At 32.6% G+C, this 72,089-nt stretch overlaps 3 protein-coding genes across 3 annotated transcripts; all 3 read left to right on the forward strand.

Moving 5' to 3' along the window:
* Window positions 1-411: 411 nt before the first annotated feature.
* Window positions 412-8,122, forward strand: LOC130896491 (prosaposin-like). The gene is made up of 4 exons (XM_057804642.1): window positions 412-622; window positions 4,256-4,283; window positions 5,798-5,882; window positions 7,929-8,122. The coding sequence occupies exons 1-4, from the start codon at window positions 583-585 to the stop codon at window positions 8,091-8,093; spliced, it is 318 nt and encodes a 105-aa protein (XP_057660625.1). The 5' UTR covers window positions 412-582; the 3' UTR covers window positions 8,094-8,122.
* A 7,352-nt stretch (window positions 8,123-15,474) lies between these two features.
* Window positions 15,475-26,074, forward strand: LOC130896494 (uncharacterized). The gene is made up of 4 exons (XM_057804646.1): window positions 15,475-15,595; window positions 17,458-17,485; window positions 19,137-19,224; window positions 25,873-26,074. Exons 1-4 carry the CDS (start codon window positions 15,556-15,558, stop codon window positions 26,029-26,031), a joined length of 315 nt encoding a protein of 104 aa, XP_057660629.1. The 5' UTR covers window positions 15,475-15,555; the 3' UTR covers window positions 26,032-26,074.
* Window positions 26,075-35,047: 8,973 nt separating this feature from the next.
* LOC130896492 (saposin-B-Val-like) lies at window positions 35,048-40,349 on the forward strand. Its single transcript, XM_057804643.1, has 4 exons — window positions 35,048-35,204; window positions 35,930-35,957; window positions 37,962-38,049; window positions 40,161-40,349. The coding sequence occupies exons 1-4, from the start codon at window positions 35,165-35,167 to the stop codon at window positions 40,317-40,319; spliced, it is 315 nt and encodes a 104-aa protein (XP_057660626.1). The 5' UTR covers window positions 35,048-35,164; the 3' UTR covers window positions 40,320-40,349.
* The last annotated feature ends 31,740 nt before the right edge of the window (window positions 40,350-72,089 follow it).

Genomic DNA, 72,089 nt, shown 5'->3' on the forward strand with positions numbered 1-72,089 from the left:
CACTATGTCCTAAGATACTGCAGATTCCCCCTTAATGTACCTTAATGTATCCATCAAATCTTCATGAAGTTGCGTTGGGGTCAACCATATTGATATTGAGAGTGATTGACCAATATTAGGGCTACTACTGCACTCTTCAACAGTTTCAGTCATGTCAGTTTTAAACTTGAGTATATAAAATGTGTGTTATTGATAATAATTTGTTTTGATTTATGAAGGGGAAGGAGCAGAAGCTTTTGTATAAATATATTCAGTAATGTTTTAAGTGAGATCCAGCTTCCACGCTAGCAAACCCGAATACGAGAATAAGCTATCAATTAAGATGTAGAAATTCAAAAATTTTAATCTATGTAAATAGCAAAATGCACTTATGTCGATGTGCGTTTGATTACTCGCTTCAAATCACTCACACTTAATATACTATAAATAATATTATCTGACGTATTCCTCAAGTGGTCGACATGATAACTTTTTTTCTTATGATTGAGGATATATAAACTGCGCTCTAAATACCATTTTCGTACAATCAAGTATAACTCGTTAATTGTTAATTATCCCATTTTGAATTCCTTTCCTACCAATATGAAATTCGCTTTGGCTCTAGTACTTTTCGCCTGTGTTGGTAAGTAAAATTTTGTTGAAATAACCCCGATTAAGCTTTTCATTTTCATGATTATTAAAATTATTAGTTCAGTATAAAGAATCATAATCGTTGTGAGAAGATTGAAAATGTGAAATAACTGGAAACCAAATCAGGAATGAATGAATTTTATCTTCTCTTCCAATTCCTCGTTTTCTATCTATGCATAACGATGTTTTCTTCAAATGTCAGGAATGAAAGAAACACAATCTGAATTATTGTATCGAGAATAACCTAGTATTGTTGAAATTTGAACCATTTCTCATTGTTTCTCGATCACTAGTGATCCTTTGGATGGAAGACAACTAGCATTCACTTTTATTAGCAATATGTAAGCAAAATAAAATCTTTATCACTATATTTATGAGTATTAACCAAACTATTATCATACTTTGTAGTACCTTTGTCTATTTTAGAGAAAAGTCGTGAATTTTTAGTACTAGATAGAATAATTTCAATTGTGGTATACCCGTGCCCATTATCAACCATTTGATGATACCATAGTAACTATTCACCTTCACTAAATATTTGTGAAAATATTTTTAGCTTTTGTAAATAGTTTGTTCTTAAAATTGGTACAATGGTATTCAAAATGTTTATTTCTCGTTGAAACGTATCTTTTTTGGTATCTATATAAATATATCATTGCCCGAAACTTTGTTTGTGATGCCCGTTTAAGACGGATATTTTCAGCAATGCCCCAAATATATGCGTTTGAAGAAGTGAGATGTGCAGAATGTTATAGGAAAGTCAGTAAATCATGGAATTAATCTTCTTGGAAATTGAGAAACTGCAGGGGTAGTATAGCAAGTTGATCACTCCTGCTAAAAAAATTACGTCGGCTAAAGTTTGCCACTAATAAAACATCCTTTACTGATTAGAACTTGATCACCATTCTCTTTGATAAAGTATTTATTAATGATTCCGTGCTTCTAAAGGGAGCACCAGGATTCTCATTAAACCTTATCAAATCTGTCAAAGGCCATGAATAAATCTTTAGCGTCGATTTACATGGCCCGACAAATGAAAATTTGTTTCGTTTGAAAACTTCATATTTTAGTAGCTATCATAGAACGTTTCCGAGTCTCTTTTTAGTGACAAAATACACTAACCGCATTTTTCTTGTCAATAACCTTAACTGTATTGCACATTTCTATCATTATATTGGCCAATTTCATCTGGATGAAAGCAGTTCCTGGACAAAAATACTTTATCCTACTCAACATCATTTTCAACGACCTGGTTAACAATTGTCTGAATTGTCTATAAGTAAACATGGGTGTGCGTAGAGAGACACAACCTACTTATTGTCGATAGTGTTTATTTCAAGCAATTTCATATTATCTTCTTTTCTGTCGAAGCTACAGCCACTTATTGGCCTTGACCTGTTCAAAAATACTATTCCAATGTATTTGTGGTACCCATCGTGTAGAAAATGTTTTAAACTACAGTTTGGTAGAGGGACATTGTAAGAGACAACACTGTTTTGACCTATTTCTTTCAATGGGCCTTGAGCTGTTAAAAAATACTACTCCAATGTATTTTATATCGAGTTATTTGTTATTACGAGCATTCTCAGGTCCCATAGTATACCGTCCAACCATTTTGACGTTGATTGTCCTCGTGTCTGCCTTCTAATTCGTTTCTAAATAATGTTGAGGGGGCTTTATCATTACTCATACGTGCCTATGAGCAAAGCTAAAACATTTTTTTGATCGGTTAAACATGTTTATCTAAAATTTGCTTATTGGTTGAATTTAGATTGTACACAAACAATTTAGAATTATATAGATATGCATCGATGACCAATGTTGTAGAAACTGTAATCTTATGAAAGCTTCCATCTTCTAAAATTGAAATGAAACTTGATATCCTATGTATAATTGTCGAGATTGACCCAATATGAATTATTTTGGTAAGAAATGATGCATGCATTTGAGATGATATTTTAATAAAAATAATGAGGTATGTGTTTATGTAGTAAGTTCCAATTTAAAGAGAAAAAACAATATGAGTGATAATTTTCCAATAATTTTGAACTCACATGGAAGCTTATGATTTTATCTAAATACAATAATCGTAATTCCACTCTATGCTGATGCAATGAGCTTCTGAAATAACTATTGTAATAATTATATCACCAGTTATGAAATCTCTCCAGCATTTCTGTTTTTATATCGTAGTCTTGTCACTTCCAGCACAGGATTCTCTTAAAATGCACGAAAATACGGTAGTCAGTGGGACCCTGATGACAATAATCAGCATATAAAACAATTGTTCACATTTTGGATTTGATTACCCACTTTCGGGTATCATTCACTCAGTATTACACGCTTTTACTTTTGATAGCATCGCTATGTTTTTTTACAATTTCGAAATATGTTGATTATATGATATTTATAAAGCAAAATTTAACAGCTTATGTCCCAAAATATGGTACACATGATTTTTCCAGTGGAAACGACTTCCGATAGTTTGAACGTTATGTCATAATTTCAAGCAGAACAGTGAAAAAACTTGAGGAAACTTTTAATAGAATATCAAAATTCCGGAACGTTTACTCTCGTATATATTTGAATCAACCAAATCTTCAGTAATAACAGAATGGTGGCGGCCACGTTCTTTATTGTATATACGAGGGCTACTATTAAAGTTTTGAGATAGCCAAACGAAAACAATTATTTATTATCGGATATAGCTTCATTGTTTTCGAAATATTCCCTATTGAAATCAAAAAACCTTTGCATGGGCTTTTACTAATTGTCGATTGAGGTACCTCCAAAACAAACTTCTTTTTCGCGTGTAGAAAAACAATTATCTCGCATTTTTTTGATCTGTGGGGAAAAAGAAATCATTGACTGCAAACAAAGACTATATGGCGAATGATCCATCAATTCGATGTTTTGACTCTTTGCATCAATCTCACGGCATGTCACATGACGGTCAGTCGATGTTTTCTGGCATAAAAGCCGATTTTGGACGACTTTCACGAAATTCATTATATACTAAAATGCTACGACTAAATTAGGAAAAACACGCTAGTTCAAGATGGTGCTTCATCACCAAAAGTTGAAGCGATTTGATCGGCACACTGTTGTTGGTTTAATTAACGTCGAAAGTCATAGAAAATCATCGCGCGAAAATGTTTGCGAATCAATCATATTTCTTACTAATATGAATGCTCCAAGTATCTGGAAACAACTGAAATAGGACCCGTATAACATGTACTGAGTACGTTCACCTTAAAAAATGTTAAACTTCATAGCGACGATGTCAGATTTGACTTATTCTCATTAGATATCTCAAAACTGAGTAGTAACAATCGTAGTAATGACTCATCCAATTCCTAACCATTCCATTAGTCGTAATGTGTTATCTGCACATTGTAAATTTTTCTCGGTGAACATAAATCAGTTTTAAATAAAGATAAGACGCTTAACAAGGCCGATCTTTGCAGTCGATTGATCTCTCGCGGCAGTCATTTAAACAGCCGCACTCTCTGAGAAATCTGCGGAATTTCGAAATGGAACTCACTCACAAAACATGCCTCGTAATATTTCTAGAATTAAATAATGTTCTAATCATGCTGTCACATTAACACTATATATTTTACAGGGCTATCCGTCCAAGCTGCACACCTCAGGTGAGTTATATTTTTAATAGTATGAACCATCAGAGAAACACTTTAATTTTTCGAGCCTATGAATTTTATTTTGGAGTTGAAGTTGATAGATTACAATTTATTCAAATGTTTTTAAAAAATATGTCGAGTGATAATATGAATATGTTCAAACTATCGTTATCCAGGTATAATTAGCATCAGAAATACCGGATTTGTTCAATGAAATTACTTGATGTTGCAGTGTGAGTGCTGAGAGATGATGCAGACAACAATAGCAGACAACACACAAAAAATATCAGAAAAACTTCTTTATTTTGTATTCTAAGATCGACATGTGTGTGTTAAACTGAAAATTTAATACAATAGCACATAATATATTCAGTCAATGACAAACTGAATACTCTCTGCACCACCAGTGCAGATGCATACAATCAATTTAAAAAATTTCAATATGATTTAGAGACTATAACGCTAAGTAGGATGTGGAAACGTTGGGATTAACCACCGTCTAAAACTTCTTTCATCGGGTAAAGTTATGCTAACTGCATTCTGGGATTATTGAGGCGTAATTTTAGTTAATCATCTACAAATGGGTGTTCATTATGCTGATTTAATTACAAAATTATCGAGGCGATAAGAGAACAAGGAGCAGCAACTACAATGACACAGGCAGTATTGGAATTAATTAAACATCCTACGTTTCCATAGCTTCAAATTCCAGTGTCGACTGGCTGTTTTCAAAATTTTTCTTAGAAACTTGCTGCTGTAGGTTGTGCTAGAGGTGATTTCCAGGTTTCAAACACCCAAAGCTGGAGTGTTTACACGAGAAACAGCTTCTAGTGAGCATACGTGCTACACGGAAACGTCATTGAATTTGAGGTGAATTGGAATTAGAAGGTTCGTTCAACGTGGACTTTCATTAATCTGCTGGCTTTATAATATTTGAGCTAAAGATACATAGCTGTGTGAGGAGATTATTTCGAAAGACAGTTACATAGTTCCTGTCCCAAATCTTAAGAATAATAAAATAATTAAGATATCATTGATAAAATTGACAGATTAGCAGTCAAAAAATTGTGAAGCTGTGACTGCATAGAAAATTTTCTTCAACTTCTTATAACTACGAATTAAAAATTTTGAGCAATACTTTGTTACCAAAGAAACGATGCAAGATAATGATTCTTTGTGAATTTATATCTCAATCCTAGTTAACATCTAATTAAAACGATCTAACATTAATTGATAGTTCCAGAGTGTGTCAACTCAGATTCCGAAGTTTTACTTCTAAGTTCAAGATGCCTATTATTTGTTGATGATGAGTTATTTGGAAAAATTATATAACAATGATCTATCACCTTGATAATGGTCGATAAGGTTTATTAGGGTTTGTTTATCAACAATCATTGGTGCTATAGGATAAAAGTATAAATTTTTAATCAAATGATGTTATTTATACTATACATCATTCATACCATCTTCAAGTTGATAACTTTTCCTTCAACTTTAGAATTAACTTTTCCATTATTATATTACAGGCAAAACAAAGGAGAATTACTCTGTGAACTGTGTACAACCGTAGCTAATTACATCAAAGAATTGATACAAGAAAATTTACCCGAAGTAAGTTACTCAAATTATTTGATGAAATAATTGGAATAATTTTAATATTAATATAATAAACTCACGCGACACAATGTCATTAAAGAAACCTCGAGTACGAGTACTGCAGAAGAAAAGAATCCTATATCCGGACCGCAATCAACCTTAATCTTAAATGAAAAAATCCTAATCTAACATCTTATTGATCCAAAGAATGTATTAACAGGTTATACCTATTTCAATCTCAAAATATTTATGGGTTAAAGCGTGATTCATGAAAACGTGGTGAGGAATCGAGTCACGTTTCAAGATCTCCAAAATCACAGTGTAGTGTCTGTTTTGTTAGAAATTCAATTCAGATGCATGATTTAGTTTTTTATCAATCCATGAAAAATATAGATTCCAATGTGCACGTGTTCACCAAACCATTATACAGTGCTCAAGATATGCGTTCTACGTAAAATTTTCTCTAGCTGCAATCTCTCATACAAACAAATAGTTAAGAAACATAGTTGTACCGCATATTTAGAAAAATACTAAACTCGAACGATAACGTCGTACACTTTGTAGTTTTCTTCAAAGGGTAGGATCAACCAAATGGTATAGATTCTGAGGCATTTTACTAACTATAGTCCACTGCATTATCTGTGAAGGATTGGACATATGAAGAATTAAATATTTTTTGTGGTCAAGTGATGATTCAAAATATCCCATTGGAAATATACACTTGGTAAAGTCACTATCGTTGCTAACAATAATTATGACTTTGGTCGATAAACATATACTTTAAATCTATTTGTCGTTTTTCACTCTTCGTACGCGATTCTTAGGATTCTTTGATGCCAGTCACGTAACATCGTCTATCGTGGTCCATTTTATATATTCGAGCAGATGTGGATGGTGGGTCAGGATAAGTTGTATTCTTTGAATTGAATAGTATGAAGTGGATTCATGATACAAAAATAATAATCAGTGTAATGATCACTGGGTTCCCTCCAAATTCTCGGCACTGCAAACTTCATTGCTCTTTTCTCACCTCACAACTTATAATAAAACGTAGAGTGGAGTCCATTTTTGTCTTGATTTTGAACTGGAAAACTTGATATGCCTCGCAAATCTTCAAATGTGTACTTAAATAATATTTTTACACTTTACAGTTTAATATATTGGCCGCTAATATAACAAAACGAGTCAGCATCTCGTTTACAACTTCTTGTATCCATTTTGCACAGATTGAAACAATGAAAAATGATATGAAAGACGTGATTTCTCAGTAATATACAAACACCAACTGTCGTACATAAAGAGCGATGCAAGAAATATTGCTCATACACCCTCTTACTTCTCTTTTTACACCAATAGCGCGTGAAAACCGACATTGATTAGGCGCAAAAATCAAACATAGTCAAATCACTGTAAGTTCTTAAAAAGCAAAAAATTTTATATTCTCATCACATTTCTTCTTATGTATATGCTTATATAAACAGAATTAATATATTCTGATAGTATAAGCATATACATATAATGAGAATATATTAAGTAAAATACAAGCACAAAGAAAATATTTTTTGTTGACTCGTGTTATTTCATCGACTTCAAACTAAAGTACCTTCATATTAGTAGGATTCATATACTCATTCTTCGAATCAAGATATAATTATGAAAGATGTCCCCGTTAAAAAAGAGAATATCACCTTCTCGGATGTAAGTTGAACGTAGTCAATCAAAAATTCTCATCATTCATACAAGCAATTTATTGAAAATCTTTTATAGTACTACTTTATGGCCTGAATACAAAGTATTTGAAGAATTTCTGTTATGATTTATTCTGGAAAAATTTCGCTATCGACGAATTTACGATGAAACTGAGTATATTTCTGCTGCAAGTGCCAGCAATAATTATATTATAACAATTGTTATTATTTCCTGTTTGTGGAAACTATTTTCTCATAAAACTCTATTTATAATGGTTTTTCTTGATATTTATTATTTTATTTATCTGTTCTACTCTCAATATACAAGTTTGTTGAATCTGAAGATATTTTTACATCGTTTTCAACTTTTTAGGAGAAAGTGAAAGAGGATGTCCAACAATTATGCAATGGTTTGCCAACAGACTTAAAAGAAATCTGTACCAATGATATTCTTCCTCTTGTGGATAACATATACAAAGACCTTGCATCACTTACAGCAGAAGATGTATGTAAAGCTTTGGAATTTTGTACAGCTTGATAGATATCAATAAATATATATATAAATGATATTTTCGTTTCTTTCTATCAATAATCCATCATAATTTGGCAATAATTACATTCAAAAACCGTACGTACGTATTCTTTTGTAGAAGAATGATTGGAAATCAAACTGATTGTGTAGTATTTCGAGAGAATAATCATTAAGAACGTTACAAATACACCTTCTTCTTACACCGCCCCCCTTACAGAAAAATTACATAAATATCATCTAAATAAAATTGTTAGCTAGTCAAGTATTATTTAAGATTTGAAGCAGCTGGTAAATGCTGGGGACAATTAAATGTTTTTTCAACTAATTTGAATCTGTCAGAGCTGCTATAGCGGTCCAATGACTGGGAAATAACAATTTTTCCCGACTCCCCAGTATTTCTCTATCATGGCCTTACGTAGTTTTCTTATTGGTTATCGTCTCTTCCTCTACTATATCCATAACATCAGTTTGCGTTGAGGTAAAATCTATTATTTAATCGCGTTGCGCTACTCGATAGGATTCATTTTGATACTTGGATGTGACTAGCTACTATGGATACGTTCGACAAGTCAGATCTCAATATGCAGCGTGTGCCTATACGTAATAGATTAAAATGTGAAGTTGTGATAATATTTTTTGGTTTATAAATGGGTTAAGATTGGAGCAAAGGAATCAGTCTGGATGAGAGTTGGCAGAACTGTATCATCCTAAGCAACATCATTTGATAATGAACGTATTGAACATATTTTTCTTCCAATAAGTACGTAAAATAAATTAAATTCACCTTCTATTTTGCTTAAATTTATTAATGATTTCGCTTTATTGAACAGAATAATTATGATCACAGTACAAACAGGAGTACTCACAGAAAATAAAATAAGCAAAGGAAACCTACAGAGAGAGGAGAAAAAAGCATGTGGAGAATAAACTGAAGAAAATTGAAGAACACTATATAAACTAAGACATTAGAAATTTGTCGTAGGAGGCAAAAAACTAAGGTACCAAACATTACCGCACTGGCATATTACAAAGGCAAAAACGGCTCACTTATAGGGGTATAAAAAAAACTGGACAGGTGGTCGGAATATTTCAATGAACTTCTAAATGATGAAAGAGGAGGGCACGAGAAATACGGGTTTAAAGAAGAGGAGATAGTGAATGAACCCAGCTTAGTAGAGAAAATACCATCGAATGCAGAGGTAAAGGAAGTGATAAAGAATATAAAGAATGGAATGGTAGGAATGGAATTGCAATAGAGATTATCAAGTATAGTGAAGTGTCCTTTGAGTGATTTGACTAGAAACATATGGAAACAAGAGCAGATACCAAACTAATGGGATGAGGCAATTACCTAGTCCAAAAGGGGGGGTGTGACACGATAAAGTTGTGTAATATTATGTTTTGTATACTGTGAACTAAATAAATATTCGTTCATAACAATAAATCAAGTTAAAAATATTTCATTTTTCCCTTGTTCTCTTTAAGTTTGGATATTACTTATAAATTTTGTAGTTGTAAGATACCTATTAGATGTTGTAACATACCTATTAGATGCAGAATTTGGTAATATGTTATCTTGAACTAGGGCTCCATTTCTTACATTTATAGAATTTCTCAAACAATGGAAAAGTATCATATTTTACAAGAATATAATATTATTTGCAAATAGGCGGCAAATGTAGACTTAAATCGTCATACAAAACCGCAATCACATATTTTCAATCTCATTTTCCACCTTAAAGTCTATCCCCTTAACAAAGACCGTTTCCTTAAGGTCACACACACTAACAAGTTTTTGAAAAACCTCAGAAATCACAGAACGTTTGTGAAAATATTTCTCAATCTAGACAAACACAAATAAAATCTTCCTAAATCTGCGCTCAAGAACACTCTTCGGTTGATAGTCAAATTTCTGTAATCAAAGCAAACAAATTAGACATATGAAGGAAGAACTTTCAACTAACGAGCAAGATAGTGAAGAATTAAATGGAAAATCTCATCATTATTCACGGATCAAAGAGAATAACATAAAAAATCCACCTGAGGACAGACAGAATTTTATAACAAAGAAATAACATAAACAATTTGAATATGAAATATTAGGATCTAGGAATTACGACTACGACAGTATTAGGAAAATTAACGAATCTCGATGGCTCGAGTTGGTGCTTTGTCACCAAAAGTCGAAGCGAGTTGATCTGCACACTGCTGTTGGTTTAATCCGTGTCCAAATTCAAAGAAATCATCTCACGACTTGATTCCATTTTTTGACTACAATGAATGTTCTAAGTATCTGTAAGCAACTCAAATAGGACTAGGATCACCATTTAAAATGTCGAACTGTATGATGACAATGTAGATTTGATATATTCACATCAGTGTTGCTGTATTTCAAAATTTAAGAAGCAACTCTCGTACTATCGCAAATCTGTTTGCATATTGTACAAGATATGATATGATATGATCGAGATATCGATGCAACATAATAGGAAATTCGATAAAGATTTCATTGGCTTACAGATTTAGGTGAGTCATAAATTGAAATTTTCAAATAAATGAATGATAGACACACCGCTAAATCCAAATTTATGGTAACGCCAACATTAACAAAACCTCCGTAAATTTATACATATTCATATATTTCAAGCAAATGGACAAACATTTCTGACTATGATTGATGTTTTTTGAAAAAATCCCCTCGATGGAGCGACAGCGGCAGAGGGAATTGAATTTTTACTCAATCTTATATTGGATAACCACATTTTATAGTATTAGAAAGTAACAGAGAATTCAAAAATTGACATGAAGGACATAAAAGCATATTTAAATATCGTTTTCACTCGTCCTGTTTGACAATGGAATTGCTGGTCATCGTTAAATTGCTTTTTTCGGTTTGAAAATAAAAAAAATATGATTACTCCGCTTTCTACATAGTTAGAATATTATTAGCCCCTCACGTACTCAAATAGTAGTTTTTTTTCAATCGGGACTCATGGACTACCGTTTATTGCATCCTTTGACTATAATTTTTGCAGCTTTTGTGAACGTTTTCTATAAAAAGAAAATAATAAAGGTGACTTCGAAAATCATGTCGACAAGTTCTTCGCTACTCAACTAATGATATTGTGCAGAGATTAATTCACAAAATATCACGAGTGATAAGAGCACATTTATTGAAATAAGATCGAATAAGAATCACTATAATTTGAAACTGATTATAAAACTTATTGAAAAAGAGAAGGTCCGCAGCATTTAAGGATTTTTCTGATCCATTTAAATTATACTGGTACGAATAAAATGAACTAACAAATATAGTTAACAACGACCGCACTATAACGACTGGAATTGTGGAGAAATTTGGAGCGTACTTCCAAGAAAACTTTGAAAACTCCATGCCTCACTTACATTATCACGATAACATCACAAATATAGTACTTAACCACCTAAATACAAAACACATTAAATACACCGAATTTAAAGTTCCTTACAACCTGCATTGAAATATACATATCATAATTTTCCAATTGAAAAACGGCTCCAATATCCTAATTAAAAATTTACTTAAAAAAAGTAGTGCAACATGTTCTAAAAACAGGATACCACTCAGATAAGCTCACAATTGCCACCATCATTCCCATTATCAGAGCAAATAAACAGCTATACTATGTGGATAGTTACAGATTCATATCCCTGCTTAATAATATTGCAAATGAGATATATAGAATAATTTTCAAAAATTTACAAAACTTTATAGAAAAACAGAAAATTATTTCAAAGGTGGACATAGTACAACGGCTCGAATAATAAGAGTTTTTAATTATATAAGAAAGAGCTTCCAGGATAAAAACAAGTTCATCATAGTCGCTATCGACATCCAAAAAACCTTTGAGTCCGTATGTTTGAAGGGGTTTGATTTATAAATTGATAAATTTAAAGTTACCTAATCTTTTAATTAAAATTTTGCATTCCTATTCAAACAACAGAAAATTTAAAGTTGAAAATAATGAAGCATGGCAGGACTATATACCATAAATTCTGGAGTTCCGCAAGGGTCAGTTTTAACACCTTTGTTGTATTCCCTTTTTACATATGACCTCCCCACTTCCCAACAAATCCTAACAACCATGTACGCTGACGACACTTGTTTTGTAGCATCAGCGAAACATTGCGATCATGAAAAATATCCAAACACATTTAAACAACAAAATTTTATATATTTCCAAACAATAAACTAGCTTTATATGTCTCAAAAACAGAATACTTGTTACTCAGTTAAGATTGCAATGAGAAAACTCCACTCTCTAATTAACACAGTAAATTAACCACACGAAACAAACTTTTATCATACAAACAAATCATTATACCCCTGTCTACTACACAGGTACCAAACAAAATTTCCGCCTCCTCAGGTGGTACAAAACAAACACCTTCGTATGGCTATTAGATATTCATGCTACCCAAAACTTTCTAGAACCTCGTGGTTACATGATATAGCCGACATACCCAATGTCAAAGATTTCACTATTCACATAGTTTGATTGGAAAATTCCAAATTTGATCAATACAATAATCATCGTGAATGAAAACTTCCACATATACCAATTATATTCAACATCAGCCATGTTGCCTTCTATTGATATTTGGACACCTATTTTGATGCTGCTTTTCAAGGATATTTCAGCCGAAAAATTCCGGGAGTCACAACTTTATACCAAGTTATCAAACTTGTGAATAATACCCCGTTGCAAGGAACCACGACATTTCATCCAACATCGGTCAACGTATTTATTTATTAATCTATAAGTTGAAATGTAACTAATGAATTAGAACAGAAAATAGAGACATTTTTAATAATAATACACTGGTATGCATAAAAATCGGCCCTGTCGCTATTCTTGACGATTCCTATGTAAAATGAATCCAAATGTGACCTCAGTATGGCAACATTGTTACTAGGTATATAAAAAACAATATGAAAAATATAATGAAACAATTAGGCACGACGCTGATGCTCCCAATATCACACGTGCATATATTCGCTGAGGAATTCACAACAAGCTTAAACTTTCTTTGCTCTTCTCGCTATAATACCCCATTATTGAGATCAGTACATCTAAAGCCGTTATAGAGTTAACTTGTCGACAATTAAAGCGTAATATCGATTATTGATTTACTGTTTAATCATCCCGACAGCTTCTGCTTTATTTGCGGCGAATTTACTTTAAGCGCAACGAAATGGCTTTCTCCTCTTTGTAAAACTGCTTAGAATGAATTTTGCTTTGATTGCAAAGTCGGCAATTTGGGCTCGATCAGTTTGCTGTACAACTTGTTACAGTAGTTTTACCAATTGACTCAAAAGTAATCACAAATCAATTACATTTACTGTGCCTATGGTTTGATGTTAGTTCTGTTTAAACTGCCACTGTTAGGTTGTTGATTAAAAAAAGCATACAATTCAATATCCCAATATAATTTCACCTAAAAGACCTGTTCCTCACAACGAGTCTTTGCCAATTCCAGTGCATCCACAGACTCATACACTAGAGACAGAAATGGATTTGAAAGACACTCCGAGTTATTACCTGTGGCATCGAATAATACGTTCACCGATGATAAAGAGTATTTGGCTGACTCATTTTCTTAGCTACAACACCTGCTTACTCAATCGAAATAAGATGATCTCCCGGGTTTGAAGTTACCAATTACCAAATCTCAATTTCTTGGATCGCGACTTTGACAGTGGTATTTCTTAGTCAAGCTGCTATCAAAATGCTATTTCAGTGATGATAGCGCTTAAGCTGCTATGTGACCCAAACAGATGGAGACTTTTTTTGATAGTTTGCCGAAAACATGCTGAAAAAGTGTCCTGTTAGAAGATGGGGATGACTTACCATCAGTCCCAAGTGCAAACTCTGTTGACATGAAGGAGACATTCGAAAATATCAGCCAAATCCTTGTTTAAATTAGTTATCATGATGGAAACTTTGCGCTAGCTTGCAAGTTGTTGCTCTAGTTACGGACCTGTAATAAGGATTTACAAAATATTGCTACTTTCCTTTGTGAATGGGACATCCAAGCCTGAAACAAACATTACACCATACGGAACTAGCTCTGCAAGAAAATTTTATACCTGGTCAAAAATATGTCGCCTACGCTTCTTTGGTACCGAGGGAAAATATTAACTTGCTACCTCTGCATATCAAACTCGATTTGATCAAGACGTTTGTGACATCAATGGATAAGTCAGGTGAAGCACTTTATCTAAGCAATGCTAAAATCAAACAAGGACTTTTGTGGGTCATCAAACTAGACAACATTTCCAAGAACACACGTTTATTCAACACCTATAAAAAAAGTGCTTGACATGCATTTCAAAACGTGTGTAAGAGCTTTTTCTCTCGTCCAATAATTGCATATCTCTTAAAGTATACTTTCTTCACTGAAAATTTAGAAGCAGTCTCCGTTGACCATGAGAAACGGTTGCAAGCATCCTGGCTGAGTTCTCCTGGTGTTTGAGACGAGACAGCTATATCTCATAGTATAAAAGGAGACGAAGTACCAAATATGGTTCATATCCTTATTATTAATAATTGTTTCCATCTAAAACGGTTCCTTCTGCTCCTTCAAATTAGATCAATGAATATAGGTTTATTATTATTATTAGAAAAATGTGAAAATAGGAGTGTGGCAATAGTTACATTTGAATTGAGGACGTCATTTTTCGTAATAATCACCAAGAATAGTAGCAAGACCCTCTTTTGCAAACCAAATGTACCCAAATATATTATTGTACAAGTTTCGTTATTTGAAACATTAGGAACAACATGTCAACATTTCTCTTATGTTTAATAAAAACTTGGATCCTAAGGTAGTTATACATTTTCAGGTGAGTGCTTTTGTAAATATTACCTACGTTATCACGCAAACTCCAATTACTTACGTTTGTGCCCTTAGCGAAACAACCTGAGACTAGGTCAAATATATCAAGTATTCTCGGCATCGGGGATGTGAATTCAGCCAAATTGATACCCTGATCGACGGTTTCACAAAGCTAGTTTTAAATCACTGGTAAATTCATTGAAAATGTGTCAGAGGTTATGTTTAAGTTCGTAAAATAGTTTTATACTTTATAAATAATAGGTACTATACAATGTTAGACAATTGCAATCTTTTGATCATGTAATTGTGTATATCAAACAAAAAATCTGGTTGTCAGAAATACAAGAATGAGTTTTTAAAAAAATCCATATAGAGTTTCGACAATTTCATAATCAAATTTTTTTGCAATTCACATTAGAATTTATTCAATTTTAATATCTATTGTCACCATATTTTGCGATAACTTATAAATAAACTACACATGAGATTATCTTTCAAGTGGTATAAAAAATTTTTTCATTATTTTCGACGATATATCAACTACGTGTCAGGCCATATTACACTCATTCAAGTATAAAAATCTCACAACATGAAATTAGCTTTGACTTTAGTATTTTTTGCCTGTGTCGGTGAGTACTGATATATAGAAATTACTTTAATCTGTCTTGTCAATTTATCAAATAATGCAATTATGAAAATGGTTTTTCTACCTCATACTCACAACACAACTAAAATAAAACTTCAATGTACTTCTATAGAGGCATTGGTAAAGTGAGAATGCTGATATTGTATTATGATAGAATTTACTAATAGTTGGTTTTTGAAACTTCTTCATGAGCTTATTTGACTGAAAAGAAAAAATATAGTACCATCAGGATGGAACACCATGTCGTTGCAACAGAATTATTGGACATTTTCTCTTCCACATTTATCTGACGAGAAAATTCGTGAAGTTTCTTTGGCCCTACACTAAAATACTCACAGCCCTCTCCTAATTTCTCCTATAGTTTTGTTAGAATTTACGATTTATTGAAATGACATTTGTAAGCACTCCACTTATCTGAAAAAATCAATAATTGATTATCTCATCATATTTAGTCCACGTCATCAAAAAATTCCCGTGAGCTATGATACCTCGTGAGATGTGAGGCATCAAATTTTTAATTGGCATTTGAATCAGTTTCTCCCGTTATCTTATAAGAAATCCAACTAAAAAATCCGCAAATGCGAGCCTGATTATTCGTCGTAAACAATTGAATTGGGCCAAAATTGGAAAAAAAACTGCTGTTGAAGTAGCTCAATGTCTCATTTTTTTAAAGTCCGTCTAAAACTCAATAAAAATTCATGGCATGAGCTGAATTTTTCTGAAACATCTCCAGACCAATCGGTTAATAGGCTTATAGGACTAAAAAAATGTAAAATAGTCTGAAAATGTTTAATAAATCATTTGTTTTACAACTAAGGTCGAAATATATATTGGTACATGTGGCGCGAGCGACGATGTCTACTGTCATGGTTTGTATACTCTAAGAGTTTGAGTGAACAAATGATGTCTCTGAGGTCTAAGCTCAGTGAGCTACTGCGCACTATCTCTACTGTTGTCAATAGAGACGTAACTGTACGTGGATTTGTGAAACCTTGTACAGTTTCTGAACGGAACGGAAGAAGATCCTCTGAACTGTATGCTGTATCTTGTTTTTAAAGTGGTTTAGAATTTCTCATATTTTTTATAAATATATAGAACTCAATTTGGCCCGAGAAAATGTAAAAAGGGATAAGAAGGGAATAAGATTTGAGTAAAAAGATTGACGGTATGAAATGAAAAATCAAAAATAAAAATTCCAACAAACTCTGAGGGAAAATATCAGAAATTAAATAAAATAGTTAGAACAGGGGAGAAAACCAAATAATACATTAATAACTGGAGTCCCAATAACTAATGATCCAATTAAATTGAATCGACGCATGGAAAAATTTGTAGAGCAGGACTCAAAGAAGAAACTAAAGCAGTTCAAAAGCTGGGAAATAATATATTCACTAATCGAAGAAATTGGAGATTATACGATATAAGAATATACTAATCTAAAACTACTTGAATTAATTCATAGTTCTAATGATGAAATTCTACAGAATCTGAGTATTTCTTTTCTCTAATTTAAGGAGGGTGGGTTATATTTTGGTTATGTAAAAAAGTGATAATCAATTTGTTCATTGAAGCCAGATTTTAGATTAAAATTTTCTGTGTTAATTAAAGGGACTTATCGGTGATTTTGCTCTGGAAATTCTAGAAAGAGTCTTACTTTCTATTTACTGTTTAGATTAATAAAAATTTAGATAAATTTATCGCACTGCTCACAGTAAATTGGGGTCTTATGTCTTATCAGATATGTATATAGGTTTTATAAATTTTTATTAATGTTAATTCACATTTTGAATTTGAGAAAAGTGTAATATATAATATATTTCTTAATAACATTTATATGATTTACAGGGCTATCCGTCCAAACTGTACACAATGGGTAAGTTATAAACCAGTACCTCGTATTTATTCCATATATCTTCATTTGATTTAAACTTGATTTGATTTGATTGATTTAAACACAATTGAATATACCTTCGAAAATCAAATGAAAATATAGAATGGGAATCAAGAAAAGTTAAATATTTCGATAGTTCGGGGGAAAATTGAGAGGAGACAAAACGTCTTCTGTATTTAGGTTTAACTCCAGAAATCTAGAGGCATAAAAAATTAGTAAAAATCACCCCGGATACACGAATAAGAAATTTGTGAAGCATAAATGTAACCTGTGTTCAACTATGGCGCTTAAATAGTAAATATAACAACAAAAAAAGGTAAAAAATTGATTATATTAGAGAAAAATGGAAATATTAGAGCAGCATATGCCATAGTCTTTATTATATATAACAAATATAGAAAATACTGCAACTGTGACACTCGAACAATAAAGATAAATAAAGAGAAATGGAGGATTAAAACGGTGAGCACATTCAAATACCTTGGAATGGAAATAGGAAAAACCAAGCAAAGAGGACGCAGAGATTACTAAGAAAATTAAAAAGGCCTCTAATACATATTATAGCATAAACTGTTTTATCAACGAGAAGCACGCCTTAAGAAAAGCAAAGCTAAATGTTTATGAAGCAATTTATAAACAAATATTGATTTACAACTGTGGAACAAGGACTCGCTAATAGACAAAAAGTGCATTACAAGCTGCAGATATGAAATATCTTAGGAATATGAGAGTTATTACAAAAAGAATGGACTAGAGAAATTTTTAGGACAAATGTTCTAAGGATCCTACATGAGCATTAGATATGACAAAAATTTGCGTGAGGTGGGTGTCCGCGCAGTGCAAAAGTAGAATGTAATCCTATCAATTGTAACGAATCATTAAACTATGGTCTTCTACTATGATCCGACATGCAAAAGAGATTCCATGGGGTGGTAGTTGCGTGAAAAAATTATCGTATAAAGACAAGGTATGCGCTTGCTTTATGACAATGCTCGAGTACCCACTGCTTCAGTTTCCAACGCTATTGTACACAAATGTAGCTTTACGGAGATTGATCAACCAAGATGCATCGTATTTTTAAAGTGATATTCTACCACGTCTACTTTCTAGGTAGACTGTGAGGTGAATTCTACAGCTAAAAACATAAATCGAAGGAAGAGATGGGACTTGAGGATTGAAATGTTTCAAATCATTCGTAGAAAAGTAAAAATTGTATTATACATACCTACTATGAAAAAATAAGAGCGAATTAGGATCTACATGTCGTTTTGTCGTCTAGTTGAGCCATTGGTTCATTAGAAATAAAATAACTCAATATTCTGATCAATTAATTAATTAATGAATTATATAGAAATAAAAAACTGGAAGAAGCCACAAAATATATAATGTTAGAATATTTAGAAATTTTAATTAAGAATTTGATATTAGATTAGCTTCGATTTTGATTATTCATGCATCATTTGTTTTCACCAAACCATTTTTTTATGCAGAATTTTTAAAATTAAAAATAAACCTCTTGGAAGCCCGTGAAAGCAGATTATGTATATTACAACTTTTTCTATGAACTATTCAACCCTTATCTATGGCTGTACAATCACTCTCAAATTTATTAAACTTTTTATTTATTTTACAGGTTGGAAAACAAAAAAGATGTAGTCTGTGGTCTATGCAAAACTGTCGGGACTTATATCAAGGAACTAATAGAACAAAATTTTCCTGAAGTAAGTTTGTAACTTAATTTTAATGAGAATGATTTAAAAATTGACTAGAGCCTTCACAGGTATTTAAATGAAAAATGTCTTCCTATAGAAAATAAAAGGATAGTTAATTCATAATGAATAAGCCGAAACATGTTCCACATAACCCAATCACGAAATAAATGACATAAATATATAGTTATAAGAACCCTTGAAGAATATATTATATTATCCAGAGTTTATTTGTGACGCCAACGATTATTAAATAATATGACTTATAATCAACAAACTCTCACAAATATTTTCCATTTCCTTTCCACTATTTGCTGTTTTCAGGAGGGAATAAGAGACAATAAGGATAATTTATGTTCCTTCTGAAAAGTAAAGAGCTTATCAATGATAAGGATGAAATATATAAGAGGAAATTGAAAACTGTATTTTTGTCATTTTTACTTTATACAATGTACAATTAATAAGCAAATCCAATAATTTGGGCGTTCGTAGATTCTAAAAAAATCATAGAATTTATTTTCATTACATGGTACAGGATAAAGGTCTTCTTTAAATAAATATGCCTTTCTTGAACTACATCTTTCTCGCTTCTACATTTTTTATGCATGTATAAACTTTTTATGCGTGATTCCAAATGATTTTATGTTAACTCCTATAGTCCACATTGCTGATATCTTCTTGTATTGACAGTTTTTGAGCTACTACCTGTTTATCTATGTAAAGGTGGTATAAATATGGTCAAAAATGTTCGTCATGGTCATGGAAACCGAGGAAGATTTACATAATTATAAAATTTTCAACGCTGATCTTTTATATCTCATATTGAGACTACTTCTAAGTCCGAAACTAGGGTGACCTTTTGAACAACATCTAAAGTAGATTGATATTTTGAAGAACTAACACAACAAAGGGATCGTTTTTCTTAATAAATTTGATTGATATACTGCTGGAAATGAGAAATTCAGTAGATATTTCAATACATAATTTGTTGATATTGCGCCAATATCCGGAAACATTGAAAATACGTTTCATTATTTCAATCTCAGAGAACTGATTTGATATTCTTACCATCTTATTACAGAATGTGTTCGATTAAAGTCAAATCTTGTCTGTTATCAACTGCATATTTGTCATTGTCAATTATCTACGATTAAGACACTCTATTGATTGATGATGTTAGTCATTCCCATTTAGATTCAAGGAGAGACATTTTATTTTATGCTAATAGAATACAAAACAGCATTTTGTGATGGTCGATTGAAATGATTACTCTTTATTATTATATTTTATACAATGCGGTCCATATGTGTGGAATAAATTCAATTTTAGCCTTATTAGGTACTTTGTGAAAAGACCTAGGACAGGGCGATTTTTATTCTCAAATTAACAATTTACAATATGAAAATATTATTCCTTTCCAGAATCCCCATAAATTATTAGCACCCCCTCGAAAATTTTGAATAAGTAAGGGGGTTGTGTGGCACCTTGTTGGAAACGGATTTCAGTCCACTGCTCAGCGATATGAAGTTTTATCAAGACACAAAACTTTACGTACAAGGAAGATAATAATGTGCATGATATTTAGAACGTACTTTATAATTACATAAAATGTTCAAAATGACCACCATTCACTTCTTGACAATAATCGAGGCAATTTTAAAATTCTCGTACAAAATTTTGTATGTCCTTGGGAGTTATTTTGTCAATTTCTTCCGTTATCCTAACTTTTGAGTCAGCAATATTACCTGGTGCATTAAAATATACTTTAGAAAAAATCAGGTATCTGCTCTGCTAAACATCAGGAAAAAGTCTTTGAGAATACTAAAATATTAGTCAAAAAGTCAAATAAACAATTGATATGAATCTAGAAGGCTGTTGTTATTTAGGTATCCTAATTTACTAAATTCTAATTATGATTGGCTCTGATAATACAACAAGAACTTAAAAAGAGATTTGTGAAATTTTTATAATAAATACCCTGATCAATACGTTTCGCAGTCTACAGTGAACAAAATTGAAAAAAAAGTTTAGTGTAACTGGACATGTGAAAATATTGAAAAACAAGATAGAAATATACAATTTAGTGATGAAAAAAGTTGAATGTAATCCAGAGATTCAGGAAAACCTGCCTAAGACAACTCGAGAACTTGCCGCCGACAATAATGTAAAGTGAATCATCTATTTAGAGAGTTTTGTATAAAGAAAAATACTACCCTTACAAAGTTCAGTTAGTTCAGGAGTTAAATGGATATGATTCTGATGGAAGGCAAGAATTCTGTGGATTGATGATGGACAGAATGAACGCAGATCAGCAAAATTCATAAACAAAATAGTTTTATCTGATGAAGCGACGATTCATTTGAACGGAACACTTAACAAACAGAGCTGTAGATATTGGCGCAGAGAAAATCCTCACTTGATGTGTGAGGCTTACGTTCAATATCCTAAAAAAGTGAACACTTGGACTGGTATCATAAACAATAAATTATTGGCCCTTATTTTTTTGAGAGCTCAGTTAATGGTGAGGTTAATCTAGATATTTTTATTAACTTCTAGTGCCTACGGAGCTCCACCGCATTTTGCAAGTACAGTTAGAAAGTATTTGAATGAGGTTTTTTCCAATAGGTGGATTGGAAGACGTGTAACGATCGAATAGCTGACTAGATCCCCTGATTTTACTCCTCTCGATTACTTCTTATGGGGTTATTATTCTTTCACTAGACCAGACAATATTGCTGATTTGAATGTAAGGATAACGGAAGAAATTAACAAAATAATCGCTGAGGTCATACAAGATGTTACGAGAATTCCAAAATCACCTCTGTTATTGTCAAGAAATGAATGGTGGTCATTTTGAACAATCGATTTAACTGTGAAGTACATTGAAAATTTTATTTTGAATATTATGCGTTAGAGTCATTATCAAAATTTCACATCTTAAAAATTAAATTTATTATTTATGATTGCCCCGAATTGGAAAAAACTTTATATTTCTGATTAGAGGGGTAAAATCCGTTTCCCACAAGGTAAAATACGACCCAATTTCTTATTTAGAATTTTCGAGGGGGTCCTTATAGTTGATACGTAAAAACAATATATTATTGAATTGACTGGTTAGTGTTGTCGTTAAGAAGTTGTTGAGGATATTCAATTTCATGCAGATTTTTAGTATTTAGCTTGTGAACCTAGATATTTTTGAAAATAATCAGCTCTCTGAAACTTAACTCATAAACATATCAAACTTTTTCTTCCCATTTTTTTTTCTGAAAAATAATGATTGATCTACGTCATACTATCGGAGGAAAAGCTTCTTTTATCCACCAATTGGGATTATAAACTGCTATTCGTTTTTCAATATGAGAAACAATCAAAATTTCTTCTTTGCTTATTTCCTCTACCTCTGAGAGGAAAAGCACAACGTTCTTGTGAATTATTCTAGAAACTAGTTCATTATCCTGTAATTTAACACTTTCATCTTCATAAAACAGAAGATACTCACAACTGTTCATTGTCGATTTGAAACTGTCTCTAGATCTTACAGCAAGACGTTATTGGTTGATTTGTATGTTTATGAAATACCTCGCACTAGAATTTCACTTAGATAAGATACTTCGTTTTTATTTATTCCGCTGAAAATGTATTCAATTCAAAATCAAATGCATCTTTTCAACCACTTAATCTTTTCACTCACTCTGAGTTATATCTTCTATATTCATTTACTGTTTCTCGACATCAAACACAAATAAATGTTCCTTCGTTTTCATCATTGACAGAGGAAAAATCTTGTTTCCATTCAGCTCAGAACTCTGAGATTTCGTATTTTACTGTTTGTATTTATCACAGTTATATTTGTATTCAATTATTTATACAATTCTGATAATCATGTAACCATTGTGACGTTCAGAACTAATGGTATGGACCGCAACAGTATCACATAGAATAATATCAAAAACTGAAAATTCCTTTCACAAACATAATTAGGAGGTCTCTGAACAGAATTACTGTACATAAGAGTGTGCGTCTGAACGGAACTCATGTCACCTATTATAGTCCGGGGAAGTAAGTATATAAAGAGAAAATTAGAAAAAAGAGGGGTGAAAAATTTTTTTACGTAAGTATACCGATCCCTTTCTTAGATTTCTGACCAAATCCCGTGTATTCTCGAAATACACATTTTAAAGCACTAAAATTCGATGGTATTTTTCCTTATAACTTTTTCTAACGTACTCGTACAAAAATATCGTGGAGATCAAATTCATAGGAAATTTTATGCCCTACACGATGACGGAAGTCGATTAGTGAAATGAAAAGTTTTTTGACTTTGGTTTGAAATTTGCCAAAAAATGAAATTTTTTTCGAAAGGTCGTTTTTCAACTAGCAACTATAGTGAAAATAGCCGTATCGAGATAAAAACATAAGGAAACATAGATTGTCTGCTATAAAAAATTTACGTTTTTTCAGTTTCGGAAAATTCAAAATGGCGGTCGCATGAATCGGATACATATGCTTTTTTTTCAATCAAGCGTCCTTTTCGATAGGCGAAAAGTTATAGTTTTAGGTATAAAATAAAAAAAAATTATAAACATCGAAAAATTTTTTTCTTATTATGTTTTTCCTTATTTTTGCATTGAAAAAATACATTAAGCATCTCACTTAAACTTGAGTTTGGCTTTAAACAATGCGTATTTAAAAAAAATGTTTTCAAATACGATAATTAGTAGCCGAGATATAGAAGCTCAAACCTCGCTTCATACTGTGACCGTACTATTCAAAATTTTTAAATTGTGATTGTCACACTATATTGTTATACCTGTGTACTGATTGAATACATATTTGAAAGAACATTGTGACACTGACTGCAATTTTTGTCTTCTCAGATTTTACATAAAACTGTATACACAATGAAGACCAACTTTCTTACAACCGCACCTGCCAGTAAAACAATCTTTAGTGCAAGAGCATTGAATAATTTTCAATAATTCCTGAGATACAAGTTCTACGTCAGTAGTTTCTGGCACCAGGCCGTAATTGGAAATAGCCAATTTCCAATTCCAATCAGTAGGCTTTATTTTATCAATAATTGTTTTGTCCTTGTCCCAAAGTCGTAGTTGCTCAAACACTCTGAAAGAATGGAATTTCATGACTGCTTCAGTTGATGGCAAAGTGGCTATATTAAAGGTTTTTTTGGCCGAAGCTTTTTGAAAACAAGTAAATCGTAATTTGTTTAATCATTCATTGTAACCTGGTTTCTCCGCCTATACATATTTTATGGATTCTAACCCAGCTCTTTCGATTTCAGCGTTAGTTGCATTATGGTTATCAAATATTTTTAGTTAATTCTATAATTCTACGTGTTTGATGAGAATATCTACAAATTTAAGTTTACCTTGATTATAAAAAGCAGACGTGTTATCGCAGCCACCGAAGCATGATAAATAATTCTTAAGCGTTGGGGACTTGAAACTGTTACAACGATAAAACATTTTGGCACATTTGCCTTTGCCCATTTGTAATAAGTATATATTGTCTTTTTCGAAATCTAACTGGTTTAATATAACTATTAGATACAACTACATCCACAGCAGCGATACCCACTAGAGGATAGCTTGTAGAATAGTTTATCGCCGAACGAACTAATTCTGCGTCTACATCGCACTCAGATTCTATCGAGCGCGGTAATAATAATGATTTTTTTTATTGCAGTCAATAACACAACGTTCTTTCAAATCTGTATTTAATCAGTACACAGGTGTAACCATCTAGTGCAACAATTACAATTTAAAAAGTTTTAATAGTACGGTATCAGTATGAAGAGAACTTTAAGCTTCTAATTATCGTATTTGAAATTTTTTTTTAAATACACGTTGTTCAACACCAAACTCATTTCAAGTTCAAGTATAATGTTCAACTGTATTTTTCAATGCAAAAAAGAGGAAAAACAACAAAAACCTATTATTATATATTATAATAATATTATATATTATTTTATACCTATAACTATAACTTGATTAAAAAAAGCATATATATCCGATTTCTGCGGCCGCTATTTTGAATTGAATGTTTTGATCTAGATACGGCTATATAAGACATTTTCATTTTTTGGAAAATTTCAAGTCGAATAAATTCTCATTTCACAAATCGACTCCCGGCATCGTGTAGGGCATAAAATTTCCTATGAATTTGATCTCAACGATTTTTTTGTGCGTGTACGTCAGAAAAATACCATCGAATTTTAGTGCTTTCAAATGAAATATGGACACCAGCGGCGTTTCGAGCTTTCACGGGATTTGGTCAGAAATCTATGAAGGCGATGTGGGGTCGGAGCACTTACGTAAAAAAATTGTCACCCCTACTTTTTCTATTTTTTCATTGATAGATTTTTTGATCTTACTTCACCGGACTGTCAGCTATCATTGTAGTGACAATAATCGCTTCTGCATAAAGCGCCTGATTGTGTAAGCTCACCAAGCATAAACCCACTACACTGCCTGAATAAAAACTTTTATATATTATTTATCAGTAGCACATTACTTTACTGGCTACGTATTCAGTATATCTGGTCTCAAAAATATATTTTGAATCATATTTTCTAGTTATGGTTACTAAGTGTATTGATATTATTGAATTATGAAAAATAATTATTGATTTTAATTTCTTTAGGAAAAAGTAGAACAAGAAGTGAAAAACCTATGTGATTCTTTGGACGGTGAGTTGAAGGAAATCTGTAACATTGTTTTCCCTCCCCTTGTCAAAACAATCTACGAGGAGCTTCAATCAAAAACACCAGAAGAAGTTTGTGAATTACTTGGATTCTGTTGAATCAAAAAGTTGACATGAATTTTTAATAAAATTTAGATATTGATCTCTCGTTTTCTTTTCCATTTTCTATCAACATATGAGTTAAATGATGCTATATACTAAAATGATTTTTTGGAAATAAGTTTTTGTCAAATTTTATATCTAGACTGCTATTATTAGAGCATAAACAAAATAAGTGGTGAATGAAAATTGTGTAAATTGGGTTTGGATTGTGAAAGAAATTTTGTTAATTGAAATGTTTTCATCGTTTCGAGAAATATAAAATAAGGACAGTTACATGTAGGATAATTGAATATACATTATAGGCACAGCTCACCAGATTCTAATCCCTCTAAAAAAACCTTTAGCAGTGACAAAAAGGAACGGCTTGAGTCATATGGTTGCAGGAAGGCCAAACCTTCATAGGTAATAAAATCTTCTCAGATTAAGAGCTTTGTCTTTGTCTTTGGATATTTTATTATTGAACAATAGGTGCCTTTTGATCTATCTCCAGAACCGTTTGGGTTATCGTTTTGATTTTCTGTTGGAGTTATCCCTAGGCAATTTCTATGCAAACTCAGCAAATGGGGTGAATTTGGGTTCAGACTACTTTCCATATAATAATTGACTACCAATTCACTTGCCATATTGAGATCGACATTGTTTGATAAAAAATAAGAAACTACGAAATAAACACTTTTCAGTTGGTCGCACTTTTATGTTATGTAACAACTTTTGTTTTGAAAGTATCTCCGGTGTTTTCAACGATGGCATCACCATTCCAGCAATATTGAGGACGAAAAAACAATCAAAGGCCATCTGTAGGTAATCCGCGCTACGAAATAAACACTTTTCAGTTGGTCCCACTTTTATGTTATGTAACAACTTTTGTTTTGAAAGTATCTCCGGTTTTTTCATCGATGGCATCATACTTGTGCATAGTTTTGATTTTTTTTTGGAACGCCTGATACTAACAGATATTCTTGTCTTTAATGCTTGAGTACGTCAATAGTAAGTGGGAACAAGGTAAGCCAATTATCGCAAACAATGTTTTGTCTTGTGTTACGGATTGGCTGAGTCATTATCCACTTTAAATGTGTCTTCCGGTTGCTTTCCAGCGCAAATTTCGATTTTCATGTTATTAAAAACACTGCCATCCACTGTGTGGCAATAATTTTTTATTTTGCCAAACAGCGAATGGCTGCTTTTCGTTTGGCAGCACTGGATCGTGGTTCAATTGAAAGATTTTGATAGCTACATACAATCTCTTGAGAGCCACTGAATTTTTGATATTGTTCATAAGTGAGTAATAATAGTGATCACAAACAATTATATACAGTAGTGATTGAATGATTGATTTTCTGGAATGGAAATTAACAAAAAAATAAATAAAATCTGATCAGTTTAAAAAAATTGGCCAAATAAATTATTCTAGGTACGATTTTTTGTTTAATATGTGATAATATAGGAGTTCAAAAACAATTACGAATGGTGATAGATCCACAACACCTATTTTTCAGAGTTTTTCGCAAATACAAATTACATTAAATCATTCCTCGATTATGGTAAGTTTCAGACGTAGTTATTCAACGATGAACAGCAATGGAAGGGGAGATATTCAAAATCAGGACAGCTACTCAGATCGACCTTGAACCCTGGATCGAAGCAGGACATTACAATTTGTGGATGTCAGCAAACATCCAGGTGAACCATAGTAACGTACGGTGAGGGTGAAATTAGCCCTCGGCTTATAGTGGAACAGGTCCTCTGGTATAACAAAAAACTTTCAATAGGAACAAAAACAGCGAAAAGCTGACATTGACCTCCGGTAAAGTATGGCATATTCCATATTCTTGGAATAATTGATATATTTGTCTCATGAGCGCTAGTTTATACAATTTTTTCTCTTTCTCTTCTCCACTTCTTATGTCTTCGAATCGAAGGACTCGTGAAAGTAGATAGGACCGGTTTTTAGACATAATCATTTCGAAAAATTTTGGAGTTCCATAAATCGGCTAAGTATGTAACAATGTCTTTAAATATGCTATCAGTTATTAGCAAATTTCATGTTTCGCAGAGTGAAAGAGGATTCTTTCTGTACTTTTTGACGCCAGGTAACTTGTAAATTGAGTTATGACGTTTGTGCGACTAGATTTACTGTACGATAAACTTTCCATTTGGACTATCTTCTGACCAATGAGTGAAAAAATCGTCTGCATACATTTCTGAATCAATTTCCTTATTTAGCGCGCTTACAACGCAATCTTTGTCACTCTCTTCATCCTCAAGCACTTTTTTCAGAATTTGACTTTGTTCGTGTAACAACATGATTTGTGAAATGTGTGATGTGAATGTCTGAAAAACAATGAATTTCACACATTAACCATAAAAAAATCAAACTTTATTGTCAATTGTGTATCACTGTTGACAGCAAGTGAGCCGGACGCTCAGTTACTCGCACAAACAAGTTCAAATTGCTTAGAAAGGATGTCACACGTGCTTCAACTCAGAATTCTCAACACCAACTGAATTGTAATATTTGGTTCGAGGATTACCTAAATGCCTGCGATTTGTACAAAATTACCGTCGCTGGAAGACACTAACAAAGGACCATATGAAATAGGTATGCTCAAAAAAGAAAAGTACGACAAATACGGCAAAATCTTGTGTCTACCCATGGACGTTCATTTTCTTGTCTGCACCATCCTAGTAGGACACAGATTCTGCTAGAGGATTGATAAGAGACATCGGGATCTCGTGAAATTTTTACCAAAACCTTTGTGGCAAAAGAGTAGGTTTGTCCAATCCTTCAAGCCATACAAATCTCCCGGAAAGTCGAAATTCACTCCAAAAAGGACTACCTACACTTATGAGGAAGCTTTAGTGGTTTCTTGCATTAGCTTTATAAAGTAATACATTCTTGAGTCCTTAAGAGACTTTAAAGATAGCTTTATATATATGAAGGCGGGGAGAAGATCCAGTTCAGAAGCTAAATGCTATCGTCTATGAATAGTTGATTATATCGCATATAAATCCATATACATATCAAAGTGACGATTGGACTGTTTCTACTTAGCTGATATCAAATATCTCGGAGTGACCTTTGACTAGACACTGGTATAGAGTCAACACACACGAGCAGTAGGACATGAGGGACAAAATGTGTTATACAACTATTTTGGAATACTCGAAGAAGAATTGAGTCTAAATTGCAAAAATTGAGGAGCTTGTTTTATAAATCTAGAGGAACAATACAAATCATCTTAGACTTGAGAGCTTCTATAGATAGTGAAACCGCAAAATAGACAAAAGAATTCAAGAAATAGAACATTAGACAAAAATGTAAAAAGGTTCGTAAATCACGAGTTTCATGTGAATGTGCACATCAAGATACGAAAATATTTTGAGTGAGTCGTTTTCAAAGATATTCTTTCCAACGAAATTATTTTATAGTGTTTTACCAAAACGTACGATTGATAATGGTGTTAGATATTTTTGGATACAAACTGAAAAGGAGAGATTAATAGTATTAAAAAATATACGAATAAACATAAATTACAAGTTCAAGAGGATTCTTAATTCATTTAATTCTCCCATTGTGATAAGAATTAGTAATACATTTAATCTAAGTTATCTAAATTATTGATTCAAGTACTGAACATTTATCAGAATTCCCAATAAATATGTACATATTTATAGATCAGTTAAAACATTATGATCCAAGGATTTTAGGAATATTTCACTTGTAAACAAATTCAAGTTATAATTGTGTGGTAACCGATTTGATTATATTGAAGTGAAAACTATGTAATTAGTACAATAATGTTCAACCCGCATATATAACACAAAAAAACATTCCTATGATGTACCGTAAACCTGGAAGAAATGATAAGTTCTAATTTCAAATAAGAGTTATGCTGAAGAGGAACCATGAATTATCGTGTTGGAAATAAAATAAAAAAGAAGCAAGAAATTTCATTATATATCCTTCAAAGTTTTCCTTACGAGAACTGAGTTTATTACAAAGTTAAATTCATAATAGGAAACATTTCTGGAAGGCTTCTTTCTCAAGTACTCTCATCTACTCTAATAAGGAATTTTCAATGCCAAAAATGACATTTTCCACTTTTAAGATGAGTCAAAAATTACTAGTATGTAAGACGACTATGAAGAGAGACGAATTTTCTGAGGTACTGAAATTTTATGAGCTGGAGAAGAGTGGTCATTTCGCAATACCATACTGAGGAAAAAAGACGTCAGATCATTTCTGGAAATTAATCGGCTCACATAGTTTTGCAAACGTAGTACGTTTTGCATACTTTTGATCGTTTTTCATTCAATTTTTTTATGTTAAAAAAAGCTCCGAGCTTACTTATTTCCATTTTTGAATCACTATCATCATCGTCATTCAGCTCCTGGTAGAGCAAAAGAAACCTGTCGTTGTTTTAGCAGCTGTGGTACAAAATGAGGTAGCTATCATGTATAGATAATCTAATTTTGTTGACGCATGTTTTTGGTCATTCCTGTAACCTCTTTTTTATGTTAAGCTTAGTTTCTCTACATCTTCGTACAGATCTGCCTCTTCCTCTTTAGCCTCCAGTAATCTAATTGATTGCTCATCTGTTTGTGTTTGTTCCTATTTTCTGTAGTGTATGACCTACCCATCTCCATTTTTGGTTTGTAATCGTAACGTAGATTTTTATTTCTCTCGCCATATTTCTCTATATTTCGCTATATTGCTTACCCCATTTTGCCGTTTTGCAGATAACTCGAAGGCATCTGTTGATAGACTAGAAGAATATCTTGAAGCTAGATCATTTTTTATACTATAATTTGACAGCGTTTTGCGCCAGAGCTATTCTCCTTTGGATATCATTTTCAGTACCTTCCTGTGTACTTATTTTACTGCCTAAATAACTCAATTATTCGACTTGCTCCAGTACTCTTCCTCCTAAGTATATGGCGCTTTCTGTATCGGGTTTGCTGTGTCGTTATATCTTTGTTGTGCTGTTTATGTTTAGTTCAATTGGTATTGAGTGTTTGTGTAGCCTGTTTCTATTCTATTCCAAATTGAAATAGGCTCCATTTGATTTCTGACCTTTTATCTTCTGTTTTTTTCTCATTATCCAATCGATTGCAACGTTAAAGTTAAACAGTGTTATCGACCAAACACATCCCTTCCTCACTTCTCACACATCTGATAGTTCGTATGCTTTCAAGATTTTCCTCATTATTTCTCTGTGTATTGAGTGAAAAGCTTTATCGAAGTCTATAGAATTTAATCAGATATTTTTAATTGTTTCTATGCATTAGTGAAGAGACCTCGCATTGTGTTCTGTTAAATAATGAGACAATAATGAAATGTGATAGCTATTGATATTTAGGCAAAAATTTGAATGGAGAATAGACGGATAACGCCAAAAGAGATGTATATGCCTGTATTAGTTCTGGGAAATACAATCATTTCTTTCTGCTCTTTCTTTTTAGGGGGAGGATTTATTGGAAGAGTTATTGCTTGCATTCTAATTGCTTTTTTTGAGGATATTTATTAACCCTGTTGATTTCCGTTGATTTCTAAGTCAACTAGATCGACTTTTGCTGGTTGAAAAAACATTTCACTCATCTTTGTTCTATGTCTGTCTCACTCAAATGCACATTTCCTGATTTGGCTTCCAGTTTCATTCTTTGCGGCAGATTTTTGTTTCCCTACAATATTTTGATTATTTTGCACAGTGTTTTTACGTAGGGAGCATTCGCAGTTTCTTCTGCTTCTTGAGCCAGTTCGTCCGTGAATAGTCGCTTGTCTTGTCTGAGACACTATTTCTGTAGTATTATTCTTCTGATTCATCGCATTCTCACTTTTATTCATATATTATTTCTTCGTAATTTCCATTTTATTTTCTTTAGTCTATTTGCTTGTCCGATTCTTATGGCATCCTTTCGTATCATTTAGAGATTAAAAAAGTTGACAAATTGGTTATATCTAATCGTAAATTGGAATTGCTTGATATAGCTGAGGCCATGAAGATATCTGGAGGCAGTGTGCGTACAATTATGCATGAACATTTGACCATAAGACGGATTTTTATAAAGTTTGTGCCGCGTTTACTCACAGTCGATCAAAAATAACAACACCTACTTAATCATTTTTTTTTTTTTCGTCGATATATGACAATGTATGGATTATGGAACATCACTTAGCTCCGGATTATCATCTAAGTGGACTGCGGCTGGTGAACCACGCCTGAAGCGTCCAAAGGCATAACAGTCAGCTGGAAAGGTTATGGTTTCAGTATTTTGGGATGCGCATGGAATATTGTTCATAGACTATCTCCAAAAGTAAGTGACAATCAAAAGCGAATACTACGTAGAGTTATTAGATCATTTGAATGCAAAAATTAGGGGAAAATGGCCTCACATGTGGAAGAAACAACCACTGTTTTACCAAGAGAAAGTACCGATTCACAAGTCGATGGCAACAATGGTCTAATTGAACGAATTACACCTCTAATTGCTGCTTTATCCACCGTATAAGACAGATCTGGCCCCAAGTGACTACCGGCTATTCGCAGATCTCAAAAAAATATTGACCGGTAAGAAATTCAGCTCAACCACGACATCGAGAAGTTAGAAAAGCGTTGATATTATTGTATTGCTCTTGAAGGAGATTACATGGAGAAATAAAATCGATTTTTGCTAAAAAAATGTGTCTTTCTTAGTTAGTCACACGTCTTATTGAGTGATGTGATGATACTAGAACGATATGCTTAATGCATGTTTCACGAGAAAATGCAAATACAACCCCATCAAAATGGTTTTAGTTCTCAAGGAGACACATGACCTTTATTACTAACTATCTTCAAAGTATTATTTATTGATAAAAAAACTCCTCACTTCCATACGCGAAATGCAGCACATTATATCAGTTAATGGGAGAGATGTTTGTCCTTTCATGTCATATGAAAGATCTATTTACAAACCAATATAATTCAATCAATTTTGAATAGTATTGCGGGTTGAGGTTTAAAAATAAAACTGTCCAGGAGTTTTTTCAAAATTCCAAAGTTTCGACCCTTCATTTGATCTTCATCAAGGCTGAAAATACATGGTACATAATAACTTAAACGTTAATGAAGATAAACAACTGAAAAAAAAATTGTTAAATTACAAGCATGTATATATAAATGATTAGGACACACTACAAATTGTTAGATGTTAGTCAGAAGATAATTTTCCTATTAAGATACATCTATCAGTGAATGAATACTTCCAAACTTTTCCAAAATTAAAAATGGCATGAACGATAAAAACCATTGGTAATAATTGGCATAATAATTAAGTACTAGTCCGGTCAGTGTGTGTTGACTTATAAACATTCAAAAGATTATTATATTGAGCCCCGATTGACCACATTCGTCCGATTATTAAAGGTTCCATTCAGTTTTATGAATATCATTCCGCTGATGGCTCCCTTTTGCATATTTATGTTCTTTATCCAGAAATTTCACATCATCAAAATTAAAGTTGTGACTATCAGTGAAATGATGTTGGGCTGAAGCTGCTCATTTTTTTTGTTCTTATTATGTTCTCGACAATCATATTCATGCTGGTATATTCTGGATTTCAAGTACTGTTTAGTCATACCAATGTAACTCTTCTTGCAGTCTGAACAATTTATCTTATAAATTACATTGGAATACTGAAGTTTAGGTGTTGTGTCTTTCATATGTGTGGATGAATTTCCAACTTTGTTTATTGGGTAGAGTACCAGCTCACAATTATTTGTCTTCTTCTCCATGTACGGAAATTTATAATATATTTAATTTACATTTCGAGGTATCTGTATTACGTTATGATTGCTCTCTTTTATAATTTAAGGAACCAGCTCTCTTGGGTAACTATTAACTTTGAGAATTTGTTTGATTTTATTATTATTATTATCAGGGCTACTTAGACGTTGAGCTCTGTGTATAAGCCCTTTTATTGTCCGTAATTTATATCTGTAAGGATGGTTCGAATGTGTATTCGGCTTAATGCTGAAGGTTTGGAAAATTAGTTTGTCAATTATTCACCATTCAGTCGCCTAATTATCTGTGTCCAAGAAAGGAATAGCACCATCTAATTCTTCCTTATAGATTGGCATGATAGATGTTAAAGTTACGTATTACTATCACAATTTGTTTCATATATTTCAACGGATTTAACTGTAACTGGTAGTTGCTTCAAACTTTCAGTAACCAGATCATTCATGACCAAATTTGTCAATAGTGGGCTAGCAGAATTTTCCAGGGTTATGCCTTTCAATTTTTTGTAGAGTCTATCATCAAAAGAAAAATAACTGGATCCAAATAAGTGCTCAATTAATTCTATAATAAAATTATACTCTAAATCAGTATATGCCGATTGGTATCTCCAGTGTTTTTTTTTTGTTAAAAGTTTCCCAACTTTAGGAGAAGTTATTTCGTTATATTACCACTATATAGTATTTTTTGTTATATGAATTATAGGAGTATAGGAGTAAAATCTCCTTTATTGAAACTATAGTCTCAAAAAAACTATTTCTTTCAACGTTATACCGAATGAGAAATATTTGGGCTGAAGCTATTCGCTTCACTTCAAGACTCACTCTTTCTCGACATTTTCGATACCCACCGTTAAACAGTTTTGGTTATCTTGGATGCGTGGTAACAATTCTGTACAAGGAAAAACGTCTGATAACCTATGTGTTTCCTGAATTACTTGGTTAGCTTCGCCATTGACCAGGTTCATCATATATATCTGTTAGACCTTTAGCAAATGTAACATTATTCTCTTCTTTTTCTACACTGATCCTGCAATAAATAACAGTAGCACTGCATACTTCAGCTTTTTGTCACTACGTAATCGACTTCTGGAAATAAACGGAACTTTTATCATTCAAACATTTCCACAGTGTTATCAGTTGCACCTGCGGTTATCATTATCAATATAGAAACAAATAGATTGAAGATAATCTAATTCACATGGACCATGTTTACAAAAATATCATCTGATTTTTCTAATTAAGAGTACTTCTAGATAAACAACTCATTGATTTTAAGTAATATATAAAGGGTTCCACCAAAGCGGATTTGAATTTGTATCTATTATTAGAAAAATCTTCTCCATACTCAACATGAAATTCGTTTTGGCTTTAGCATTATTTGCCTGTATTGGTAAGTATTTCAAAAATATCATAGTAAATGTTATTAATATTATATGTATTCAAATATATATAATACTTAACGGAGTATTATATTTGGGAGACTAACTTAAAAAATTTTCAAATTACACGTTTGCTGGACTTTCAGGAAATACATAAAAATACGCAATTGAAAAAATGTATTCACTGGACGTCTACTAACTGACTAACAGGAAAATATAGTATACATAGTATTTTCCACAATCTAAGGAATGTACATAAAATTTAATAAAACCCAAAAGACGTAAATTTATCGCTATTTATTGAGTGGGCATTATGTAGTGACGCACTACTATATTATAATACCTGGAACTTTCCTTATAGTTTCGTATTTATAAATTTGAATTTCTCAAAATTTATTCGATTTTAATACACACTATTTTATGGTTCGAAATTAACTAACACAGACATAGACATAGACAAGAGATGGTCTTCAATTTGTTATTATTGTTCACTTGAATCTTCCAAATTTGTTTTATAGACTGATTTTCGATGAGAAAATATTTAAGTTTAAGTTGAAAAGGAAGGAAATATGAATATTGTTATTGCTAATTGTTGGAAATCATAATCTGAATAACATTTCAACAAATCTCGGTAATATTAAATTAGGTTTAGCGATTAATGGCAAACCTATGAAACAGTAATATTTGTTGGATTTCCATTTTTCACTATATTAATAAAAAATATTTTCCATTTCAGGGTTATCTGTGCAAGCTGCACACAAGAGGTAAGTCATCTACAAAAAATTAAAAAGAATACACGCTGCTGTTCAAGTTTAGACTCAAGGTAACAGAATATTACTGAAAGTCATCTGACATTTAACCATAAACTTATGGAAGCAATATGTGGGATTCATAGTAAATTTTTTTAAGATGAGCTGCGTAAAGGTGTAACAAACAGTTATCGAGCCAAGAAGCATAATTTGGGAATTTTTATAAAATATACTGACAGAAAAATAAATACCCTGCATTATAACTTTTTCATAATCTTAGCTTTTTTCCGTGGGATGCGTCAGATACGAGTTTCGGAAAACTCTAATCGTACAAAAAAAAGGAGAACCTTCACTACATCTAAGGTAATTTTTCTTTTGAGATACCCCATACCAGGCAACTTCTATGTGTGAAAATCGGGAGATGTGAGGAGTCACGACAAAAAATCTAAAAATGAGTCAAATGATTCTGGCTACATATTAAAGTCCATTATTTTGGTGGAAACATGAAATGGACATATTCGAATTTGATACAAAATTTTTGCCATAAAATTAATAGTTTTGGCGGAAACAAATATTTCTTATGAGAAAATAAGATTATTGAGGCTCAAAAATGCCAAAATTTCAGCAAAATTGTGACATGATCATTTCTGTGGACGTTTGTACGTATCTATCTTACTTTATAAGATCTAGTTTATCATTCAAATTCTGAATCTTGTGGTTATGGAATATACTAGTCGATTATGATTTTTTTTCATTGTTTTGAATGCAAAGTTGAGTTGAGTACCTTCTTTTCACAATTCAAACTGGTGCAGAATATCTATAGTTTCTCTCAATAAGTGGTACTGCCTTTTAAGCAACAGGAAGTTAAACCGTCATTTGATGCCAAAAAACAGGAAACGAATTATCATATCACATCTATTTGAATAGATAAATAGATCAGTCGAATAGCTTATTTGGCGATTAATCAAATTCTCGTACTTACTTTTGTTGTAGTACTTAAAAAATTGATTCAATCCCATTTAGAGTTTTCAAATATTTTTTTATTAGCTATAAGGTCACACATATTAATAAGCAAACATTATTTGTTTAGTTACTCTTTGGAATAAAAATCCATATTTCCGTAACTGAAATTTTGTATATAACGAAAATGGAACTTCTCTATTATTATGTTTATTTCTTGAGAGCTAGAGTCAATCAACTTGAAATGAAATGAAAGAATGAAAAGAAAAGGTGATTATATAAGTGACATTGTTATTTTGTTACTGGGAATGTCTTTTGTGTGAAAGAGACTCCAAATACTCGTATACTTTTATCAATTTCTTACTTCTCAGACCTTTTGTTCATATATTTTTCTCAATAAATCGTCCTGATTTTAAGTGTCTTCTATTTACAACTGGTATTTCAACAGGTAAAAATGTAGACACATTCTTAGTTGTTATCTGAATATCTTGATAGAAACAAAAATTAGGGCGAAGAGGCAAAAGTTTTATTTTACAAAACCAATAATAGATGCTTTATCCTAGTGATATTTCGAAATTATCGTGACCGATTTTTTAAGAAATTATTATAACATGTTCAGTGGCCTGACATGTTTCTCGTCGTTAAATACGTTTTTCGATTATTTATCAAGGTGCAACACGCAGTTTCCGGAGTATTAACATTGAAAATGCTCTTCCATTCAACACGTTCAGCCTGGGTGCGGTCCAAAGGCAATAGAACTTTTCCCATATCCCAGAGCGGTCATATGGACTTCACGACGTATTTTATTTCAAAACTTCTCTCCATCCCAAGGGACTTTATTTTAAACTGTTTTACAGTTTAGTTGGACCGTCCTGAGTCTACTCTACACTTGGTGATTATTTTTTTTGAAAAACAAAAAACCTTACTCTTCCTTTTTTTAATATAAATTTAAATAATATTTGATTGAAATATTTTATTTGTGCTACCTTCACGTAACCATGATCTCATATATCAAACTCAGTTACTTCAATTTTATCTTCTACTATATTTATCTTACAGTGTTGGAAACAAGTCTGGCGCACTTTGTGAAGCCTGTACAAATATTGCTCAATTCATCAAAAATGCAGTTGATAACGATTTACCCGAAGTAAGTTATATTATTATTAATTTTCTCGTGTTATGAATTTATACTCTGCCATCATTAATAGATAATACACATTATTATTACTATACATTCATTGGATAAGAGCTTTTTCACTTGATAACGAAACATTGTTGTTCAATCTGAACAATTCTAAATGAGATTCTTAGATATGTTTACGAAAATGTATACAAATTGATGTTACCATTAAATCTAGAATCGACTTAAGTGCTGCCAAGAGCGATTTTCGTTAAATTAGGAATAGAAAACTACCGTCTTCAGCGATTAAGCTCCAGTATCCCAAAACTGCTTGGTGGTGGAGAGTAAGGGTTAGAAGAAGACGAGGCTAATGTCATAATTCTGAATTTTTCATCATATACCTTGGATATCCTATTGTTGGAGTTATGGTATATCCCAAAAATTACTTCAAAATTCAACTCAATTTCCAAGTATTATAACGATTAGACATTGGTAGACAGAGGAGCTTTGAATAATCTCTACATCTCCTATCTTGTCTGCAAGATTTTCAAACTAATTTCCAATTGAACACATTTGGAGTATAATTAGTAGAAGGCTTGGGAGTTAACAAATTCTCGAAGTTTCTTAGTTTTTCATCATAAAATAGAGGCTGCCAGATACCGCAAAAGAATATTGATCGCGCATTGAGGAGTATGTGTAAGCTTTCAATCTTCAGTTAAGTTGGTGAGAAGAAATTTCGATTATACTCATTCGATTGGAATGAGATATCATTCATGTACTATTACATCAAATAAAATAATTCTCACTATGTGTTTAATGACGACGAAAGTTCCGGAACCTCCGATCTCCGCCACAGATCGATATAAGTTTTGACGAGATGTAGGCATATAAGCAGCAAAGCCATTATACGAGGATGGTATAAATTAAACCAAAATTAATATAATTTAAAAAACCAAAAAACACGCATTTATAGCATATGAAACTGAAAAGTGAGAAATATGGTTTGAAATCAGCAAACTGAGATTACAAAAAACCATCTTTACAGAAAAAAAAAATGAATAGCACTCCTTTGAAGCACATCAAACTAGAACGTTGGAAATAATTTTTGAAATAAGCTTAAAACAGTGATGGGCGAGGGGCACTTATTTCCATATTCCTTATACTTCCAATGCCCGGCGTTTTTTCACAATAATACTAGTATTTCTCACTTATTATTAAAAGAAATTATTTAGTTTGATGTGCTTTGAGTGCTTGTTTTTTAGTTTTTTGGAACTATAAGTTTGTTCAGGGATGAGATGAGCAAAATACTTGAACAGAGAGTGACAAAACTAGATGAAATTATGAATATACAAAAAATCCGAAATAATGGATTATATGCAGATCACGTAATATTGGATGCATAGAAAAAGCTACAAGGTTCGCAATTAGATACGAACACATAAGAGAAATGATATCAATGATGAATCAAATAAAAAAGAAACAGTTCAAGTTATGGAAATATGATGACAGTCAGCCAAAAAATGACAATAGATTAACAGAAGTAAATGGACCAAGAAAACAGCGGAGAGAAAGGCATAGAAGGTAATGAAGCAACTAATTCGAAGGAATAGAACGAAATGAATGGAAACGTCGAGGAAATTGGAGTACTAGTTGCAGATAGAATATTATCGGATAAATCAATGGAAGAGTACATGAGGTTTCAGTCCTACGTAGGAAAAGGTATACTGATAACACTTGTAGATATACAAGATTTCAACATTTTATTTGTCTTAATGTTATGTGAATACTACTATTAAATTATGAACTCAAGGTATATTTCCATTATTCAATGAGGCTGAAAGTTAAGTATAATTTACTAACAAATGATATACAAGATAATTACGATGTAAACAAAAATAGTCTAGTCGAGTATATCATATATTATGTACAATAAAACACGATAAATACAGAAAAAAATGTACAACTGTCCTTTTTAAACAAGCTCCTAATAAATGTATACACCAACTCAATTTCCAACAGTCCTGGAAGGCTTACATTTTCTAAAATATTGTTTATGATTTGAGTAACTCCACTTAATTCATTTTCATTATTAATATGTATTATTCTTCAAGAATTCCATATATCTTTTCATATTTCAGGAAGAAGTAGAGAAAGCCGTACAAGAAATTTGCAACTTATTATCAGGTGACCTCGCAGATTTATGCAACAACAAAATTCTTCCTCTCGTCAAAAAAATCTATGAAGGAATCAATCAATCAACTCCAGAGGGTATATGCGGGGACCTTGGCTTCTGTTAAGTGAAATGTGAATAAAAAAATTTAATAGTGTTTCTTTTTTCATTCATACATTCATCGATTGTCTTAAGCATTATTATCCTAGCATTTTCCTAAAATTGAGAAAAAATATCCAGTGAAACGTTTTCTTTATGAAATGTTTACGAATGAATAGCTCAGATGTCGGATATGAAACGTGTTTCAACGTTTTTTGTGGAGAATGTTATACAAAGGTCCTCAACACGCTTCAATTTTAGATATGATAATAATCATAAAAATGTAAGACGAGATAAAGACACAGTATATGTAACTCGATGAAATCATGAGAATAATTTGAATATGGAGGTAGATGTTACTACTACTACAGAGAAAAGTTTGATCATTTGTTGAATCCAAAAGACATCATTTGTTGGAACAGATAAAAAATGACAGGGAGGAAGGATTTGTTTTGTACGATAGGTCTATTATCACCCATAGACAGGTGACGAATAATAGACCTGACATCATGGTGGTTAATAGAAAAGTTAATTCAGTCCTTCTTGTCGATGTAGCTATACCGAACACTCATAACGTTCTCAAAAAACACCAAGAGAAACTGGTCAAATACGCGGATCTCGCAATTGAGATTAAACAGATGTAGCCCAGCAATAATATGCAAATAGTTCCAGATAATATGTCGGCAACCGGTATCGTACTTAAGACAAATATTTGCCACAAAATGCCACAAACCTTTCCTGATGCTTCTGATTTGGCTGTTAGTTAATATGTTGAAATTCCTCCTTTTGGTTTGAATTTTTTTTCCCTCCTTTCTTAGAGTTTTTTGCTTTCGTTGGACTTAAGCCTTGCATCGTTGTGGGAGCTGGATTCCTGGATGGAGGAGTATAATAGAATCAAAACAATTGGAGGTCCAAAAAGATCATATATGAAAGCTTGTGAGATTTCATTAGTGCTACAAAAATTTTATTTGCATATTCAAACGAACCAATGAAGCACTGAGAGCTTCAAAATAATTATACCAAAATTTATTCTAATAAAGGAGAAACGTAGCCTCTTTTGTAGACCTGGAAAACTAGCAGAATGTATATCAAATATTTTCTATAAATCTCTTCTTTTATGAAACTCAAAAATTTTGGAAAAAAATATATTAATTTTCCAATATAATCTCCTTTTAGCTCAATACACTTTTCCTAGCAGTGTTCCATGTGTTCATATGATACTTTTTTCATAATAAGAATAGTCTAGCTCCTCAAAATAGCCATCAATTGCCGATATCACTCCTTCATCGCCGAAAAATCTTCGACCACCGAGCCATTTTTCAAGTATGGAAATAGAATTCAATCCAGGGGAGCTGAATATGGCATAAAGTGGCAATTTAAACTTTAAATCATTGATTTTAGCCATTTTAATAACGGATGTGTGAGCTGTTGCTTTGTCTTGATGGTACAACACTTTCTTGTTAGCCAAATACGTCCACTTTTGCTTAATTTCTTGGTGGAAAGGTTTAAGTGAGCTCGCATAATACCCGCCGTTGATGGTTTTTCCTATTTCGAGATAGCCAATTGAAATTATCGCACGTGCATCGCAAAAAAGCGACGTTATGACCTTCTATGCAGTCTTTGCCTTTGCTGATTTGCCGTTTTCAATCCATTTTTTTATTGTTCTTTGGTTTCGAATATGGAGAGATGGGTTCACGTTTGATCCATGATTATAAAACGGTACAAAACTTCACTGCCAATCACTTGATGGAAACATCTCCACGTTACTGTTTTTGTTCCAATGTGAACAAATGCGGCATCCATCCTGTGCAACTTATGTCCAAATTTCCAATTAATATACGATGTAACGCCCTCTCTGAAATGTTTACTATGTGTGCTAGGAGTAGAAGATCATCCAGTATCGCTTCATGAATTTTCATCAACATTTCTGGAGTCGTCACCTCACTTGGTCAGCCTCCACGATGCCGGTCTTCGCAGGTCGTACGTTTAAACTTTGTTACCCAATATTTTACCTACTAATATCATAACGAAGGAGCAGTTTCGTTCAAAATAGAATCCAGTTCAGCTTCTATATTGGTTGAGCTAATGCCTTCCAAATAAAAGTAATGTACCACGATGACCAATTTTGTCCATGTATACAAATTCACTGGAAATGTTGCCTTTTGATGACTGTCAAACAAATTCTAAATACCGTGGCATATTCAAACTTGAAATATGAGCTCTATAAATTGTCCACTTTCTAATACAGTGGTATGTTCTAAGGAGCTCCTCCTAGGCTCCTAAAATAAAAAAAGTGATTGTTGGAACGAAAGGAAATTATTTTGTTAAAGTTCTGGAACAGGTAAATCCTAGTATGACGGTAGTATATTCAGAATATAAGATAATGCACTGGGAATTTGTTCTAGGTATCAATGCAAGACAACGATTTTCGAATTGATATGGCCAGTAAAATCAGTTTTTTTTTCTTAACATAACCCCCGCAATGATCTGATCTTTGGTACTTAGTTTTTGTTATATAACGTGATGATTTGATTTCCAATAATTCTTTCTTAACTAATATTATGAATGTTAATGTGAGTTTGTTTGTTATTCACGCGAAAACTACTCAACTGATCATCATAAAACTTTGTACACATCTTGGAGGTATTAGATATAACATAGGATACTTTTTATGGAAAAAATCATTTTTCACAAGATATAAAGCAATTTTTTGTCAAAAATTTCAAAATTAAGCTTCTTCAACGCCATCTAGCATTCCAGTAATGAAGTTCCAGCCCTGAGTACTCTAATACCAATGCACTCTATTACTAACGGTCACGTCAATATCCGATTCAATTGAATATAGTTTCAGTTGCTGGGAACTCTTCTTTATTGTTATTTTTTTCTATCATCATATATGCAGTTTAGACCTATTTGACTTTTTGTGGTTAGGTGTCATTTCTTTAGTTACATGCCATTCATTATTTTAGATCTTACTCTTTGGTTTTAATTCATACTCTTTTACACGAAAATAAAGAATCGTCGGTTCACGCAGAGATGAGGAAACAACAGCAAGAAAAGCGACAAAGTTTTTTGAGAGCAGCTGAAACTGGTACTCAGGTACGAGGTCGTTGAAAAAGACAAGCTACGCTGCAGGCAGCAGGCATAGTGCAGAAATGCAGACCAGGCGCTGTCGAAATTTCATGCGTGAGGATTAGTCGGTGTTTAATAGTACCAGGCTTCAATTCAATATCATAATCATCCTTTGATTTTTATTTGGTCAATGAATAAAAAATTGATTGTTAAGTTTTACAGATGAATCGAAGCAATTTTTAATCAAAATAAGAAAGTATAACTCTTGCATCCAATCTTGTTAATTAATTCCTATTCTAATGATCTCTGATACTTATTTAACGGCTTCAATGCGAGCGAAGCCGTGCGTAAACAGTATTGAATAAAAAATATCAATGACTTCAAAGTTAGTTGCATATAATTTCGAAGATAATTTGAAACAAGCGGTGTGGTTATGTTTCCTAATGTAAGCTAGGTTCAAGCTATCAAGAAATTTACATAAAACAATATTGTTCAGATAAAAACTTGGAAATTGTGGCATTTTTCATATAACTCAACTGATATTATTTCAATATATCACCGTTCTCTAAGTGGAGACATCAATATATTTTTAGGGAAAAGTGTTTTCATGTCGACCACCTGAGCCCTTTTTCTGAATTAAACAAGAAAGAAATTGAACATTCAAGTTTTTGTTGGTCTTATACTTATTTTTGTATTTGATGAATAAAAAAGAAAAAAATCAAACAATATACATCTCCCATGGTCGATATTAGTATAGGAAATATTGACTTTCACATGATCACTACTTTATGAGTTAAATAACGTTAACGTTAATAAATAACGGATGGCTTTCAGTATGTTGAGCAAATTACTTTCTCGGGCTTCAATAAATTCATGACGTAATTTTTAGAACCAAATAGTCACGCTGGAAAGTGACTGCGAGTTATTGTAAAGAGAAATCCATGAATTATTAGCCCACAAATCTAGTCGTTTACGACTAATTGCTTCACGTAGATGCCTCAAACAGACAATTATTACTTTTTGCTATAGTTTTATAATCTGGGATGAATTTCTGGTAAATTACACATAGTCGAGTTATGATTTTGGCTCCTTCATGGAGCGCTCTTCATTAGATTGTTTCTCAGCAGAGTTATCAGCATCTTTTTTGCGATCTTCAGTAGACGATATTATTGCCAAAGGTTCAGGTTCTTTTCATAAAACTAGTAATATAGATTTTTTCATTATTATTTATTACTTTTTAATAATTCCGCGATTATAAACTACAATTATAAAAGTATGATATCCCTTTTGATTGATGTATCAATTTTCAAAATAATTGATTGATCAATTTTTATCATCCATTTAATTAATTTCAAGTGATGTGATTGTAACAATGTATTAATGTTATCAGCACTTTAAATATTCAATTGATTGATCTACTCACACATATACAAATACTTAAGACCCTGATTTTATTATTATATGTTGTTAAACGCGGTCATGTATTAATCAAAAATTGTCACGATTAATCAGATACATATGATTATTGGGTATTTTGTAACACCCATTGTAGTATTTCAGGATATTTTGAAATAGATTTTGAAAAGAGGAGAACAAATTAGTTTATATGGATATGCTTCCATCACTTATTTTATTCCCGAATAATTTTGTACAAATTCAATGGGATTCATCGTTTAAAGGGCCGCAAATAACACAAAATTCGTTAACTGTACAACGTTCATTTTTAAGAAAAAATGAATGCTGTATGTTGTACACCTACTTTTTTCTTGTTTCTTCCTTCATGTAGCCGAAAAAGAAAGGATAGAATTTCGAATGGTAGTAAGTTATGGTGATATACTTTGGAGTAATGAAGAAACTTGTACATTATCCATGGAAACACACTTAAAAAGACCTCCTATTGTTAGAAATACAATTAAGCTTGTTTTATCTTGCCAAAATGAAAACTTAATTGAAATCAACATTAAACTAAAATAATTTGGCGGTAATTTTTCTATTTATACAGGATAATTTTAAATTACTGGTTAATAGAAATTCCCTGTATGGTCATTTTTTTCATAAAAATTTGGAAAGCTTCTAATACTGTCTGTCAGCGTCCCATCGTCTAGAAGACATTGCTGACTTTCAGCCATTGCTTTTTTTATTGTTTTTATATCAGTTTTAAAAAATAGAACACCACAACAAAAATCGGCGCAATAACGTGAATAATATTTCCAAAACCAAAAAACAAGGATTTTTTAAATAAAACAATATCATAAATACAGACTGACCTAACGTATTCTGTGCTCATAACCTCACAAAATGGAGAAAGTTTAGTTTAATTTTGATTCTAATTCACTGTTTATTTCTTGTATGAGCTACAAGTATGATTTCAGTGTCTTCTAACTAGTAGTTCAATTTGTTAGTTTATTGGTAATTTTTAGTTATGACTGCATAAACAAACTCAATAAAACGAAAAGCGTGAGGAATGCTCCATAAGCTGGAAACCAATAATAAGCAACGATGCAAAGTTATATATTTGACTGTCATTAGAAAACAACCCTAACGCACCTACAACAGGGATTGCCACATCCGAATGCTAGGTAGTGAATAATAGTGGAATTTCCAAAGAAAGAAAAACTGGACTTATACAAAGTTCAAATTTTGTGAAATCTTCATGAGGCATTGTGATGGAAATCGAAGTTTTTTGACAGTGTAATAATTTCAAACGATGCAACGTTGTATTTAAATGGTGCATTGAATCGACATTATTTTCGGTACTAGACTCGGGAAAATCTCATACAATTTAGACAAAAATATATGGGTACGAATCGTCATAGTTAGATTTATTGGACCTCATTTCTTCCGTAAAAATTGATTATTTTCAAAGTTATTACTAAAATTGAGTTAATTCAGATTTCTGAAAATTTTGTCATGTGTCCTACTTAGCTTCTCATTTGAATAAATATTGATGGCGTCCAATTTGATTGCCTGAACGTGCTTCTAACTACTTTGTTTTTTTCAAAAATTAACATTGTACGTTATATGAATTACATCACTTCATCACAATCAATTATACAACGTCCATTTCTAAGAAAAATTAATGTTGTACGTTATAATTCCTTTAACCAAAAAAAAATAATAGATATTCTAAAGATGATAAGTTATGGTGATAAAATAATGAAGAAGCATGCACTTTATTAATTGAAACACAAAAATACCTCCGATTGCTAGAAACACAGTTACCAGTATTGTTGCCAAACTTAATAAAACGAGAAGCGTGAGAGATACTCCATAATCTAGAAACCAGTCATAAGAAACGAGGCAAAGTTATACATTCGATTGTATTGTCGATAGGAAACAACCCTCACGCAACTACAACACAAATTTCATTGCAACAAAATATTAGGTAGTCATCTACAATGATACTTCTAAAGAAAAAAAAACTACATTTATGCAAAGTCCAATGGGGGTCTGGAATTTTGTGAAATCTTGATGAATTTTTTTGATAGTGTAGTAATTTCAAACGATGGAATGATGTATTTGAATAGTGCAGTAAATGGACATAATTATCGGTACAGGACTCGGGAGAATCTTCCACAATTTAGAAAGAAATACATGAGTAGGAGAAGTAAGAGAAAGATTTATTGGACCTTATTTCTATCGAGAAAATTGATGATAATTTTAATAATTTTGTCGTATCATTTTCCCATGTGACCTACTTTCCAGTTGAAAAAATATTGATGGCGTCATAACTTTGACAAATTTTACGTACAATTTTCTAAACTGAACGTGCTTTTATTTTGTTTTTTTAAAAATTAACATCGTATATTATGGGTTTTGTGCATTAGTTTATTACAACCCTATATATCAATTGACAAAATTAACAGTTCCACGAATTAAAATTATACAGGGTGTTCCAAAATTATCTTTACAGCTTCAGAAATTCATAACTTCGAACATAAACAAGATATTTATATTCTGTCTTTTGCATGTATTACGGCAACTAAGTTTTTTTTCATAGGCTGAACAGTTATAAGTGAAGATGTGGATACCACAGCAAAAAGCTCAATGCATGTTATGGTTCATAGAGACGAAATCAGATACACAGGTTCAACGGAACTTCAGGACAAAATTCCAACCACCATCCAGACCCTCCATCCGTTCATGACACACAAGCTTCATGATCATCGGATGAGTATTGCATAGAAGTAAAGCCGGAGGACCCAGTACAAGTCCAGAAAATGTGGAGCGAATTCGGCAAACATTCCAACCAATCTGAAAACTTCAATTCGTCAGGCTTCAAGGCAACTCTAAATGCCTACAACCACAATCCACAGGGTTCTTCATAAACAGTTACGTCTGTATGCCTATAAATTTCAATGCTGCAGGCACTGTTACCAACAGATCGACCAAAACGTGTGGAATTTGCCGTAGACATGTTACAACGTATTGAGCATGATAAAGATTTCTTGAAAAAGGTGTGTTTCAGTTCTATGTGTCTGGTACAATAAGCCGCCAGAACGTACGAATTTGGGGTTCTGAAGCACCACATGCAATAGTCGAGCTTCAACGAGACAGTCCAAAGGTTAATGTGTTCTTTCTTCTTCATAGAAACCACAGTTACTGGATGCGTGTACCTGAATATGTTTCAAAACTTTGCTCTTTCTCAGTTAGAAGAATTACTGCCGATTGCTTACTTCCAACAGGATGGTGCACCACTACACTGTTTGACAGCAGTTCGCGAACACCTCAACGAGACTTTTCACAACCGATGGATTGGACAGGATGGCCCAATTCCATGGCCACCAAGGTCTCCGGACATAATTACCCTCGACTTCTTCTTGTGGAGTTATTTGAAGGACATTGTTTACCAGACACCGGTTAATGATATTGATGACTTGAAACACCGCATTACATAAGCTTTTAGTACAATCACAGGCGACATGTTACAGCGCACCTTGCTTCAAATTGATTACAGACTGGAAGTGCCCCAATAGTGCGTATGCTGAAGTGTACTTAAAAAAAACTTTATTAGTTGCTTTAAGACATGCAAAAAATAGAATATAAATATCTTGTTTATTTTCTAAGTTATAAATTTTTGAAGTTCTAAAGATAATTTTGGAGCACCCTGTATTTTAACCAATTATGATGATTCTGTAACCAATCTGGTACCCACCAAATCAGCTTTAATAGGCATAATAATAGGCCACTTAGCATTTGAACTCGAATAATATATCAAAGGTATTTTCTAAACTGTTCACGACTGAACAGTTTTTTTAAACCTACTGACCAATCGTGACCAATCCCCTAAAGATTGAATCAGCCTTGGAGAAGCTTCAAACATGTGTATGGAGTGCTGAATATTTCTAGGTATATCTGAGGTCGGGACATTGAGGATCTTCTTACATTACGTTTATTTTATTGATACGATCAATTCTATCTTATAGTTTACAGTTCTCCATCTTATTGCTTGGAAAAAATATGTATTTCAAAACAATGTAGCTACTTCTAATTTATAGCAAAAATAATGAATATATGAATTAATTGAATCATTATCTCTAACAACATTAGTGAAGTATTGTTATATATAAATTATTACATGATGTATGTGTGTGATTGAATAGTTTGATGGTTTGCTAAAGTTAGGTTAGATTAGATTATATTGGGTTAGATTAGGTTAGATTAGACTAGGTTACGTTGGGATAGGTTAATTGAAGTAAGGTTAACTTGAACTGGATTAGGTTACGTTAAGTTAGGTAAGGTTAGGTTAGATGCATGCGATTTCTAAGCACTTAGATGATAGTTCATTCAGTTCCTTGGATTTGGGCGTTGTGTATCGATCTCATCTCTACACTCTCACTTCAAAAACCTCTTTTTTGAAAAACAATCTTGAGTTCAAAGCCCGATTGCAGAGCCAGTCCAGAGTCCAGATATTTGTTTTTTTCATATCTCCACTAGGTGAGGATTTCTTTAACATTACACCCATCACACCTCAGATACGAAGTCGTACTTTGAATTTTTTTCTCATATTAAAAAAAATAATAACCATAAAAATGAAATGAAATTATTGCAATCAGAAGTAGATTATTTGGCTATCTAGCTAGTAAAGCATTTTTCTCAGGCTCTTTTTTACTTTCCAGTTTTTTTTACTCATGCTAATTCGTCTACATATTGGAATATCTCTTTTGTTCAAACGGAAATTGTTAAAATCAATGCAGCTGTATTATTGAAAATTGAATTTAATTTTGATTACAGATTGTTTCTACGCTTAGACAATTTTACATTATGTTCATTGTTGTGTAATTAATGAGAATATTCTCTCCGCGTTGTCATTATGAGCCGTAATGAAAAGAAATATTCTTCTCTACAATTTCCAGCAATTCCGGATATAAATCGTATTTGGTATTTCATAAATTTCACTGTTGATTGAATTAAAAGCTTGTTAGGTTTAATTATGGATATAAGCCTTCAAATTAATCCACTCGTCAATTAATTTTTTCGTCCTGGATATCTATATTATTGACTTTTTAATGGACGGTGTCTTCAATAAGACACCATTTTGTGTTATTTCTAACTCTCGTTGAAAGCATCAAGTTAAATTGTTGAAATTATTCGAACTATTCCATTTATTATTCAATTTACTTTCCAGTTGTTTTGTTGAAATCATGCTGGTATTTCTTCAGCTTTCCTTCAGCCTTCAGGCTGACCAAATGAGGTGACGACTCCAGAAATGTTAGAGAAAATCCACAAAGCGGTGGAATATCTATTTCAAGACAGTTTATGGAAATGCCAGTAACGGATTCCACCAGAAGTGCTATTGGATATGTAGCTTACCTACTGAATCTCTATTATCTCCGTCCAACCAGAAACTAGGGTGATATTACTTCTAGTTGTGAAATCTCCTTGCACATATCTGATTATTCCGTTCTGTTGTTGATTATTCCATTATCAAGTCAGACCGTTGTCTCTTTTTGTCTTTGAATTGTTTTGGTGTAGTAGCAACCAGTTGCCACCATTCTATCTTATCTCTCTAGCATTACCTGGATGATATTATTAGTGGCTCTTCTTTACTCCTCTCTCAATTACCTTCCGTATTTACACACGAATTACCTGGGTCCGGTATCATCTGGCGCGTGTTCACATTACGTACACTCAGTTCTTTGCTCATTCTTCATTTTATGAAGATACCATCAAAAAAGTCAGTTCAGGAGCTGGATAATGTAAAAGTACACATCCCTGATTTTCCTTTTTGTTCACCCTCCAAAGTACTTTATTAGTCGCGTCCTTTGACACGATTTTTCTACTTTATACCGTTGTTACCACGTCTGTATTGATCTAACACGTTTGATGGTTGTTGCATCCTGACCTCCTATATCTGAGCAGCCTCTGTTACACTATCACTAGGACAGCATGATCAGAGACAGTACATGGATAAAAATTGGGACGTCGCTATCAGCAGCCTTCGTTTTTACGATTTTGGTCCGTTAATGTGTGGCATCAAGCTCTCTGTTGCCATTCAAACCATCTTTCATATATTGCACCAGAAATAGCTTAGGTAATCCTCAGACACTTTACTTCACATTTGGACTTAGTTTTCTCGAGAGAAACGTCAGGTCAATTATTTCCTCAACGACTTTGATTATGTAATCTGTCATTCATCTCTTCACGGACCTTCTTCACTGATTCAATTTTAGCTGTGCTAATTGTGCAGACCTTTCGTCAATCATCACTACCACATCATTAACCTGAGCAAAAAGATGCACGTCAAGAGGACACTCAAGTCTAAACAAACTCTTATATAGACCATGTCATGAATCCGGTCTCAAATTTCATAGGTTCTAGAAATCTCTATGGAAAGCCACCTTCTTCTCAAAATCATAATGAAAAACAAAGAAAGTTTGCTCTGGTACTTATCAATCCAGTTTATATGGGAGGATTGGACGAATTGCTAGCTGAATGGTTTGAAAATGCAGTATCCGTGAAGCTACTAATCCACCTCTATATCGCTTGTGAAGTTATCTCCACAGTGTAGATGTCCAAGAGCTGATCTATGAACTAACTGAATCTATTGATGTCATACAGATACACGTTGTAGATGAAAATAAGGTATATGCATAATGCACAGTATCACGTTTGTCACCTTACAGCCTATTACTCCACGTACTTTTCGAATGAACACGTGAAGACAAAAATAAGGAAAGCTGCACCTGCACCATTTGAGTATGCAGAAGAGCCTTCCGTTAGAGATAGGATCTTTTCCCAAAGAGCGTGAGGACAGCGTACAAGCTGACCATCCTCGAAGAATTTCAGGTTAAAAATATCATGTGAAAATCTAAATGCAAGCTGCGGGTAAATGTCCAATCATTTTGATGGGTGAAGACGAAATAGCTCCTGCGGTCGTTAACGTTTTTTTTTACAAAATATTTAATTCATGGTTTATTTTTCATTCTTTCCACATCCATGTTTCAATTTATGCAATACTAGAAATATTGTTAACAGTTTGAAACGGTCTGAAGGTATCGCCATCTTTTTAGGTCATTAATGAGACTTTCGCTTTTTCTCTTGTAGGTTTTCCTATTTCACATAACATGCTTCAATTTTGTGACAGATTTCTTTTTCTTTTTTGTATCACTTATAACTAAGTATCTCTGACAATATTTTTAGTATTGAACTCCAACGATCTGGTCTAAAAATTTTAGAAGCGTAGAAGTTCAGTCAAGAGTTTGGTTTGTGTTTGGAGGCTCTTGTATTATCGCTTAAATCTGATTTAGTTCTTTGTTTGAGCTTTTATGAAACTTGAACTCTACCCCAGACTTATAAGAAGCTTTGACTTTACTGCCTTTGTCAGTAAAGAGACATCATAAAAAAATTAATCCCATTTCTATTTTAACCTTCACGAAGTTTATCAGTAAATCCGTCGAGTGGATATAATTCAAGATGTAATGCTCAACATGTAAGATTTATGAATTAGATAGTAGATTATTATTTTAGTCGATTGAAGGCAGCTTTATCCTAACAGTAAACGGGAGAAAACACAAAGTATATGAGTCTTTGATTTGGAATAATCTCATTCTAATTAATAATTTTTTGCTAAAAAGGCTTGTCTCGTCGAACGTTACATCCAACGGAGATGTATCTGAGTGTATCTCAATTTGTAAATATGACATCATCGACTTTTATTGACTTATCAATTCTTTGCTATCTTGCTCTCTGATTTTCCAACTAGTTTTCTACAATTTCCATTTAACATAGTTATTCATTTGAGCTGTTAAATACATTTTTTACCTAAAACATCTTTGAAACGAGTGAATAAAAATATATTATTTGTTTTGAATCTCTCAGATGAAAGATGTGTGTTGATGTACAGGGCGTCAAACATAAGGTAACCCGTATACTTTTCCTAAAATCTGTAAGAGTTATCAAATAACTTTGGTCACAAAAGTTCTTTCTATTCAAAGAAATTCCTAGACTATTGACTTTCTGCTTATACCGGGCATCTCAATTCTTCAGTATCAATATCAATTTCAATTAGAACACCCTATATTTTATTTGTTGTGTTTGAAAATTCATTTTGCAAATGATGCCAGTTAGCCTCATTTTTATTTTGCGGAATTTTCCAAACATAATGATTTTTCAATAAAAATTCAAATTATCTCATATATTTCGTAAGCCGTGCGGAAATCAAATAGGTCGATCTTATGAAAGGTATCTTTGTCTTTACCTAAATCAAAAAACGCAGGGTGTAGTAAAATTGTAGCTTGGTGTCGATACTGAAGAATTGGAACACCATATATAATCCAAAAATCAATTATCTGAAAATTCTTACAATTACTAAGAATTTTGGTTATCAAAGTTTTTTGATAACTCAGGTTTTGAGAAAAGTATATGGGTCACCTTAAGTTTGATACCCTTCACATTCAAACAATGCTTAAATGTGTCTCTACTGTAAGTAAAATAATTACTACATGAATGATGAGTTCATTGCATAAATTTGATGGTACATATTATTCTTCCTTCGCCATTGTCGACCTAAGGAAGATGTTAACTATATATAACGTAGAACGTGAAACTGAACTTCTATATATATATATATAACTTGAAACAATAAGGATTCTCCGCTTCGTATCACAGGATCAAAGACATGCAAATTTGTATGCATAGAAATTAATTAATTACATTTTGGTGTCTTCCTAGGACTTGTCACAACCTGCATATACGTAATAAATATGTCTCTTGGATATTATTTCATCATAAGAGAAATAATTAGTTTAATTTCATTTGAATTATGTACAGCTTGACTAATTAGCTTCCGACTTGAGTGTATAACAAAACCTAGCATAGGGGAATTCACTAATCATCATTGAGGTACAGCTTACGAGGTCTATTAATATCAATAAAAAAGAGTGATTGGTCAACAGTTAAATTTGCATTGTTCATTACATTTTGAGAAGCAATTTGAAAATATTTGTGCCAAATTGGTGATGTAAAAATTCTTGACTGAACAGAAGGATAATGCAAGAAACTTGTACAATGATTTCATTGAATACGTATACTACCAAGATTTGAGTAGAATGTTGAAACAAAATAAAATGTGGCATACCTTCTATCTCGTTCGAGATGAGCACATCAAAGATCAACATAATGCTGACTTAAGACCAAAACGATATTAAGTAGGACTAATTTGTTCCTTCAACGTGAACTGATGAACAAGTGATTAATAATAATACCTTTGAAAGGCTCAGGAAGACAAGACAATGCCTTATGTCACCGACGCATTTGTATAGAAACACATAATTTGAGTTCTTGTTAATGTTAATCTATACTCTCCTTAAATTACATTATATTTCAAGAAGGCGTCGTTTAAGACCCCTATGACGTTAACCGACCAGTTGAAAATTTCATGATCGTCAGACTGGGTAAAGAAAACCAACAGTTGGACTAGAACCCATTTTTGATGTAGCCACCGGTGAAGTCATCAAATCTCGTGACGTGCTAGGAGATAGATGGAAAGATATTCCTCCAAAACTACACACAAAAAACCATGAATTAACTAGAATCTTAGCCTAAATTCGAGTTTTCCATCGTACGGTCCAGGCCCTATAGAAGAATAGTTCGAAAAAGGACTCGACTTGAGCTTAAGCCTTCTGCTCTGGGTTATTCAAATACAAACCTACATAATCAATTGGATTGAAAAAGCAAATTCTCAAATAATTGCGGCTAATGAATATTATAAATTTGTTTGACGAGACCGAGTTTTTGGCGTCGTTAAGTTAACCTCACTGGTGCAGACTACAGGCTTCGCGTGGAGCCCTAGATGCTTTAAAGTCTCGATAAACAACGCTGTTGTTCCCACCTGGATAAAAGGGCTCCAATTTATTAGGAAACTAAGCTAAGATGACTAGTAAATAATCTGTGATCCTATAATGTCTTAAAGCTCACAGGACACCATCCGACTCGGAAGCAGTTGAATAAAACAAGTAGCGCTGCAAGACAAAATCAGTCTCGGGTCTTAAGATCGATGCCGTTTGAGTTAGAGTAACATTTCTGTTCTTCATCGTTATGTGTATAGATATTGGTAGATTTGGTATTAATGTTTCACACAGTTGAAGGGCTGAAAAAAGATTCTGCTCTAAATTTAAATCTTTATTAAAACTATTTTGAATATGAATTTCAGTTTATCATCATATGTTATAAAAATTTACTTACTGTGTTTCGTTAACAATTTTTTAGTGATTTCTCCCAAAAACTTATCATTCAAGTTTCTTGATTGATTCAATTCAATTCAATTTTTTAATATTAAAAATTATGTATATGATACATAGAATTTCAGAAGGGCTTGGGTAGGCCATTGCCCAAGAAATGTTGAGAAACACTGGTCAAAATCGACCAGATTGTAATCTTAACTTCAGGGTTAGCAAACAGAAGAATATTGCTGGTGAGTAGATTTGGTGGAAAAGGTCGGTGGTAAACCATGTGCGATTCGTGAATTTCAGTCATGCTGATCACCAAAATGTGGAAAGGTGTATTGCCTTGTTTGAAAAACACTTTTCCCATCAAAGGAATTCGATTCTCCACAATTTCTTCATTTACCCTATCAAACAATGAAGCGTAATATTTGTCTGTTGATATTTTAGCTTTTTGAGGATAATCGATGAACACCATCTCATTATTGTCTCAAAAAAAACGGTCGCAATTTTTTTTTGGCGGATGAAACTGTCCTGGCATTTTCGAAGCAGTATGTAATTGAACTGACTGAAGGTACATTAAAACTTGATTCACCTATTTTATAGTAAATTTTACCACAAAAGAACCTTCTTCCGCAAATAATAATTCCAGTGGAAAAACCTTTTTGACTTGGATCATTAAATAAAACAGTACTAAAATATAATATGACGAAGTACACAAACTAGGCCGATCTTCACTAATGAAATAAGAATCCATCCAAATGGACAATGTGAATTCTGGCCCCAACGAACGTCAAACAGATCACACCAAGTGAGAATATCAAGCTCACGTCTTGGTCATAGCAATTCAACCTATAAACATCTCATTAATTTATTATTTTTAATTAATTTATTATTTATCAATTGTGGAAACTTGAGGGTAAATATAATTAGTTATTAGAAGGACACATTCTTCTATGTGGAAACCATTTCAATTTTCATACTATATACCTGCAATCGCTAGTATCTTAAAGTTTGGAGCATTTGATATTGAAATAAAATAGAGTGAAATGAATGGTTTAGGGTAAATTAAAACGAACTATTTGGAGAACGAAAAATATTTTTTTAGACATCGAAAGCAGCTTTATAACTGAACTAACTATCTCGTAACAATGGAGGTACTATAATCATGTCTAAAAACAACGACTTTTCCGAAATAACACAGTTTATTGATATAGTAACTGAGAAATTTCCTATCGTGTACCACAAGACTTATGACCTCTATATTGTTTGTATTTACAGAACACCTGACGCTGACGTGCATACTTTCTGTCACAAACTACTGACTTTACTGGAGTCTTTACCTCTAAAAAGCATATTAATTTTATGTGGCGATCTCAATATTGATTATTCCAGTGTGTGTGCGGGTCGAGAATGTCTTCAGTCAATTTTTTATTCTTTTGTTATGATCATGCATATAACGGCACCAACCATAATAACTAAGACCAGTTCTAGTACTATAGACTATGTCGTGTTATCATATGATTCAGAATCCACCGACTGTACTATATGCTTTCTGGTGATGTGGTCTTCGAATTTTCTAGATTCATAGAAATACTAACTAACCTTGGTTCACTAAAGGTTCTAAAGTACATACGATCTTTACCTCACCTCGGTCAGTGTCTTCTTCAAAAATTACGTGAAACTATACAGCTTGGCTTCAATTATTTACCACATAATATATAAACGCTAACACCCACTGTAGGGATATCGGATTGAGCTCGGTTCATTCCTTTGATAACCAAGAATATATGAAAAATAATTTCAATAGTTCAGCATTAAATCAATATCTACAATATGACGTTGTTTCCAGCACTAAATATATAGAAATTCTTCTGCTAATCGTGAAATTCCTTCTCAAACTTTGTTGTCTTTTATACTATAAATTCCTAGTTCCATGACTCGCTTCCCAAATGGTACGGCTGTGATTAAAATAAAAGTGTCTAATTCGAAAATAATAGATTCAAATGTAGTGAGAAAAACGACTCTCAGACTAGAATCGGGAATTTGTTTTAAGCGGAAAACTTTATGAAAGAGGCGTGCGAACAAGAAAAACCAGTTTCCGTCATGACACCCTGCTATAAATTAAACTCGAATTTTATGTAGCACGCGATGCTTTTTTGTAGATGTCTCGCATGATTGTTGATGCTTTTCCTATCGCTTTATTAAACCCTGTCATCAACTTTCGTTTTTCAATTTTCACTCGTTATACGATGTGATTAAATTTGAACCAAGCTAATAAAGAAAAAAACATTTATATATATCATCATCTTTATCATCGTTTCCAAATAAGCGCCTTTCGACTTAATATTAGTCATTGCTCGATATTAGAGCGATCCATATCAAACTCGCCCTAGCCATATAAAACCATTTTGAGAAAATAGGGAAAAACCGTTCTTATTATTAATAATTCGTCAATGGTTTCTTCTATATATCTTAAAGAAACAACTCTTGTGCTTTGTTATTTTTAATTATGCTTCCATCAATCATTTTTTTTTCAATTTAATTATGGATAGGGCAAGTTTGGAAATAATTTTGTGGATAAGGCAAGTTTTAAAATGAATTTACTAGGATTCAAAAGGCTTTTGTGAAACGATAGTTCCTCCCTGTCGATCCATTCTTACCTAAACTGTTTTGATAAAAGCGTTTGAACATCATATTACTTTTTAGCCTAAACGGCTACTTCTTTTTGTATAATCATAGGAACATGAGATTTCTCCTCATTTCATGATTTGTTTAGAACTACCAGTGTCTGAAATTTCACCCCTTACCAAAATATTCGCTGAATTTTTTGTTATGATGAACCCTTTTATCTCGGAGAGCTCAAAATGCCAAGAAGTATCTTCAGCATCCGATCTGAAATTTAATACTTTGCAATTTTGTCCTAAGCTTTCAACTATCCATGCACCTTTTTGGATCTACAATCGTCACCTCTTTTTTAGAGAATTCATCGATACCTTCATATACACTTGAATTTCTTAAGATTGAGATTTTCAAATCTTTATTTTTTCTGTCAACTCAATGTATTCGGAACATGCATTAGATGCCGGACTGCCAAATCTATGTTAAAAGAACGAAGAAAGATGTTTCCTCAGCGCCTCAGATGAGCCTCAGCAGAACAATTTTACATTCTAAAAATTTTTGTAATATTTCATTCACTTGGTAAATATTTTCATCAAATATTTTTGCTTAGACAATAACGGCTTTCAACGCCTCTTAACTTCTGTATAAATTCTTTTAAGCTGCGTCTCCGAGCCTCATACATAAGTGAACGTCTGTCCACATTTTTTTTCTCGATGAAACCGGCCTGTTAATACATGGTCCAGAGAAATTTTTTTCTATCTTTTGAAACAAACAAGATTCTCATGAAAGTTTTCTTGTAAATTCGTAACTGAAAATGCCATTTATCAGCTAATTTGACGAAGTATTTTGCAGCGACGCATTTTTTAATACTGTTTTTCTTCACATTTGTGCTTCTTGTAAGGAAGCGCCTTATGATACCTTTGTTTCATTCAACAATAAAGCGCCCATTATCTTCCTCATCGTCTAGCCTCAAATGTATTAAATCATCTCTACGACATGCGTAAAATATCCCACTTTTACCCGAAGATATTGTTCATCTGTATTATGATTACTTTGAAAATAAAATATTTGAGTTTTATTCGTTTTTCATTGTTTACCAAAAAACCTGACGTAGAAATTGATTTTAACAATTTCGGTCCTTGAATGATGATATTTTGCCACTTAAGAAAAATTACCAAGCACAACTTTATATATTTACTAAGGTCTTAACCATTTTTTCTATTATCTTCAAAGAAAATTCGTCAGGTTTCGAAAATACAAACACGGCAAAACAGTTGATGTAATTTGATCACCTTTTCAATTAACAGAATTCATTCTGATCTAAATAAAATATAGATATTTTTCTGAAAATGTATTTTTTTACAATGGATTGCCTGAAAAGTTCTATTAGATGGTATTTGGTCATTGGATTAAGTCACGTTTTGATTATGTTTGTCGTTGAAAACATCTTTCGTTCCTGATAATATGTAATATGCATTTCAATTCTTAACTTTGTGTGAAAATATGAAAACAATGCATCTAGAGAAAAAGTACAGTGTATTACACATGAATCTCTCTTATACAATGTACTATTCTTCTCTTTTTACTCGGAGCTCATTCTTAGTCTCAGAATAACAATTCTTTATCTAGTCTGAGACTTGGGCCGAAATTTTTATTATTTGGATATTATGTGTCTGTACTGCAGGAAAAATTCAATAGTTGATTGAATGACAATGGAAATAATGATCGAATCAGTCAATTGGTACTGTAAATTGAATGTACTACTTCAGGGATGGTGATTATTGATTTTATTAAATTGACACATCATCATTTTGAAGAGTACGTACATATTTACCAAATATAAAATTTCCAATCTTATTCACAATTGAAAACAAATTAGAAAATATTACGTATTTTATGAATTGTATAAGATATTTCAAAGAGATATAAATAACGAGATGGAGATGGAATACAACTATATGTACCTCATGAAAGTAGCCATTTGATACAACCAAATCTTCGAATTAGAACATCGTGTGTATATTATTATTTCACGTACAAGCTCGCGATTGGAAACACTGAAGTTCCAAATATTTTGAAAATTCAAAATGTACTATTGATCATATACAAATTACAGACACTCGGTATACTGATTAACATATAAATTGTAGCATTTAGAAATTTTTGAACGATTTTATCAAAATGTTCATGAAGCTTTAATTTTCATGAAACAAAGTGGTGATTAACCCTTTGGCGGACGGGCAAATGATTTTTTATAAGCGGTCGCGTTGTGTATTTAGACTGCTTTTCAGTTTTAAATTGAAAGAGTCGTTGAATTGGGATTTTCTATCAATAGAAAAAGAGAAAACTTGTGAAACAGGTTCAATCAAAATCAATTTCTGCGTCACCTTCGGGGTATATAAATTTACAAACATTTTTAGTCATTGTTTTATTATTTGCTTACCACATACTCCTTGTTGTGAGAGTTATTTGATTGTTAACCTTGTATGTTCATAAATACGCCTGAATATTTTTGGAAAGATTTGAAACAAGTAATCTTTTTTTATTGAGTGGTAAATCTTGTGAAAAAAATATATCATTCAACTTAAAAACTGAGTCTAAATCTCATTAACATGTTTAAAAATAAATACATTTTATTATTCTACCTACACCTATTTTTGATTCATAATAATCAGAATTTTTTTGCTCACTGTATCGTTTCTCTGGCCTTGAGAATTCCTTTGTTAGTTTGTAGTTTTAGGGAGAAGTTATCATCCCGTATTCAAACTTTATTTTATTGCCAAAGTCATATATTTGTGATTACTCCATCACAGATGTTGAACATATTATAAATGACAAGCGACATGGCTTCAGTATGGTTTTGGATAAAATTCATGACAATGTATTCCAATGGTTCAAATTTTACTTAAGTAGTTCTAGATAAATATGTATCACCTCTCATTTGTGTTACTTAGCTGATACTTTGAGGATCTCATTGAACCCTTCACATTCAATATCACCATCAACGATATATCTGAATGTTTCAAATTTCGTAAATACAAAAAACTTGATGAATAATAAGAAATATAGCACGAAGTGAGTACTAAGTGATTTGGATAGATTTGACGCTCCTTTTTTTAATTTTTAATGTATGCTAAGCACTTTCTGTACAAAACGATACTTAGTTGATTTCTAAGCTTTAATTTTCATGAAACAAAGTGGTGATTAACCCTTTGGCGGACGGGCAAATGATTTTTTATAAGCGGTCGCGTTGTGTATTTAGACTGCTTTTCAGTTTTAAATTGAAAGAGTCGTTGAATTGGGATTTTCTATCAATGGAAAAAGAGAAAACTTGTGAATTTCTAATATTTTCTTGAAAACCACCCAATTGAGAAGGTATCACAGATAAAAGGTCAAGGTACACATTTCAATTCAAAACTTATTTTGAACCAACACAACAATTATAAATCAATTAAAGCTACTAGGATGTTGGGCTTAACATCAGGACTATCAATTCAGAAGATATCTTTAACAAAATTAAACATAAAGACAACCAGCCGCTTGGTCAATTATTGAAATGATTCACTTCTACTATACCCTAGGAAGACCATTGTAGAAAACCTGAATCACACTACTGAAAATCACTAGATTGGAAGCGATGACATAAAAAAAACAGTCTCACAAAAATTATACAGTCTGAAAATAATGAACCATAAACTAAATATTAATCAATCCAATAGACACACACTAGAAAAGCATTATTATTAAAAACGAATAAAAAATAGAATGAAGTCAAGGTCTGTGACTTCATTTGTAAGAACGTTGATAAAAGTTGTCACATTTGGTGGCACATGTAGTTTTGAAAAGTTTTGTATTTATTGGTAGAACAGCTGATAAGATCTGAGTCGTTTATGATAATATGTAAATAATTCGTTTATATGTTTGCTTCGCTTCTCATGTCTTTTGATCTTTGTGGTGCAATTACAATCCCGATTCCACCTGCCACCACATCTTCCTCAATTATCGACCAACCAGTATCCTCTGTGTCATGTGTCTTCCTTTTTTGATCCTATAGAAGTTAGTTTCTGAATTTTATTACTACTTTTTATTTCATTATATGTTCTTTTTATTTCTTTCTAAATTATTACTGCTTCCATTTTCTACTTCTGTTAGTCATCTATTTTAATAGTTCTTCTGTCTTTTCCTTTATTTGTTTGCAACTCGCCGAGGTTTCGAACCTCAGATCTTCATGAAATAAAGTACTTCGACAACCTTACCTATTACATCTTTGAGGCCCGATACAAGTTTCGACAAGATGTAGATATATAAGCAGTGAAGCCATTGAAAAAAACCGGAAAACACGCTTTCATAGCATATAAAACTGAGCACTCAAAAATAGATGTTTCATTTTTCTGGTACATCGAGCGTTTTTTCACAATAATATCAGTATTTTTCAATCATTATTACTAAGTTGGAATCTCTGCAACGGTTGACGATATTCACACTGTTTCACCACCACTACATTAACACAATAATACTATCTGACGCGCGTTTCGATAATCAACTTATCGCCTTCAGAGACTTTAAGAAAACTAGTTTATCAATAATTATTTTTATAAACTTATTTTAAAAAATAAATGTTTCTAGCTTTTAAGTTCGATGTGCTTTGAAAGCGTGTTTTCAGTTTATTTTAACTATATTTATAAACCTTACAATCTTACATACATCGTTATATAACTAATGTTTTATAACTGTTTTTCCTGCTGACTCCATTTATCCTCTTATTAATTTTTCAACTTATATTTCTAATTCACAATCTATTGATATTTTATTGAGTTTTCTCATTGAATAAAAATTGAACCTCATTATAATAATTGATAGTGAAACTGAATCTGATCTTCAATGTAACAATTGATTATAGAAAATTATTGTCACATATGTAAATTTCAACTGCACAGTGGTTTCAAATCAAATGACAGTAGTTTCCATCAGGAAAGATAATCAATTTACAATAGACACAAAGCATGTTAACTGTTTTGAGGAGATTCATATTACGAATGGCATTCCTATATCAAATACCTCACTCTAGGATAAACCAAATACGTGTGTGTTCCTTTTCATAGAGCGTACATACCTTTCTACCTACTATATTATGGTATAAATTGAGGACGTGGAATGAACGTTCTGCTGTCAGGAAATATTTGTTCTACTCAAACATGTTTACCTTATTTCAATCAAATTATATTTGATGTTAGTGTGTTGAAATCAAGAGGACTTTGTATACTAGTGCTTAAAGGAAATTGGATGACATAATATTGAAACAAGTGTGAGTTGAATTTTAAGTTTCTATAATAACGTTGAAACATGGATCGTACCAACACGATTTTTTAAATCAGTACTGTTCCAACGTAGAACTTACAGAACACGTTCTATCAACCATAGTAAGGGTAAGTCAGAAATTTAACGTAAACGGCTGATGGGGTACATATGATGGCATATCCCAAGTTAATACGCCTTCAAGCTCCAAATGAATACATGTTCTAATCACTCAAGAATACAAACTGTTTATTAGTTTTGATTATTTGATGCTCAAATTATTACAAAAATGAGAAAACACTTAACATGTAACATATAACAATTGTTGCAAAGTTTTTATTCCTAGTATGCATACAAATTTATGACTTTTTGCAACTTTCTCTATCTTTTTTTCGTTCACAAAGGTAGCAACGTCCGCAGGATCGATTAAGATTCTCTATTGATTTACTACTATCAGCCTATCAGCCTTCGCTTCTTGTAATTCGGGAATTAATTTCAGCAATTTTTGCTACATAGAATTTCTCACTTTATTTGTTATAGTTTTGTATCGGCGCTTCATATCTTCTTTCACCAGCTGTTCGCCCAAGTCAACAGAAACGTTCATCAGGATTCCAGTTATTTAGATTTATCATATTCTGAATCCGTTCATAGCAGCCCTATCAAGCAAATGGTAGAATACCACCATTAGTCATCTGTTGGGTAGTATACTGCTGTGCCATTTGATCCACTACGTCTTCCACACCCTTTGTTATTATAGTGGAGGCGAGGTTTATATGATGTACCTCTTCCACTAACTTCATCATTAGTATGTTTAGTGGAAACTGTATTCATGGTCGATCGTAGGGCAGTTAAACAGATGACCATAGGAGGAAAAAACGTGTTGCAACTAAATCAAAAATAAGATACCTTGGAATCTGCATAAATCATGAAACTTCTGTGAAAAGAAATATTTTGAACACTAGTAAAAAAGCTGGTAAACTACGATTACCTTGGGCCGCTTAAATCAAATCTTGATGGCCCTTCTTCTGTAAGTAAGAACTCTTGATTACGATTACTCTCTCAGTAATGTTGGCCTCATAAACTCAAATTCCAAAATTACAGCAAAATGCTTAAGAAAATTCAAAGATAACCATCCATTAGAATCTGCAGCGCCTGGTGAGGGAAAGAATTACAACACATGGTGAAGGTGATGCCACTAAAATAAAGGAGAAAGAGGTATCCATGGAAAGACGATGAGACAGTATAACAGAGGTAGCTGGACAAAAATATTTTTGCTTAATAATGAAGTTTGACTCAATAGAAAACAGAGATGTGTAAATTACCACCTTACACAGCTACTCAAAGGTCGTGGATGTTTCATAGCTTCTTTAAACCGTTTTAGGATTACAGACCAACCAATTTGTCCCAAAGTGTAAGATACTGCAGAGTATAATGCATGTGAAAGATGGCACGAGAAACGTAGAACAACCATACAAAAGATCGGGAGCTTATTGTTATTAGGAAACAAACATAAAATGATAGATAGCGAGGAAATCTAATATGGTGACAAAAATAATGAATCAAAAACAGAAAGATTTAGTAAGTAGGTCGAAATAAGTCCAAGCAGGATGATGAAGAAATACCTCTTGGTGATTCTGTTATACTGTCTATTGAGAAGCAAGGAGGGGTTTTTTTAGTGAGTGAAAATCTCAAATATCCACGCAATTCCTTCAGCCGAGATGTCTTTTGAAGATTTTCTCCACTACAAAAAAAACGTTCTCCAACAATTTTTTTTCGGTATATAAAAAACCAATGTTCGATTTTTTCCAAAAGCAAACATCGATAAACTTATTGCCTTAGATGGCAACGGAAAAAGTTCTTTGGGAATGAAAGTTCTATTTTTTCGTAGTGTACCACAAAATGTAATAGTTTTATACCACAGTTTGTCTGTCACTTGAATACTGGTAATAAAGCTCGGAGGTAATACCATATCCATTCGATAGCTGATCTGTCATATCCATAAGCACTCTTTTACCTCGATTTGTTAGGTAACAGAAATAAGCTTTATCTAAGCTGCATGTTGGATATGTAAGGTGGATTGCAACATGCAACATTTCACACCTTCAGACCATACTTGGCTGGCTTGCTTTTCATATATAGTCCAAATGAAGCCTTCCTTCGAAATTTTATCAATTGTTCATCGATACTGAGATGGGTACTGGGATTTAGCGCAGTTTTGTAGTTTGAAACAACTTTTTCGAACAAATTTCTGATCGGAACCATTTTATCGTCATGTTTCCGTTCTTCTAGTGCTTCAACTTCTAGGATTATCTAGCGAGTTTACGCAGGATCCCCAGAATACAGCATTTCTATAGGTTCCTCACTGCTTTTTAAGCACTAATTGTAATGAAGAGGCGAAAAAAAGCTATCATTTCAGTGTTGTTTATGAGAATGAACTTTTTTTTATTTGTAGGATGATCAAAATTCCATTTTTTCCAAATGCCTTGGCTTTGCGATTTGTTTTTCCTACTAGTATGTGCAATATATTTGAAAACAGTATAAAGGCATTTTTTATACTAGTGACTCCAGTTCTAATACGTGTCAGGAGTCTTTCTTATTGTATTTTGTTGCCTTCCCTCTACTACACTCTCGAAAGTTACCTTTGACCAACAAGTTCCGTCATTAGATAGTAAGGGTTACCTGCTGGAAAACTACTCGACTGAACTTCGTCTTCAATTATTTCTTCAACTTTATCGTTCCCAGTAATCATATCATCCTCTTTTGCATCATCAGATAAACAATCTACATACTATCTTACTCGACTTTCCTGGATCTAAAAAGTCTTCATAATCTGGGTCGTCATTCTCCAAAAAAAAAAATATTACTTAATTAATATTGGGTCATTATTTACAATACTTACCTCCAAAATGATACTGACAACGTGAGGTCTCCGAATTTCGAGAAGAAAATGTATTCGTTTATGCTCGAGAGATTGGACGCCACTGGTGCAAAATTGAACTTTTGTTTTTCAATTTGCATCCAAAATATTTACCGGACTCAATTTGTTCGTTCTACAATACGGATATTTACAAAATTTTCACTCGTAACATTTCATACTATTATTTTACCGGCGGTATAGGAAATATTTCAGTAGGGGCAAATTGAATATGCATGAACTTTATTCCATGGGTTTTAATTTTTTCATAATTTACCAATAGTCTATCTATACCCGTATTTATTATCAAAAAAATACTAGATGGAATTTAACAGAGATAAAAATGACAAATTGTGTCGTTTCTATGGAAATTAGGTAAATTTCGAGAGCCCCGAACGGTAGGTTTGAAATATTGTCCATTTTGTAGTGTGAAAATGTGACGTAGTTACAGTAAAACCCAATACTTGGCTACGATTCGCCAGAATATTCAGCAGTCTAACATTCAGAAAAGGGTAGAATGAAAGGGTGGAACATAAAATGGAATAATCGTTTTACTAGATTGAGAAAATAAAGCTCATCCTAAATCACTTTCATGTCTGTATCTGATTGGGGTACTTAATCGTCTCCAAATAGGTTCATATGTATTGAGTTTTCTACCATATATCTTCAAAGTAAACGTTTTATTATGTTACTTAACGTGAACCGTATTAAATTTGTTTCACAATATTCATCAGTTTCATTCTGATAGATTTTTTCTTATCAACGCACCTTTGTTGAGAACAAGAGTATTGGTTGAAATCACTGATGACTAATCTTGATATACGAGTACGTTTAAAATTGATGCTCATATAAGAATTGCCTGACCAAACTAACAGTGGAACAAAATATTTGTTATAATCATTATCTTGGAACATTTTCTCTTTTTATATCTATACAATCAGTCCATAGATGCTCTAGCTCTAACCTTGTTGACCCCTTTTCTTCAAAATAGACGCATACTTGAGCGATAACGTCCTCCTCTGATGAAACTTTACTACAAGTAAAAAACAGAAAAAGTTGCTGGGATGCAGATGTGGGAAATGTGGTGGATATTCAACCAAATCAAAATGCAATTCATGAAATTAAGTCATGGTTCACACCAAAATATGAGATGGTACATTGTCCTAATGAAAATTACCCATTTCTGTCGATGTTGTGAATATGGTGAGAAGTCAACCATATCGAAGTGCAATTCGTGATATTTAGCCATGCTCTTACCAAACATGAGATATTGCGTTGTGCTAATGAAAAAGCACACTACTTTTTATATATAGTCAAATTTCTGCAATTTTGAACTCAACCTTATCAAAAAATAAGTATCTCGGAAAACGCTATCACTTTTCTGGCTGATGAAACCGTCATCGCCTAATTCGGAGCAGGTTAGTCCTTTGTAATCCACTATCTTATCCTTTTTCGTTTTGGGGGTATAGTGGCGAACCAAGTTATATCCACAGTGATGAATCTATGCAAGAATCCAGCTCGTGTTTCGCAAACCTCCTCAATAAAGCCCGGAAAATGCTCATACAAATGGGCTGTTCAAAGTGACCAAATGCGGCATCCGGGGTGCAGATAGCGCTGAATATCGATGCCGGTTGCAGATCAGTACCGACAAGATGTCTACGTCATCTTCCGATGAAAAATTTATGTTAATGGATAATGTCTTTGTTGAAATGCAAAGAAGAAGACAATGAGAGCACGCTTCAAATCGATAATAAGAACTTTATGGAGAATTTCATCACCTGTTTATATATGAACATAACTAACGATTTTTTCAGTGTATGAAAATTATGTTATATATTTTTGATTATATCTTGGGAAAAACCGAACGCTGACTAAAAAAATTTGAAAAACCTGTATGAACATGTTTTTATCAATTATACACAAGAATAGTTGTGGAAAAAGGAAGAAATAATAATTGACGAGGAATAACAACTGAAAAAAAACTCACTAAACATATAATTTTTTTGAATACAACCAAGTTATGTGAACTCAGTGTATTGAATTCTAGCTCAAAGTAAACAAATTCGGTAATTCTTCTTTCGATGAACCAATGGTTGCAGTTGCATAGCGTGTATTTGGTACTTGAGTGTACTGTTCCATCTGAAGAAGTGAACTGGAGCTTCGAAAGTTGGGTGAAAGTCTAGGAGTGGTACACTTCCCTACGCCAATTCTTCAGCAAGTTGTTGCAGACGCCCTCTAAGTAGTAGTTCTTTTTCTTCTGGTATTTTACGTAGAAAAGGGTTCAAATTTTCAGAAAAAACAGGCTGGCTCATCATTTTTTTTCAGACAGTATTCGCTTAACCTTTTTTTGAGAATATTTTATCATTTACTCATTTCAGTTTTCCGCATCCTTTCCATTAATTTTGTATTTTTATTTTCCTTCTGCTGGCTTCTTTGTTTGTTCTTATAGTGATTTCTTCAGATTTTGTTATTTTTTGTCTACATTTGACATAGCTTTTTCGTTATTAACAAGTAGCATATGAAAATATGGCCATTTTGACGTATGATCAGTGGAAAGTCCCTGACGCATCGTCTTTCGTTGCGGATATTTTTCAGCATAAATACGTGTTGCTATATCCCCATTCTAGACATGCCAGATGCCGAAATTCACCAGTTGACTAACTCAATTTGGCCAAATCGCGAAATACACACCTCCATTGAATACGCGGTTGTCGATTGAAATGTAAATAACCAACCTAACCTTAAATTATTGTTACCGTGTAGTTTGTTTGTTATTGGATAGTGCTTTATTCATAAAAAATTTATAAGTAAATAATTTATTGTAACAATGGAGACTGATCACCATTTAGTTGATAAGCAAACTTTTCAGGAAAAACTCATAATCTTATTGCGTAACAACGATAATATTGCTTCAATAAAGTATTATTGCAATGTATATGAGATACATGGCATTTTAGAGAAAACTCAGCCCTACACTTGTAGAGAGATTACAAGATGAGGAGGATATTTAGAGACTCCTAAAGAATGTAAGCGGAAATGTCGAAGACACATCGTCTGATGAATCCGACAAAGAATTACTGAATAAAAGTAATGATCACAATACATAAATGAGTCAGAAATTGATGGTGCGCGTGAATATCTACTGAGGTAATTGAATAATAATAATGATAATACCCCTAATAACCATAATCATCAAATGTTCTATTTTAGAGAGAATAAAGCTCGCTTAAAAGCAAGAAATCAACAAATTTGCTCCAAATTTCCTGAAATTGAAACTGGACAAAACGTTTTGGTGAAGATTCTTGATGTTTATAGAGGACGTTTGGCTACTCGTAATGTTTTGGCTGTTATATTATCAGAGAAAGATTGTTTGTACCAACTTGGTATATCAACTGGTGTTTTAGAAGGACTATATGCAAGAAATGAATTTCGGATTGTTTTTATAACTATCTATGTGATAAATTATTTGTTCAATTCTAAAATAAGTGCTTCGTTTCGTTCGGTATCGGATTATGACATATATAGGCATTTCGTGATTTGTTCAAATAATTTTATCCGGATGCCGAATTGAATGGCTGTTTCGGCATCTGGTATGTCTAGTATGGACCTATGGCGATTGTCTAATTATTTCGGCCGAAAATATTTTGGGCAGATTAAGGAATCCATGAAAGTCAGGTTTAAGGAGCTCATAGCTGGTTTGAAATATTAAACGAACGAAAAATCATGATCATGAAATAAATATATGATGTGAAATTTTTGGATGCATTTGAAAGCATTGAGATTGTTAAGCGTGAGAATAATTTGAATACGGACAAAGAGTCTTTACAAGCCAACCCTATGTTTATCAGTTAAGGAATGTTGAATTACCCGCCAAATTGATTTTTCCCGCTGGAATTGTTTTTCACTGGATAAAGTTCACTGAAGGGAGAATTTCGTATCAGTAGATAGATTAAGTTAAAAGGATTCAGTTTACCTTCAGTTCCTGAAAAAGATAACTCGGTTATCGTGATGATTACAAATATTACCAACGATCTTAGAAATTCTAATTTGGTAACAGAAAAATATTAGTATAGTCTTGCTTAAAATTATCGTTAAACAGAAACTAATCATCGAAATTATCTCAATGTATGCCCAAATATATTTTTCAACTTTAGATGATAAGTTTTAACATCTTTCGGTGGTGAATTTACCAGCAGGCTAAGTAGGCTAAAGCACAGGGAAGGCGGGAGTTTTGTAGAAAATTTCGAGTCACAAAATAAAAAAAAAATATTATTCACCATTAGAAGATGAGTTCCGAAATTTCTACAGAAAAAGTAGTTCAATAAAAATTGAAATATATTTGTGAGTCCGCCGCTGGGTTGAGATATAGCTGCTGTATGAACCTATAACTAAATGTATGAATACAAAGGCTGTTTGAAAAAATGCCGAATATTTAAAGAAACATGACCGCATGTTTGATATTTATGAAATAAGTGATATAATTTTGCATCACGGTTTAATAAGTTCACTGTTCATGAGGTTACATCACATAGTTTTGAATTTCAAAAAAAGGCAAATGGGTTTTACAAAAAATCGTTTATATCATAGGAACTAAAAGAAAAAAACACAGATAAGAAGGATAAAATGAACTTTCAGATTAGTACTTTCTCTATGTTCATCACAACTTTTTACTGGGTTCGGTTAAGGTCGAGTGCCATTAAAAACTGCAAAGATGGAAGATATTAAAAAACTGAGAGCCTACATTCTAGACGAGCATCGGAGATTTTTCGAAGAAATTTGTGACTGGCCAACTGACAGATATCAAGAGATTACCAGCGATTTCGAGGTTGTAGAAACCAACGATGACCCATAAATCAGAAATACACCCTCAAATCTACATCTTTGATTTTTTTCCTCTTCTAAACCCATTTAAGTAATTTCACTATCTTTTTAGTAAATCGTGAACATTGTCTAAAATAAACATAACAGTTTTTACTTCAATGGCTTTTCATCTCTTTGCAACTTGATTTTTTATTTTTTGCCGATATATAAATAACTTATGGATAAAGATACAAATGTAAAACTTTGAATCCTGTTATAAAGTGAATTTCTTCACATGTTGGCATTTTTTTAAATATTTTAAGTGAAATATTGTGATTTGAAGAGGCTTTCTTCAGTTTTCCGAAAGTTTAGTTTCTTGGACTTACGCCCATTTAAAAAAAAGGTTCGTACTCATAAAATTACCAATGCCGTTCTTAATTTATTATAACCTAGTTTTATAACAACTTAGCACTGAGCTAGTCACGAGATTATGATAATTAAAATATGTTTTATTGACTTATTTTTTATATCTATCAAATTATTCCACGTTAAATTATAGTCAAAATCCTATACTCAAAACCAATCTGTCACAAAAAAAGAACTTTTATTCAAATAACTCACAGTCAAATTTATTGAAATTTTATATATACAATTCATATTAATTTTTTTATATTAAAAAATGTTCCCGATGTAATAATTTCCCCTATTCTTCTCATTTAGCTTTCGCTTGGCTACGCCTTTCCATAACGGAGGCGTTATGGAAACCGGAACCTATTCAAATATTTAATTAATTTAAATCTCCATCTCATCCCGTCTGATTAAGTCCCTTCTTTTATGTATTCACATCGCACAAGAAAGGAGCTCTCTTCGCCCGTAAATGCATTCGCTATACCGAATTTTATAAAATTCGTTTGGGAAGAATACCTTCCAAATTGGATACGATTTCCGCTTAAATAATAATCAGTTCAATTTTTAATATATTTCTGAGAACAGAAGAGATTATAATGTGAATATTATTGAAAATTATTGATGCAATATTTCATATTTCATTTAGTTTATTTCAACATCCCACCCATTAGGTTTCATTGTTAGAAAATCTGAGTTCTAGATATGGAAACTGAAGATTCCATGTAGCAAAGAATTTTTCAATTCAACCAAACTCCAACAAACCAACCATACATTAGACAGTAGCTGGTATCAAATAGCTGGAAATAGAAAGAATATAAAACAAGATAAAATCCTTAAGTGCTAATATCTAATAGCTGCTGGAAATTGAGAAGGAGCTACGGTTGATTTCCGTCCCCAAATTTTTCATAGCTGTACTGTCATGACTTCCTCAAACACAAATTGTTGATCGACAAAACGAGTGGCCCTTATGTTATGTTATGTTATGAAGTAGGCTCCCATTAAACCCATGATCGATAGAATGTGT

Source organism: Diorhabda carinulata, chromosome 7 (assembly GCF_026250575.1).
Source record: "Diorhabda carinulata isolate Delta chromosome 7, icDioCari1.1, whole genome shotgun sequence".
Taxonomy (NCBI): domain Eukaryota; kingdom Metazoa; phylum Arthropoda; class Insecta; order Coleoptera; family Chrysomelidae; genus Diorhabda; species Diorhabda carinulata.

Bases quoted from the DNA above. Each gene is read 5' to 3' on its own strand.
- LOC130896491 (XM_057804642.1), top strand. From the start codon at position 583: ATGAAATTCGCTTTGGCTCTAGTACTTTTCGCCTGTGTTG. The intron at 623-4,255 runs GTAAGTAAAATT...TATATTTTACAG, and splicing joins AGTACTTTTCGCCTGTGTTG to GGCTATCCGTCCAAGCTGCA. The intron at 5,883-7,928 runs GTAAGTTACTCA...TCAACTTTTTAG, and splicing joins TACAAGAAAATTTACCCGAA to GAGAAAGTGAAAGAGGATGT.
- LOC130896494 (XM_057804646.1), top strand. From the start codon at position 15,556: ATGAAATTAGCTTTGACTTTAGTATTTTTTGCCTGTGTCG. The intron at 17,486-19,136 runs GTAAGTTATAAA...TTTATTTTACAG, and splicing joins GTCCAAACTGTACACAATGG to GTTGGAAAACAAAAAAGATG. The intron at 19,225-25,872 runs GTAAGTTTGTAA...TAATTTCTTTAG, and splicing joins TAGAACAAAATTTTCCTGAA to GAAAAAGTAGAACAAGAAGT.
- LOC130896492 (XM_057804643.1), top strand. From the start codon at position 35,165: ATGAAATTCGTTTTGGCTTTAGCATTATTTGCCTGTATTG. The intron at 35,205-35,929 runs GTAAGTATTTCA...TTTCCATTTCAG, and splicing joins AGCATTATTTGCCTGTATTG to GGTTATCTGTGCAAGCTGCA. The intron at 38,050-40,160 runs GTAAGTTATATT...TTCATATTTCAG, and splicing joins TTGATAACGATTTACCCGAA to GAAGAAGTAGAGAAAGCCGT.